Genomic DNA, 72,089 nt, shown 5'->3' with positions numbered 1-72,089 from the left:
GAACTCCACCAAGGAGAAACGGGAAATGAACTAAAACAGGCCATCTGCCTACTGGACAGATGCTATTTGAAGGAGTGGTTTTAAAATTTAATTTTGGTTTTAAAGATTTGTTACTTGGAAGCAGTTGTGTACTTGGCGCTATTTTATTTTGATGGAAAAATAATTGTAGAGTATTAGTATTTTTCAAGAGAGTTTATTTTACTGGATCTTTCATGCTCACATTTTTGTTCGTAAATCTACACACCGTTTTCTACACTTAACAAGTATCATTTGAAGATCAACATTCCATTGTAAGCATCTTATATAATTGAATAGCTCTATGATTTTCAGAACTTCTACCCTTATTGTGCATCAGAGTAAAGTGGAGAAATTTGAAAAAAATACTGCATCTCAGTTCTCACACTCAGAGCTTCAGGCCAAATTAGTCTTCGGTGAGAGCTAGTCATCTGTATTTTTTTTTTTTAATATTCCCAGTTCAGTCTGTGGGGTAGCCAAGGTAGAAAATACCAGACTGGAAATGAAGTTTTTGAAGTTAATTAATTTAATGGCTGAGATAATGGACATTTTAGTCTATTCATTTTATAACTTTAGGAGAAAAGCTCTACTTCTTTTAAGTTTTTCTCCATTGTATTAATTTTCATGCTAATTCAAATAAAGTGATGTTAAATTATTTTTGGAACAAAAATGAGCATAAATATTTGGATTTTTAGAACAGAAGCTGAATGAAGCATGCAAGAATTCTGATTCATAATGGAGTTAAAAGAGTGAACATAAACTAAAATGTACATAGACAAGGGCAACACAAGTTGAAGAATTCTTTTAAAACACAAACATTTACTTGAGACTAAAAGTGCTAGACATTGGGTTTTGGCTGCTAGAAGTTAAAAGATAACATAATCCCGTGTTAGGATTCTTTGGTTGCAAGCAACATAATTCATTTCTGCTAACTCAAACAGAAATGGAATTTTTTGGAGGGACTTGCGGGTGGGATACAGGACTGAAGGGAAGGACAAAAGAAGAAATGGAAGAAAAATCAGAATTAGAAGGGCTGAAACCAGACATTCTAGTGATCTCAGTAAGAGCAATCATACAACAGTTTTGTTAGGGATCTAAGGTTGAAATAAAAGTACTCCAATTATTCTTTTATCAACCTTTCATTTACTCAGTTCAAGGTACCAAGTCCCAAAGCAGAAACTCCAATTTATTCTGCTTAAGTAGTGTGCCCACAAGTGTGGCAGGAAAGGCCAGGCACCTTGATACATAGCCTCTCCAGAACTGGACCTAATGAGGAGAAATGTTCCCCCAGAACACTGTTACCAAAAGAAGATGGAAGTGATGCTTGACAGCCAAAAAAACAAAACAAAACAAAACAAACAAAAAAAACAAAAAAAAACCCCACAAAAAACAAGCTTATTTAGTCTTTCATTAAATAATTTTAATTAGAGGGCAAACTCAGATATACAAGATATTATGTTTAGGAGCCATGTAAATGCTACTTACTATGGGCCAATTTCATTCATTTATTACTACAAAAGCCTAGAGAAGTAAATGCCGTTGTCCTAAATTTCTATAGATATGTGAAAATTAGGGCATGGGGTCATTTTGTTACTTGGCAAACGTCACAGAACTAATAAATGTCAATGCTGGGGTACAAACTAAAAACTGTTAGAATCTATCGTCACACACTTTACTGCTTACTAACACCTAAGAAGTTTAAGAATGTGAATGTGGTAGGTATCAAAGATGTTAGGTATCAAAGGAGGGAAAATTGTGCCCTTTGGGGAAATTGGGAACACCTTGAGGCAGGCTTGGTACATGTGGAAATGCCATAATCCAAGGAAAGCCTGTGGCAAAATGCATTTCAGGGAAAGAGAAAATGAATGAACAGAACTTAGAGATAATTCAAATGAATCTATGATGGAAAGGTTGGTATGTAGGTATGTAGCCTAAGCTGGGTCTTGGGTTTGGATTTTATTTGCCCAGTAATAGGATGCCAGAAACATTTTTTTTAAAATCAAGGCTAAGCAAAGCAGTCACAAGGGAATCTATGTTTAAGAAAATTAGTCTGTGGCTGTGTACAGTATAAGTGGAGTGAGTAAGTTCTTTGAGCCAATCATGAGATTGAGCAGGTGAAAGGTGAAGCCAGTGAAGGCCTGTGCTAGGAAGCTGTCAGGAAGAGTGGAGGAGTACTGATAGGTTTCAGATACTGAGCGGATGTAGGCCTGGTGGTAAGAGTGAGGGAAATGTAAAAGATTCTAAGGTTTCGAGCAAAGAAGGCAGGTTGATGTCAGTGCCATGGCATGGACATGTAAGGAAGAGAAACAAGTTTGGATAAGGATGGAAATGTTCAAAGGTAATTTACAAATGGGGGATTGGCTCATGGAAGAATGGTGTGTCCTGGACATAGGGGATGAGAAGTTATCTGTGTGGAAGTGATGCTTGAAGACATGACAGGAATCAGGGAAAGTGAGTTCTTGAGTGATAGAGGTGAAAAATGATTGAAAGCATATTAGTGCAGCTTTGAAATGGGCCCTAAAGTTAATCTGATCCAACCCTGATTGTATGGGCAAGTCAAAGCTCATTGAAAGCTATTTTTTTTTATAGAAACATCCTTCTAGTTTTTAAACCAGTCACCAAAACAACATATTTTATGTTTCAAGCTTGAAAGATTTCAGACAATTTTCATACATCTTCTCTGTAATCAAATTCATGATTCCTTCATTTTATAAAACCCTCTTGTGTGTGGATGGGGTTGATGAGAGGGGAGGATTCTGACCAATCATCTATTCCACAGGTAGGTAGTTATTACAGAATAGCACAGCTGGGAAGTACCTCAGAGCTTTATATGGGTGAGTTGACTTATTTTACACATGGAAAGAGGATGTTTTCCTTTCTTTCTTTTTTTTTTTTTTTTTAAGATTTAACCCATTTATTCATGAGAAACACACACACACACACAGAGGCAGAGACACAGAGGGAGAATCAGGCTCCATGCAGGAAGCCTGATGTGAGACTCAATCTGGGGACTCCAGGATCATGCCCTGGGCTGAAGACAGACGCTCAACCATTGAGCCACCCAAGCATCCCTGTTTTTCTGAAGGGAAGTGTTGGATATTGAAGGTAGCATCAAGTGAGGTCAGTATAGCTTACCAGGAGACTTGTGAGCTTATGTGGAATGAAGAGAAGGCCCTCATACCACTTGCCTTGTTTTCCCTAGGTGTTTGTGCTGCTTGTGCGTGGTGCTGAATATAGAATGCTGGCCTGTTTGCCTTAAAGCTGATTCGTCAATATTTTAATTTTCAGAAAGTTAAAAACAATTCTCAAATGAATATAGAATTAACACTAATTGACTTATGTAATTCATTAATTGGGGGATGAGAGGGATGGCAAAACTGGTTCAAAGAGCCTTTGAGGCTCTAGGGTATATAGAGTTGGTCCATTAGGAAAGGTATACTAAAATTAAGATTTTACTTTTGAGGATGGAATCAAAACAGTTTGAAGTCCTAAAGGACAGTAATATCCTAACTTTTTGGGTTGTCTATTTTACAAAATAATAATAATAATTTATAACTCTAAAGGATTAATATGTAGCTATCAATATCTACAAGTTAACTTATGACCTGGGCCCTTACTGAGGGGAAAGTCAGACAGTGGTCCTTCTTCTTTACCAGAGCAAAGTGGCAAATTACAGTAGGCAAAAATCCACTGTCTACCTGTTTTTGTAAATAAAGTTTTTAAAAAATAAAGTTTCTTTGGAACAAAGCCATCTCCATTCATTTAAGTGCTGTCTTTGGCTGTTTTGTGCTACAACGGTAGAACAGGATAGTTGTGACAGAGAATCATAGGTAGTCCTGAAAGCCTAAAATATGTTCTGTCTGGCCCTTTAAAGGAAAAGTTTGCTGTCTCCTGGACTAACGAATGAAACAATCCTCGGTTGGGCTGTTAAACAATAAACATGAAGCTGCAATTATTCTTTTTCCTATTTCACATTTTGGATAATTTCAACAAGAGAAAGGCATGAAAATCTTAATGGTACAAATCTTGTAGAATTCCATGAGAATGGGGAACAGCAGAGTTCAAGTTACCTTGTTTCTGATCGGAAAGGTGAAGGGTTATCTCCTGGCTCTCAGTCATGATCTAATTTCAAGTATACCAGTTCTTTATTAATACTTCTTTAGAGACAGAAGAGAGGGAAAGAGAGGGAGAGGGGAGTGGGCCGGTAGATTGAGAAAATAAAGAGTAGATTTTTCTCTATCTCTGCCTTGGGCACCTAGCCTGAGCATCTAATGCTGAAACCTAAGAGCATGTGTATTACTTCCTTGCTCCAGACCCAGCAGCTTAGGATAGCCACAGCAAACAGCCTAGCTAAGGTACCACTCTAGGGGCCAGGAGATCTGTATTCAGACAGAGGCTCATTGTTTTGAGATTTGTACCTACTTTGGGTCTGGGGTGACCTGTGTTTTCGGCTCCTCAAACATTCATCACCTTCCTTCTCCGGAGTGGCAATGGAAATGAACCACCAATCCTACCCACAGAAAATCCATTTGCTTGGGAGACAAAAAGGCTGCCTAGTTCCATAAGAAAGACTGAGACTAAATGAATCCCTCCCTCCCCTAAATCTGCGTTATATTTCAAATAATACATTTTTCCCTCTAGAAGAAACAAGGAACCTTCTCTGTAACAAAATCACTACTTTCATTCTTGTAAGGCTGGACAACATTGGGTTTTCTAGAATTTAACAGATCAAAATCATTGAGAACATGATTATCTTTCTCCCCTAACTGAGTCTGATGCTTCAAGCATTAGTTCTTATCACCAGCAGTACCGTTGTTTTCACTGTTCATTATATGTTTCATTGTATGTCCTTATAAGCATATTTAAAAATAACGCTAAAGAGGTTGAAACAACCTAAACGCCCATGATAGGTGAATAAAGGAAATGTGGTATATACAAAAAATGGGATAGTATTGAGCCTTAAAAAAGGATATACTGTCATATGCTACAACATGAACCTTGACGACATTGTGCTAAGTGAAAAAAGTCAGTCACAGACATACTGCATAATCCTAGCTATTTGAGGTATCTAAAGTAGTCAAACTCAAAGAGGGAGGGAGATGGTAAAATAATGGTGGTTGTCTGGACTAGAAGCAGGGGGAAAAAGAAGTTGCTATTCAATGGGTAAAGAGTTCCAATCATGCAAGATAAAAAAACTTCTAGAGAGATGCCTGGGTGGCTCAGTGGTTGATCATCTGCCTTCGGCTCAGGCTGTAATCCTATGGTCCTAGGATTGAGTACCACATTGGATTCCCTGCAGGGAGACTGCTTTTCCCTCTGCCAGTGTCTCTACCTCTCTCTTTGTGTCTCACAAATAAATAAATAAAATCTAAAAAAAAAAAAGACTTCTAGAGATCCATTGTACAACAATGTACATTAACTGTACTCTAAACTTACAATATTGCTTAGATGATAGACTTCATATTATGTATTATTTTATCATAGTAAAAATTATGCCATTTACATAAACATGTATTCCTTTTAAAACCATCATAAAAATAGATTATTGTGCAATAAAGGAAGCATAGATAAGCCTCTGTTTCTAAGGTGTGGAAATCATGTACCATTGTTTGGATACTTGGAGGTACCTTAGAGTTTTAAATGTGAACCCTAATCAAAGACTGCTGGGCACTTTCATAGTAATAGTGGCATTTAGGTTCTCATATTATAGTTTTTTCCAGGTATGCAATTGTTGAGTGAGGTAGCCAAATTAAGAATTTGGCTCCTGGGGGAATCCCTGGGTGGCGCAGCGGTTTAGTGCCTATGTCTCTGCCTCTCTCTCTCTCTGTGTGACTATCATAAATAAATAAAAAAATTTAAAAAAAAATAAAAAAAAAGAATTTGGCTCCTATCTTGGTATTTCGACAGGGGATTTGAAAAGTTACCCAGAGTGATAGGTGGGAATATCATCATACAAATGAATATCTACACTCAAATAAATTCCAGGGGTCAGAACTGTAGTGGAAATGATAGTTCATCTAGAATATCCAGTTCTTTATAAGGTACAACTCCAACTCTCTTCAAGGTACTAATGATAGACTCTTATTATAATGACCATGTAAGCTGTCACTGAATTATCAGATAAAGCCATGAAAGGTATTGAGTTCAACAAGATATATTTTAAAATCTACAATGGTTGTATAGACCCAAAGTAAAATGGTAGGTGTGTTGGATTCCACCAAGTTTAAAGCACAGACAGAAGGCATTTATAATTCTTACCTATGAAAGAGTTGGCAACATTGAAATCAGAGATAATCAAGTTTGGAGTTGCAGACTTCTTTCTACATTATGAATCCAGTGATGTCTTGGACTAAGGCCACTCCCTCTTGTAATTGTAGGTTAGTCAACATAGCAACTATAGAGTTTAGAACATCCATTCAAGTCTACAGTAAGAATCCAATCAAACCCTTGACCAAAACTCCTATCCTTACCATCCTCAAGGACACTAGAGGGGCAGTCTCCAAAATTATATAGTATGTTATAGTATTTTAGATAGTTCCAAATACTTAATCTTCAGTGGAAAATAGCTTCAGTTAACTGGATGGAGGATTCTTTTCCTTTTAATTTCAGGAATATTAATTTCAATACCATTCAGAGTATAAATAAATATAAAGTATAAAATGTTTTAAAGCATGAAATATTTAGAAAGTTCAAAACCACAATATCAATATCATTTCATTAAGAAATATGTATTAGTTTAGTATTTTATAATTCTGTAATGTTTAAGAATATGTAGCCCTTAGAATATAGAATAAGTCCAGTTTTAAAATTTGATGGCTTGATAGGTAATTTCTTTTTAGCACTGAATAACATTCTATTGTCTGAAGGTACTACACTTTATTCATTCACCAACTGAAGGGCTTCTTGGTTGCCTCTGAGTTTTGGCAATTATAAATTAAGCTACTATTAATATCCATTAACACATTGATGTTGACATAAGTTTTCAGCTCCTTTGGATAAATACCAAGGAGCTCAGTTGCTGGATAGTATCATAAGAGTTTGTTTAGTTTTCTAAGAAACTGCCAAACTATCTTACAAAGTAACTGTTTTGCATTTTGACCAGCAATGAAAAAAGGTTCCTGTTGCTCCACATCCTTGCCAGCATTTGATGGTCTCAGTATTTTGAATTTGGGCCTGTCTAGTAGGTATTTTCCCATTTAAAAAATAAGGTTGTTAATTTTCTTATTGTTGAGTTTTAAGAGTTCTTTGTGCATTTTGGATAACAATCCTTTAACAGTCTTATGCAAATATTTTCTCCCAGTTTGTGGCTTGTCTTGTCATTGTCTTAGCAGTGACTTTACAAAGTAGAAATTTTGAATTTTAATGAATTATAGCTTGTATTGATAAGCTATCATGAATCTTGTCTTTGGTTTTGTAAAAATGCATTGCCATACCCATGTTTCTTCTGTGCTATCTCCTAAGAGGTTTATTGTTTTGCATTTTACATTTAGGCCTGTGATGCATTTTGAGTGAATTTATGTAGAGGATGTAAGGTATGTGCTTTGATTTATTCTTGCATATGGATGTCCAATTGTTCTAGCACCATTTGTTGAAAACACTGTTTGCTCCATTGTATTGCCTTTGCTTCTCCTTCTCTCTATATTTATATCTATCTATCTAATCAGTTGACTGTATTTGTGTCTGACTCTATTTGGTTCCATGATCTACCTGCCTATTCTTTCAACACCATAGTGTCTTTATCACTTTAGTTTTATATTAAGCCTTGAAATATTGTAGTGTCAGTCCCACATCATTGTACTTTTTTCATCACTATTGTGTTGGCTATTCTGGATCTTTTGCCTCTCCAGAAAGACTTTAGAATTAATCTTTCAATATCTACATAATTAACTTGCTGGGATTTTGATTTGGATTGCACTGAATCTTAGATCAAGCTGAGAACTGATATTTTAGCAATACTCAATATTTTTATCCACGAAGGTAGAAGATTTCTCCACTTTTTTAGTTCTTCAATTTATTCATCAACATTTTGTTGTTTTTCTAATATAGATATTGTGCGTATTTTGCCAGATTTACACCTAAATGTTTCATTGAGGGATGATAGTATGAATGGTATTGTGTTTTTAGTTGCAGATTCCACTTCCTCATTGCTGATGTATTGAATTTTGTATATTAACCTCATACCCTGTGATGTGCTATAATTATTTATTAACCCCAGGAGTTTTTGGTCAGATTTTTCAGATTTTCTACATAGACAATCATGACTATGAGAACAATGAGAGTTTTGTTTATTCTTTTCCAATCTGTATATCTTTTATTTCATGTTCTTGTCTTATTGCATTAGCTAGAACTTCCAGTATGCTGTTTAAAAGGAGTCAGGAAAGGGGACATCCCTCTTTGTACCTTACCTTAGTAGGAAAGCTTCAAGTTTCTTACCATTAAGTATGATGTCAGATGTAGGATTTTGTAGATATTCTTTATTAAGTTTAGAGAGTTCAGCTCTATTACTACTTTACCAAGCATTTTTATTATGAATGAATATCACATTGTCAAATGCTTTTTCCACATCTATTGATATGATGGTGTAGTTTTTTTTAGTCTGTCGATGTGATGGATTATATTCATTAATTTTCAAGTGTTGAACCAGCTTTGCATATCCAGGGTAAAGCCCACTTGGTTGCGGTGTATAATTCTTTTTTTATACATGTTTGGGCTCAATTTGGTAATATTTTGTTTAGAAATTTTGTGTCTTTGTTCATCACAGATACTGGTCTATAGATTTCTTGTAATACTTTGCTTACTTTTGTTATTAGGGTAATGCAGGCTTCATGAAATAATATAGGAAGTATTCCTTCTGCTTCTATCCTCTGAAAGATTATAAAGAATTGGTATAATTTCTTCCTTAAATGTTTGGTAGAATTCACCAATTCACCCAATTTGAAAACAGGTGCTTTCTGTTTCAGAAGGTTTTAAAGTATTGATTCAATTTCTTTAGTCGATGTAAGATTGTCTATTTCTTGCGTGAATTTTAGCATATTGTATCTTTCAATAAATTGGCCCATTTAATCTAGGTTAGCAAATTTGTGGATATAGTATTGTTCATAATATTCCTTTGTGATTTTTTTCTTTGTGATTCTTTTAATGTCCATGAACTCTATAGTGATGTCTCCTCTTTCATTTCTAATATTAGTAATTCATGCAATCACTTTTTTTCCTCTTAGCTTGGTTAGAGGTTTATCATTTTTTTTTGATCTTTCAGAGAACAAGTTTCACTGATTTTCTCTAATAATTTCTTATTTTTGTTTCATCGATTTCTGCTCTAATTATTATTTCTTTTCCTCTGCTTACTTTGGATGTAAACTATTCTTCTTTTTCTAGTTCCTTTTGTTTTTAAGATTTTATTTATTTATTCAGAGAGACACAGAGAGAGAGGCAGAGACACAGGCAGAGGGAGAAGCAGGCTCCAAGCAGGGACCCCAAAGTGGGATTCGATTTCGGGTCTCCAGGATCATGCCCTGGGCTGAAGGCAGGCGTTAAACCACCAAGTCACCCAGGCTGCCCTTTTTCTAGTTTCTTAAAGTAGAAACTTACATTATTAATTTTAAACCTTTCTTCTTTTTAAAAATTTTTGTTTAAATTCAATTTAATTAACAGATAATATATTATTAGTTTCAGAGGTATTTTCTTTTCTTACATATGCATCCCATGCTATACATTTTCCTCTAAGTACTTTCACTGCATTCCACACATTTTGATAAATTTTTGTTATTTTCATTTAATTCAAATTTTTTTTTAAATTTCACATGAGATTTCTTATTTGACCTAAGAGTTATTTAGAAGTGTGTTGTTTAATATTCATGTATTTTTGGAATTTATCATTTTTATATTATTGATTTCTAGTTTAATTTTATTGTGGTTTGAGAGCATAATTTATTTTAAAGTTGTTAAGGTATATTTTATGGCCCAGATTGTGGCCTATCTTGGTGAATGTTCCATAGGGACTTGAAAAAAAAAATGTGTGTTCTGCTGTTTTGGATGAATTTGTCTGAAGATGGCAATTATATCTAGTTGATTGAAGTTGTTGAGTTCAACTATGTCCTTACTGACTTTCTGCCTGTTGGATCTGTCCACTTCTGATAGAAGGGTGTTGAAATCTCCAACCATGATAGTGGATTCATCTATATCTCTTTGCAGTGCTATTAGTTTTTGTCTCATATAGTTGGATTTTCTGATGTTAGGTGCATACATGTTAAGAATTGTTATGTCTGGGGGATCCCTGGGTGGCTTGGCAGTTTGGCGCCTACCTTTGGCCCAGGGTGCAATCCTGGAATCCTGGGATTGGTCCCACGCCGGGCTCCTGGCATGGTGCCTGCTTCTTCCTCCTCCTGTGTCTCTGCCTTTCTCTCTCTCTCTATGCCTATCAGAAAGAAAGAAAGAAAGAAAGAAAGAAAGAAAGAAAGAAAGAAAGAAAGAAAGAAAAGGAAAGAAAGAAAAAGAATCCTTATGTCTTTTTGGAGAATTGACCCTTTTATCTTTACATAGTGCCCTCCTTTCCTGATAATTTTCCTTGTTCTGAAGCCAGCTTTCTATAACTCCTCCTGCTTTTTTTTTTTTTTGATTAGTATTAGTGTGTTATGTTTTCCTCCAACCACTTGCTTTTAATTTATATAATTTATATGTGTCTTTATATTTAAAGTGGGTTTCCTGTAGACAACACATATCTGGGTCTTGTTTTTTTTTTTTTAATCCATTCTGACAATTTCTGTCTTTTAATTGGTGCATTTATATTACTTATGTTAAAAATTATTATTAATATAGTTGGATTAGTATCTATCCTATTTGTTGTTTTCGATTTGTTACCCTTGTTCCTTGTTCTTATTTTTCCATCCTTTTTCTGCCTTTTAAAATAATATTTTATTTATTTATTTGAGAGGGAAAGAAGAGAGAGAGAGTGAGTGAGCATGGGAGGGCAGAGGGAGAAGCAGACTTCCCATTGAGAAGGGATCCTGACAACATAGGACTTGATACCAGGACCTAGAAATCTTGACCTGAGCCAAAGGCAGACACTTAATGAACAGAACCACCCACGTGCCCCTTTGCCTTTTTCCCTAAGACTTTATTTTTAAGTAATCTCTATACCCAATGTGGGGCTTGAACTCACAACCCCTTAGACCAAGTGCCACATGCTTCACTGACTGAGACAGCCAGATGGCGCTGCCTTTTGTGATTTATTTTAATTTAATTTATATTTTATTTTATTTTATTTTAAAGATTTAATTTATTTATTTATGAGAGACACAGAGAGAGAGAGAGGCAGAGACACAGACAGAGGGAGAAGCAGGCTCCCTGAAAGGGGCCTGATGTGGGACTCAATCCTGGACCCAGGAATCACCCTCTAAGCTGACGGCAGATGCTCAACCGTTGAGCTACCCAGGCATCCCTCTTTTGTGGCTTAATGGAACATTTTGTGTTTCCATTTTCTCTCTTAGAATATTGTTATATTTCTTTCCTTTCTTTTTTGGTCCTTTTTAAGTGTTGCTCTTGAATTTGGGTATAATAATATAATATAATACAAGTACACTTTCAAGTAACACTATACTATTATGTGGGTTCTGTGAGTCCTTTACAATAACAAAATAGTCCTGATTCCTTCATTCCATGTCTTGTATTATTGCTGACATTCATTTCACTTATATATAAGCATACATTTGTATTTCTCTCTATAAATTATATATATATCATTTATATATTGACATATATTGAATATTCAACATAATTGAATAGTTTTTAGCATTATTATTTTGAATCTACAGTTAGCTGTTACATCAATTTAAATAAGAAATACAAAAGTTTTCATTTTACCTTCATTTAATTCTTTGATGTTTTTCCCTATTTTATATAGATCTGAATTTCTATCCTATATTATTTTATTTCTCTAAGTAATTTCTTTTTTTTTTCTCTAAGTAATTTCTTTTCACATTTCTTGCAAGGTTGGTATACTGGCAACAAATTTCCTCACTTGTTTTGGTCTGAGAATGTCTTTATTCTTTCTTCACTTTTGAAGGATAATTTCATGGGATACAGAATTCTATGTTGTTGGATTTTTTTTCTCTCTCAATTCTTTAAGTATTTATTCCAGTCTTTCTTTGCTTGCATGGTTTCTCTGGATGTGTTTCTTTCCTTTGTTTCTTTCTCTGTAGGTAAGGTGTTTTTTTCCCTTTCAGTTCTTTTAGGAGTTTATCTTTGATTTTTCTGTTTGAAAATTATATGCAAATATGTAGTTTTGTTTTTTTGCTTTTGTTTTTGGCATTTATCTTACTGTTTATCCTCTGAACTTTCTGAATGCACGGTTCGGTGTCTGACACTAATTTGGGGAAGTTTTCAGTCATTGTTTCAAATACATCTTCTATTTTCTTCTTTCTTCCTCTTCTGGTATTGCCATTCTACATATGTTATATCTTTTGGAGATGTCTCATAATCTTTGGATATTCTCTTCTGTCTGTTGTTTTCTCTCTCTCTCTCTCTCTTTCTTTTTTTTTTTTTTGGTTTTCAAGGACCCCATTGATATATCCTCTCACTTAGAGATTGTTTTCTCAGCCATGTCTGGTTTACTAATGAGCCCATCAAAGCCATTCTTCATTTCTGTCACAATGTGTTTTATCTGTAGTATTTCTTCTTGGTTTTTTTTCTTAGTATTTCTGCCTCTTTTATATTGGGCTTATATTGCTCATCTATTCTTGCATGCAGTATACTTTATCCATTAGAACCCTTAGCATATTAATCATAGTTGTTCTAAATTCTTGGTCTGATAGTTCTAACGTCTTTGCCATATTTGGTTCTGATGTTTGTGCTATCTCTTCCAAATGTGGTTTGTTTTTGTTTGTTTTGCTTTTTGAAAAGTCTTATAACTTTTTCTTGATAGCCATATGTGATATACAGGGTAAAAGGGACTCCTGTAATTACCCTTAGTAATATGGTGAAGTATGGAGGGGGAGGGATGCATTCTATAGTTCTATGATTAGGTCTCTTTAAGTGAGCCTATGCCTTTGAACTTCACAAGTCTTTCATATTTGTTCCATGCCCCTTAGATGGGATGGGATGACAGAATAATTTGGAATTGGGTATTTTCCTTTACCTAAGTGAGGTAGGCTCTGATATTTCCCTAGCAAATTAGGCCCCCATTAGCCAGTTTCCTCTGAGGGAAGTATTTATTAGGAAGAGAAGTATATTCTTCTGTATTATAAAGGGTTCTTTTTCCCTTCCCCCTACAGAAAACAGGAGTGTATTTTTCACTGATATGTAATGTGGGAACATGGTCAGGCTCCTGGAAGTAAATTTCACAATATTGTAAGTCTTCCTTCCAATAAGAGGGTCTCTTTGGAATGTTTAACTATTATGCTTGTTTACATTGAGGCTCCAGAAATTTGTAAATCAATTACAGTTCATGGTTTTATATTCCTACACTCGATCCTGAGGTAGTTTCTGCTTGTGAATCTGTGCTCTCTCTGGTAAGCTGTGATACACTGTATTTGTCTGTCTCTCCACTTTTGGGGGCAGAGACTTGCCCTTGTTCTCCCTTCTCTTAAAGTCTAAGAAGAGTTACTGATTTTTCAGTCCCTTTACCTTTTTATTTGCTATTAGGATGGAGTGGAAACTTCCAAGCTGTTTACATAGGAACTGGAAAGGAAGAATCATCAGTGAATTTAAAAAAAATGTATTTTGAAATAACTGTAGGCATGCAGAAAGTTGCAAAAATATTATAGTCCTGTGTAGCATTCATCCAGCTTACCCAAATAGTGCATTTCACCAGTGAATATTTGTTATTATCATCATCATTATTATTATTTAGAGGAGCAAGCAGGGGGAGGGGCAGAGGGGGAGAGAAGGAGAGATTCTTAAGTAGGCTCCATGCCCAGTGCAAGGCCTGACATGGGGCTTAATCTCACTACTGTGAGATCACAATGTGAGCTGAAATCAAGAATTGGATGCTTAACTGACTTAGCCACCCGGGCACCCCTCACCTGTGAATGTTTATCAAACAATTGAGAAAAAAATAACAGAAATCTTACATAAACTTGCAGAGAATAGGGCAAAGTCATCACATCCCAGCTTTCTTCATGAGGCTGGTGTCATCTTGATACCAATATGTGATTTTTAAAAAAAAGCACATAGGGGTAACTGTGAACCAGCCTCTGATTCAATAAATCCTAAATAAAATATTTTAAAAATTATATCCAGTGATTTACAGAAATAAAACATATCATAACCAGATTGGGTTCATACCAATAATACAAGGTCAGTTTAAGGTTTTAAAGTCAATGATTTTATTATTAGCAGATATTAACCACATTAAACAACAGATAAAAGGAATAAAATATGAGGAAACATGTATGATTAAATTCAAATCCATATATAAAAGAAACTCTCATTAAACCAGGAATGAAAAAGTGTATCACCAGAAAACCAACAGAGCACAGAGGCCACAATGAAATGTTGAAAGCTTGCCCTCTGAGATCAGGAACAGTGGAAAATCTTTTATTTTATATTCTAATAGTGCTATATTAAGAAGAAATGTCTATTTTAGGGCAGTTGGGCACTCTCTCTTCATGGGAGATGCAAAAATCAATGGGCAGTATTCAGAAGTAGCCTTGCCAACAGGAGTTTCCTATGAAGAAATCCATTGTCTTTTAAAGGAAAGGGTTTGACCAAAAAACGCAATGACCTAATCCAACTATTTTAAATGGCTTAATTGCATGTTTTGTTCTATTTGGATTGGACAGTAACTATGAAATTAAAGATGATGCATTTTGTTAATGTTGAAATCTGGCTGGACTATGATTAATGAGATCGTTCATATTCTAGTCACATTGATTGCCTTAATCATTGTCAATCTATTTTTCATACATTAATTATAACACAAATTTGTGTATTTTTCAGTAGACTGCCATTTTCTACACAAGGGAATAAGCCTAACTTAGATTAGTTGTTAAGAAAATCAGCTTCATGAAACTCTATGATACTTATCATTCATCTTCATGGATTTATATCATTGACTAAAATGACTTAAAAGTTTCATTTTCTATCCCACATTAAGGTAAAAATCTAGAAATAGTTTTGCATACCTAGGGACAATAGTGAATTTTCTCACATTTTATGACTAGTCTAGTTAGCTCATGTCTATTTAATTTTTTGTAATAATATGATTTTGATATTAGGGGTTTTAGAGATCAACAGTCAACTCCTTTCCCAATGCTTTGTTAAATAGACTGAATGAAACAAACTGGTTTGAGAGGTCTACCCTTCTGCTAAATAGCTAATTGTTGGAAAATCATTCCTTTAATTTTTCTGAATATTCAAATATATTCTTCCTGGGTAGAGTCCCTTTCCTAATTCTCTGATTATTCACTTTCCTTATCACATTGGCACATCCTTCCCTTCACCATCTTTAGCAGCCTATTGTGATTCTACATGTTTAACCCTGCTTTCTTGTTTATTTACTTCACTTATTCTAGTGATCCTTGCCTCTAATAAGACAAAGGACTTAGCATTGTTCTCTCAGTTACTATCTCAGACAAGTAGTCACAACTGAAAATTTTCTCAGGTAGAAAGGCATATAGTACACACATACTGCTGCATTAGGGTCCTTTGAAAATTTCTTTTCTGGGTTTTGACAATGGACCCCAGACCATCATATTCCTCTCCTGAAAATTTTCTTACATAAAATGATTTAGAAAGTGATCTTTCCCCTCATAGCCTTACATAATAACACATCAGTACACTAACACTTTATTAACAAGAGTTTTTCTTCTATGAAGACATAGTCCCAGGCTTGACATGAAGCTAGGGTTAGATACATTCTCATGGAATGGATAATGGAATAGATTAATGAGTGCGTTCTCTGAAACATTCACACCACCATTCATGAAAGTTGCTGGTCAACAGTATATATTCCAGGGTTAGTGACAAGTCAGGTAAGCTTTTTGTTTATGAATTTTCCTCTTCTTTTCCATCTTCTGTTAAGCCTCAGCAGGGCTTCTTGGCTGGAGTGGTTAGTGGTAGGCCAGGAGGTGATACAGAAGCTGGCTTTATAATCACCCATTGACATTCCACCTCCACCCTCTGGGTCTAGGTTGACTCTTGTCACTTCAGCTTGTTGCTCAATGCAGATGGAGAGCTGGTGCTGGGTTTAGGTAGTAACTGATGATAATTGGTTTGTGATGCTTATTTTGACCTGGTTTCTAAATATTCTGCTCTCAGGAAACCTACAACGTGTCAGTTTTCAGATGATTTGTGCAAATCATTGATAGATTTGATATTAAAAATAGTTTATGTCAGATCATTGATCATAAAGACAGTAAAGCAAGAATTATGTGCACAAAGATGTAAAATGCCCTCTGTAAATCAAATGGTAAGGGAAAAGGAATGAAGGAAATTTTCTTTGTTCTATAAATTTTTAAAAGAAATGTGAAAAACTGCCATGCTAAGTCAAGAGATTAATATTCCTATATAAAATAGAGTTGCAGTAAGTCAAAAATTTCTGTTACTCAAGCCATGGAAGTATTGTATGTGATGTTTTAATTGTTAACAAAATTTGAGCCAAATCATAACAAAGACTATATAGGTCTAGCCCACATGTAGTTCATACTAGTGGCAGTTTTCCCATGAGATTTTAAAAGTTTAAGGAAATCAACTTGCAGAAGTTTTGTTCCCCCAGATTTCAAAAATCCCAATTTAGCTGTTCTAAAAGTGTATTAGAAGAAATATTTGAAGATGATGTACTTTGAAAACACTTCTGTTTCACAAAATGAGGTCCATATATATGCGTGCACACACACATATAATGTATACATTTACACGTTACATATATGTTTATAATGTGTAACATATTTTGCAGGTTTGTGAAATAAATGTACACCTTTCTTCCTTCCTCCCTTTTCTTTCTTCCTTCCTTCCTTCCTTCCTTCCTTCCTTCCTTCCTTCCTTCCTTCCTTCCTTCCCTCCTAAAAGATTTTATTTATTTGACAGAGAGAGAGCACAAGCAAGGGGAGCTTCAAGCAGAGGGAGAAGCAGACTCTCTGCAGCATGGGAAGCCTGATGTGGGATCATGACTTGAGCCGAAGGCAGATGCTTAACCAACTGAGCCACCCAGGCGCCCCTGAATATACACATTTCTAACTGCTTGTTATTATAGAATTGACTAACGGAGTAGAGGTTCAAAATATAAGGTCATAATGACAAGGGATGGCACTCTGTTGCCAAATGATTATCATTACTACTCCCGCAAACCTTCCTTAATTACCCTCTTGGTTATTCTTTTTTGGTTATTCTCTATTGCCAAACTTTTCAAACACCACTCAGCACACAGCCCTCAGTTATATTGAATCCATGGTGACAGAGTTTCAATCAACTTGTCCTTCCTATCCCACCATCGTGCAGGTTTTCTTTGACCAATTTGTTATTTGAATATATAAGAGAAGCAGAGCAAGTCATGGGGAAACCGCTGGAGAATCAATAAATCCTAAGTACTTTTTCCCCAACTTGTCTAAAAAGTTTGGGTCCAAGACAAATTTTGGTTTTGGCAAAAGACTATAATGCATAGAAATGGAAGTTAGGAAAATCAGGCACTGAGGAAGAAGTAAACTACAATCAGGATATCAATCGGGGTTTGTTTTTATCTGTCAACTCCTGTTAGTTAATAGTAGCTGCTTGGAGTCCTGTGTTGAGAAGGATTCTGAGCCAAATCAGACTTAAGAGGAAACACTATTAATAATTCCAACATGTATGGGTAAAGCAATGGGCAGTGCTCTTGTAAAAAGATTTACCATTCTTTGTTCCTATATCCATGTTTCACAACCTTTTGCCCCCTCCTTACACTGAGGATTTTGGCTATGTGTGGAGATATCTTTAGTTGTAAAAATTAGAGTAAGGATTCTACTGGCATTAAATGGATAGAGACCAGTGGTGACATGCAGAGGACAAGTGCCTGCAATAAGTAATTATCTGATCCAAAATGCTAAAGTTGAGGAAACTTCTCGGATATTACTGCTACACGTAACTACACTGTCTCATGCTTTTTTCCTTTTACCTACATTTTTAGTTGCTTAACATCTAAGTAAAACTAGAAGCCATAGTTTTATAAGAAGCTATTGTCTTCTACTTAAAAAAAAAAACAAGTAAAGATTATCTGAATTCATAGATGAACTGAAAGTAGGCAGCATTGGAACTTCCATGATGGATTTCTGCTGCCCCTTTATCATGTTACTTTGTATTACTCATATAGGAGATCCTCATATAGGAGAGGTTGCCTGTCTGCCTTGTTTCACCTGTATCAAGTTCCTGGTGGAGAACAGAACCAATTTTGATTGGTCTAAACAGATATGCAATTTGTTAAAAGGATATTTGATAGTTTAGAGATTTTCAAAAAGGCCAGAAAGTCAGAGATAGAAGCTACATGTCTAGGAAAAATGTACAAAAACTGTGGGAGTCACTGAAGCAAAGAACCCAATTCCATGTGAGACCCAGAAGCCAGCAATTCCTACCCATGATGCTGTAGGATGAACTGAGACTTCACCATCTATGATATCCTTCATAAAAGAAGGACTCTTTCAGTTGACTCCTTTCTCATACTGCTCTCTTATAAATTGAAGTCTCACACATGTGCATCTCTTTGGCGAAGGGTTGTTACACCTAGGCTCATGATGCAAAAGCAGTTGGAAAGCAATTTTTTTACTTACATGTGAAAGGTTGTTTAAATGATGCTGGGCAGTCACAAACAGGTGAAGTATTCATTTTACCACTGCTTCTCCATATTATTAAAACAAAGGACATATAGTTCACCCTTTAACAACATGGATTTGAAATGTGGGGCTCCATTAAATGCAGATTTTTTTTCAACAAATACAGTACAGTGCTGTAAATGTATTTTCTTTTATGATTTTCTTAAAATTTTCACTTCTCTGGGTTGCTTTGTTGTAAGAATACAGTACATAATACATACAACATACGAAATACGTGTTAATTGACTGTTTATGTTATTAGTAAGACTTCCAGTCAACAGTAGGTTCTTAGTAGTTAAGTTTTGGGATCATCCAACATTATATGTGGAATTTTGACTGTAGGATCGATGCCTCTAATCTCTCAGTTGTTTGAGGGTCAACTGTAATCACATAATGCTTTTGCTGAGTGGTAGGCTATTCTTAATTGGTTCAAATCAGTGGAGAATCATGTTCAGAGTCAATGTGGTAAATAAAACTATGTTCTGGTCTTAGTACAGATCTTCCTCAACATATGATGGGGTTACATCCCTATAAACCCATTGTAAGTTGAAAATATCATAAGTTGAAAATCCATTTTATAAACTTAATCTACCAAACATCATAGCTAAGCCTACCAACCTTAAATGTGTTCAGAACACTTACATTAACCTACAGTTGGGCAAAGTCATCTAACACAAAGCAAAGCGTGTTTCATGATATTGTTGAATATTTCATGTGATTTATTGAATAAAGTGAAAAACAGAATTATTGTATGAGTATAGAATGGTTCTAAGTGTATCAGTTGTTTACCCTCATGATCACATGATTGACTGGGAGCTATGGCTTGCTGCCACTGGCCAGCATCATGAGGGAGTATGGTACTGCATTTCACTAACCCAGGAAAAGATTATAATTCAAATTTGAAGGATAGTTTCTATTGAATGCATATTACTTTTGCACCGTCTTGAAGTGAAAAAATTGTGAAACCATCACAAGACAAGAACCAACTATACTTACAGCAATTAAAAAATCAATCTACTAGTTTGGTATTACCCAGAACTAGATAAACACTTTTATAATTGTTCAAGAAGGCAATTTAGCATAGCATATAATTTAGACTCTAATCAGGAACTTTTTGATCTAGGTGCTATCAGTAGCCATTCCATAGATGAGGAAATCCAGGGACAGAAAAATTAATTAGCCTTAAGTCACATAGAATGTACGTATTTGCTCCAGAGTCCACACATTTAATCGATTTTTATTACTTACAATTTTATACTTGAAGATACTGATGTTCTGGATACAAAGGAATTTGTTCAGTGTTACATAGGTAGGGATTTGAACTCAGGCAGTTGGATTCTGGACACTATTTTAATTATTACATTATATGATGCTTTAATAATGGGAGAATTGTAACTCATTCCTGTCAAGTTATAATTAATCATGTAATACAAAGTAAACAAAGATGTGTAATCATGAAATTTACTTAGGTACATATTAAATTCTATGTATGAAAATTGTAGTTGATGCAATATGTGATATTCAAATGTAAAAGTGGATGTCACCCACCAGATGACAGTGCTCAATTTTGATTGGTGGAAATAAATAGGCATCATGTCCTATTCAGAAATCAACAGAATATATGACTTCAGCTGGATCAAGACTGTGTTCTATTTTTGTCAGTTCTGGAAGATCTATGTAACCTTCCCATGATCATCACTGCTTATAGCCTATTCAGGCTGCATTCAACTCCACTCCCCAAATTATGATCTCCCACCTCCCTGCCTTTATTAACGACACCCTGATTTTTTTCAAGTAGTACAGTATTTCTCAGGGAGATTCTACTGGTATTTTAGGAAACAAAAAGTTTGACTATATGTTTTTTAATAATTGCAAATTGTCCATTACTTAGGAAGTAAAAGTTGTAAATTAATGTCAACAAATAAATTATTAGTGTTTAAAAACTAAATCCTGCTTATCTTAGATTCGATTTAGAATTTATTTATTTGTTTTTAGAGAGAGGGAAAGAGAGAGAGACAGTGTGGGAGTGGGAGTGGAGTGGGGAGGGGCAGAAGGAGAGTGAGAGAGAGAATCTTAAAGACCCAACATGGGGCTGGATCCCACATCCCTGAGATCATGATCTGAGCCAAAATGAAGTCAGACACCTAACCAACTGAACCACCCAGGTGCCCCTGAATTTAGAATTGAAATGAGTGAATCTATGATCAGCATTTATTACTTAGTAGAATCACGTGTCCAAAAAATTTATTAGAAAAATATTTGGGTAGTGTTATCATATATTTCTATGACTTTGACCCAACCCCAAATTTCACTGAAATCCCATAAAGGCTTCTATTTTTTAGTTTGAGTTTAATTATAGATAGACCCTATTGTCATTCAGTAAGTAGCATGACAACTACTTTCCAAAAAATTCAGCTCTTGGAAGTATGGCTCTGTAAAATATTTTGGAGAAATTCCAGGTTACTGGGAGGAACCAGTATTACTTCCTTTAGCAACGTTCTTAGGGCAGACATAGGTGGCTTGACAAATAGGAGTGATTCACTCTGGTTTTGAACATATCCCATATTAAATCAGGGCTGAGCACTCTTTTGTTTCAAATATATTTTAAAAAATCCACCCATCTGCTATTATCAGTGAGGGTCATGCGATGATCATATCCCTTTTAGGAAATGTGACACAGTTGTTTTTATTTAACACAAGTAATGTAGTCTATGGTTTTTTAGTCCATTGTTTATGTTCTCACAGAATATCCTTGATAATTATCTGTAATAGCTGTGGTGTAATTTTATGGCCTCTAGCTACCATTTCACATCCAGGCTTAGAACAGTATGTATCTTGCGGCATTTCAATTGTGTTTTCTAATTTCTGAGACAGGGACTGAAAAATATTTAATTAAGAAGACAAAAATCCTGAGCAAATACACACCATGCTGGGTCCTATAAAAATGTTGATCTTTTCCTGGGGCTGGGGGTATGGTTTTACTTTGAGGCAGCACTGGAGGATGTCTGGAGGCCGCTGGCAGGCACGTTGTATTCTCATAGCAAAATTGATCTAATTCATTGTGAATCCTGAAACAAAAGGAACACTGTTTCAAAATGATAACTGCCATTTCTAAGTGTTTACATGTTTAGGTTGTCACCTACTTCAATTACTTGAGAAATTTCAAAGTGTACATTCTTAGGTTCTATTAAGCCCAGATTTCAGGGGAGCTAGCCAGAAGGCAGGAGTCGAATCACTGACAGAAGAGTCTCCATTTACCTTTAAAAGTTTATTTCCCTCCATTGCATGCAGTACTGCCCTGAGGGTGAGCAGGAGCTGTGGGAAGGGTAAAGGGCATGGAAGAGTGGGAGAAAGGGAAAGAGAAATCAGGCCCCATTCTCCCTAAGTTTTAAGCAGTAGAGGAGCTGGGTATCTGAATGCAACCACCTATCTATTTGAAGGAGACGGAGGCTATAATAACCAGCTTATGTTATAAATTATAGTGCTAGATGGTTTTCTCTTTGAATAGATTGAGGCCTCATTAATTAGTGATTTTAAGTTTTCTATTTTCTCATGGTGTGGTAGCTGTTGTTGGGGATAAGAGGGAGGATGTTGATAGTATTTATTAGAGAAAATTAAAAGTTCTCAGCTTGGCCTATCACTGAATGAAGACTGGCCAGGAAGCACTTCCACACTAATTAAACAAGAAAAAATAAGATCACAGTGTCGTGTGATTCAACTCCCATTTAAGGAGTTGAGTAAACATGGCAATGTCCATCCTATTTACTTTAGGAAGGTCTAAGATTTAGGGTGAGGTGATGGCTGTGTCCTGAATATATGAGAATGTAGCTTGTGTGAGCCCCTTTTATTCTCTAGTGTTCCTTCACAAACAGCCTTTTCAGAGACAACACTGTATGTATGTATGTATGTATGTATGTATGTATGTATTTATTTATTTAGTCAGTCTGTGATCTGACTGCTCATGAATGCTGCATTTGACCTACATCTATGGCTTTGGTACTTTCTCTTACAGCTTCCTATACTTGATGTCCTTTCTCATATGTTCATTCATGCTTACCTTATCCAACTGACTCTGTTCTGAATTAGGAAAAACACCCTATCTGGGCAAACACTGAGAGTAATAATTATAATAGTCGTTGTTATCACGATGTACATTTACTGAGCACTTACTATATGACAGGAGCTCTTGTGTACCATGTCCCTTCCATTTTGTTCCATTGCATAGGATTGATTCTTCCCCTGGGATTCTTTTTGGCTTCATTGTGGGTTTCTTAACCCTTATTTGTACTTCGGGTCTCTGTTCACTGGCAGTCTCTCAGGAAGTCTTCCCAAGCCCCCCATGGCATCGTGACCTATTCCTTCCTAGCTTACAGCACAATTGTAGCTCTGCATTCTTTGTGTGGTTAATGTAAGCTTCATGTATCACTGTATCCAAGATCTTCCCTCCACCCACCGTCCCACGAATCCTCTCCATCTCATCAAGTCTTTTTTCCCATTAGTCTAGAATCAGTGATATCATGACGAGTGGCAGGTGATAGAAAAAGGTGAGACAAGAAGGGAAAAAGCTATATACCACTTTAGTTAGGGTACTGGGTTTTGGGGATACAGGATTGAACCAAACAGATGAATTTTCCATCTGTCATGTAGTTTACATTCTTATTGGTAGAAGAGAACAAGAAAATAGTAAACCAACCCATATATCATATGTCAGCTAGAATGTCCTTTAAAGTAAATGAAGCTGAATAAGGGAATAGAGAGTTATTGATTGGGCCGTTTTTGAAAGTAGAGTCCAGAAAGGATTTTCAGATAAAACGACATCTCAGCAGAGCTGGATTAAAATAAGGTAGCTCCACAGATACTTGGGAGAAGAATCTGTCAAGATGGAGTAATAGTTACAGAGATGGTAGGAAAGGGGCAGTATTTGTCCATTCAAGGAATAATGAAGAAGTCTGTGTGACCGAATCTCAGAGCAAAAGTGAGATAAAGTTGGAGATGAGGTCAGAAAGAGCAGCAGGTCATATAGGACATTTTAGACCATAGTACATATTTAATTCTGAAGATGATCTATTACAACCAGAGGAAGAATTTCATCTTATTTCAGTTATATGAGGTTATTTTAACTACTATAAGGAGAAAGGAAATTTGCAAGTTTGGAAGGAGAGAAGCCAAGTTAAGATGCTATTGCAATAGTCCAGGCAAGAGTGAAGAGGGCATGGACCAAAGTGGCAGTGATGGAAGTGATCACATTTGGGCTATATTTTACAGAACATATAGTCACCAAGAGGTGCTGATGCTTGGAATATGGAGTTGATAGACAAGCAAAGGTAACTTTTTGTGTTATTAATCCATTTTTATTTTTAAATTCAGATTTCTTCCTATTTTTTCCCTATTTTGAACTGTTTTTAAATTATAATATGGTTTTTGTTTCTCCCTCTTCTGGTTCATATTTATATTATATGTACATATAATATATTTATATATTTTTTGTTTTATACACATATTTATATGTGCAAAGTATGTCCATTTGAATATTAGTAAAAGATCCAATTTGGGTAGTGTATAGGAAAGACACAGGGAATAGCTGGAGGTAAAACATGGAAAGCCACATTACAGGAAAATACTAAGGAATTTGTACCTCATTTTGTATAGAGGAGAGTCATTGACATCTTTCAGTGTAGGGATGCTGTGTTAAGATCAGCTTCAGGAAGATCAGTTTGAAGTTCCAGGTTGGACAAAGGAATTCAGATAAGAGGTTCTGGAAATTATCTAGAAAAAAAGGAACTGAGGGCCTGAGTTCAGAGAGTGGCAGTGGATTTTTTTTTTTTTAAGATCTTATTTACTTATTCATGAGAAACACACAGAGAGAGGCAGAGACATAGGCAGAGGGAGAAGCAGGTTCCCTGTGGGGAGCCCGCTGTGTGACTTGATCCCAGGATCTCGGGATCACGTCCTGAGTGGAAGGCAAACTCTCAATCACTGAGCCACTCAGGTGCCCCATGAGAGTGTCAGTGGATTCTCAAAGCCACATTTTGTAAAGGGAAAACCTACAGAGCTGCTTACTTATGCTTGTTCTCAAGGCCTGTTTGTGAGTCAGTGATAAAACCACAATTCATTTGGCACTTAACAGTCAAGGCAATCTTTTAAAAACGGGAGCCATATCACATATCTTTGCTATTTCAAGTGTTTCAAGAATATCAAGTTTTAAGAATAACATCCTAATTCATTATCTTCATCTGCAAGGCTCTGCATTTTCTAAGCCCTGCCATGTCCCCTCTACCATCGTCTCAGACATGTCCACCATGCCAAGGTCATGCTGTCTGTTTTCTCCAGTTGCCTCACTTTCATCCTTCAAGATTCAGTGAGATTTCACTTCACTCAGTGGCCCTCACTTCTCCATTTTCCCAAAGACCCTCTACACAGGACAGTCTCTTATCAGCACCAATTAGGATTTGTAATAGTCTTGTTCATTCATTTGCTGAAGTAGTTATGGTTTATATGGTTATCCGTGTGGGCTTCAGGGCCAGAGTCCTTTTTTTTTTTTTTTTAACCGTATCTCCAGCACCTAGCATAGTGGCTAGACCAAATAAGGGCTCAAATAAGCATTTGCTGAATACAGATATAACTTCAAGGATTTGGGGCATTTTGTCAAATGAGCTGTTGACCAGATCATTCCCTTCTGCCCAGAAGATTTTAGTAAAAACCAGTTAATAGTTATTAAATGCTTCTGAAAAGATTGCATATTCACTTGGTAATTAAATTCTGAATAATAAGAAGTGCTTCCTCCTTATAACAGGAACAAGATTGGGTTTGAGGTACTCTGTCACTTTTGATATTTCTGATCAAATCTTGTTGAGAATATACTCAGAAAATGGCTAGAAGAAACATGCATGACAGTCTTGATGCTCAATCTTGGTGATGACCAATTAGGTATTTATTTTATAAAGTTCTATGTGATTTTGCATTTGAAAATTATAACAATAAAAACATGAAGATAAATTTTAGAAAAACATGATATATCCAGGATATGTCTTTGAGTTCTCATGAAGGTAGAATCTGATGGGAGAACTTGGGTGCAGGTAGTTAGAGATGGTCAGGCAAAGAGAAATGAAGGAGTGAAGAGAGTAAGATGCAGGAGGCAACAGGGACATAAAGGTGCATTGTTGAGCAGGTTTTCACTGTGACCAACTGAAGATAACCCAACTGGGACTTTCTGAGGAATCATATAAAACACACGTTGGACTGTTTTACTAGAGGGGAGGGAGATGAAGTGTTAGTCTACTGAAGTCAGGGACCAGTGGCTGACGGTTGTTCCCATGGGTGTTAACTTCTTTATATGTCCAACGTCACAAAGGCTGAATGGCCCACGATAGCTTTGGAGAAAGCCCCAATGCAGAAAAGCAGACAGGTACAGCTATGTGCTGAAGATGGAAAGGAGTGGGATTGCCCAACACAACAGATAACATCAGTCTGGTGGAAGCATAGGGACACCACAAAGATTTGCCATGATATGTGGGTGTGCATATTTTGATAACAATGCAACTGTTTTACCACCTCCTCCATATCTTTGCAGATAGAGCTTGTAAATCCAGTGCATCTGCCCTAAATCCTTTATACAATTGCAAGATTTTCATGTGGCCTGTAAAACAGGCAGAATACTGACCATTTAGATGCTGGAGATGTAGCTGAAAATAAGATGTAGTGAACTTTGCAACTTCGGGGATATGTCTTCTTGTTACCCTTTGATGCTATCTTAAGAGTGATAACAGGAAATCTGGAAGAAAAAACTCTAAGAGAAGCAAGTATAGGGAGTAGGAATTAGCCAAAATGTTTAGGCCTGTTCCTTATCAAGAGCAATAATTATAGTCAGAGTATTTCTGTTACTAGTTGAAATAAAAAATTTTAGTAGTATGAAACATCTCAATGTGTTTTAAAATTTCAAGCTGGGACTAGGACTTGACAAATGACACAAATATTATAGCCTATAATGCATGTGTTGCAATAGGATTTATATACATATATATGTATATATACATATATTAATATTTAATATTAATAGTTAATATTTTTAGTGTTAAGATCTCTTAAAAAACATTTATGAAGCATATGCTGGACCAAACATGTCACAGTTTTGAGCCCTGGAACACCACCATTCACTAGGCAGGGTATCTCTTTCAAATCCTGAGTTTTCCTATCAATACAATGAGGATAAAATGCAAAATATCACCACTTATATAAAATTTAAATTTCAAAGTCTAGCCCTTTAAAAAACTGTATCAGGATTAAAATCATTACTTTTCTACCCTCAATGAGTGAAAGGAGAGAGTGAAATGATGAGAGAAGTAGTTTCACTTCAATCGTAGAACTGTAACATTCTAGAACTTGTGCGGTTCATTAACTATAACCATCTAATTTAAGAACTAAGGCTATCCAAGCACATAAATGTTAATTAAGAAATGTGAAAGTGCAATGAGTTGAGGCTGCTGAAAAAAAGAGCAGAGTACTAATTGTTAAGAGAATTTTCCAGGGTGTGTGGGTGGCTCAGACAGTTAAGTGTCAGACTCTTCATTTTGGCTCAGGTCATCATCTCAGGGTCATGGGATCAAGCACCATGTCAGGCTCCACACTCAGTAAAGTCTACTTGAGATTCTTACTGTCTCTCTCTGACCCTCCCCCATTCACTCATGCTTTCTCTCTCTCTTTCCCTTTCTTTCTCAACAGTAAATAAATATTTTTTTTAAAGAGACAAGTTTCTTTTTTTTAAAATTTTTATTTACTTATTTATTTATTTATTTATTTATTTATTTATTTATTTATTTATTTATTTATTTATTTATTTATGATAGTCACACAGAGAGAGAGAGAGAGAGGCAGAGACATAGGCAGAGGGAGAAGCAGGCTCCATGCACTGGGAGCCCGACGTGGGATTCGATCCCGGGTCTCCAGGATCGCGCCCCGGGCCAAAGGCAGGCGCCAAACCGCTGCGCCACCCAGGGATCCCAAAGAGACAAATTTCTATATCCATTTAAAATCCATAGCTGGTTTTAGCAAAATTCCTATTCTCTGAATTTCTGATACTAATATTTTCATGGTCCCCATTGGTTGTTTAAAGTTTTCCAACAAGTTATCACATCTCAAAAATGATACTGAAAGACAGATATGCTCACTTCATTCTTGCTTCCTATCCATTAAGAAAAAAAAAAAAAGAACTAAAGAAGTAAATAAATCAACAAAAATACACTGGCTAGTATGATATCTCTATCAAGTAAAATGTTATGTGCCCTTTCCTTCCTATTTTTCCATCCATCCATCCATAATTCATAGATTCATTAATGGCATGTGTACATATATGCTATTATACACACATATATAAATAAAAGTGTGCTGGGATCCAACATGCACTGGATAACGGGAGATGATTCTTTGCATCTTTTCTCAATTCCATGTTCAGTGACACTAAGGTGATAGCTTGAAATTGGCTATGATAAGATTTTTACACCATAGAAAATAGTAAATGTTATAAATCATCACCTTTTCCCCCACTTCCCCACTTCCCCACAGTGAACTGGTTGTTAAATGTTTACTAGCACAGTTCTGTCCTCCCAGTATCTCCACTTGACGTTAGTTTAAAAACTAAATGTAGTGCACAAAAAGATGGTAAACCTGAGGATAATAGGAAGTTTACTAAAGTAATCTGTCAACTGAGCCCAAAACATCATGAAGAATTTGTTTGATTTAAAAATCATAAACCTCCAAATCTGAGGCAGACAAAAAATATTTCCTTGCAACTGAACTAAGAAAGAACCACGTTTTCTTATTTAATACTATTAAAGAGCACCGTAGAAATGGACAGTTTTTTGATGATCTATAAAGGCTAAAGTTAAACTATTTAAAAATATGTCATTTATTATTTGTCCAGATCATAATATAACTATATTTCACTATGTCAGATTTAGATTTTTTTCTTGCTTCTTGAATTGAATGCTTAGGTGATTTAGTTTAAAATTTGTTATCATGAAAAAAAATTATCATGAAAGGTATTGTTTCCCAGTATAGGTTTAGAAAATTTTCCATGAATTTTTACATGTATAACTTAACAGCATTGTCACTGTCAAATACTTAAGATATTTCTTTTCAACTTCCATGTGTTTTATTCTTAAATATGGTTTCTTTGTTTTGAAGTTCTAGTTTAATTTCAGTGTGATCAGAGTATGTAGCTTGAGTAAATTCTGCTCTTTCAGATATTTTTAAAATGTTTTATTTATTCTATTTGAGACAGAGAGAGAGTGCACACATGTGCATGAGCAGGAAGAGGAACAGAAGGAAAGGGAGAGAATCTCAAGCAAACTTTAATCTGAGCATGGAGCCCAACATGAGATTTGATCCCATGACCCTGAGATCATGACCTGAGCTGAAAGCCAAGAGTTGGATGCTTAAGTGACTGAGCCAATCAGGCTTCTCATTGCTGTTTCAAATATAATGAGTGTTTTGTTTTGTTTTTTAAAGATTTTATTTATTTGAGAGAGAAAGAGTGAGCAAGAGAAAGAAAGAATGAGGGGAGGGGCAATGGCAGAGGGAGAAGCCGACTCCCTACTGAGCAGGGAGCCCAACATGGGGCTCAATCCCAGCACTCTGGGATCATGACCTGAGCTGAAGGCAGATGGTTAACCGACTGAGCTACCCAGGCACCCCATAATAAGAGTGTTTTTTAAACTACGATTGAATTTTTTATTTTTCCATGAACATGTTTTCAATGTATGTATGTAGCTATTAAATTAGCTTAGTTTTCAAATTATTACTTTATCTGCTTTACCATAAAATTTCTCTTCCTCATCTAGCATTGATGAAGATAGATCTGTCAAGTTATTATAATTATATTAATCATAATTTTAATATTACATAAATCTAATCATTCATGTTTTAGATGTCTTGAATGCTATTTGATGCCTACAAGTTTGACTCTTAACTTCTTCACTGTGAACTACATCTTTATCAATAAAAATACCCCTTGATTTTAAAATTTAATAGTTTTATCTAGAATTCTACTTCTCATTTCACATCAATATCCACAGTTAGTCTATAGTTTCCTGTCAATATTTGAGCATCCTTCTATTAAAGAAAAGTTGTGTCATTAAGTTTTATCAGTGTCATTTGTTCATACTGAAATATTGCTTAAATTCTCTTAACTCGGGGGATCCCTGGGTGGCGCAGCGGTTTGGCGCCTGCCTTTGGCCCAGGGTGCGATCCTGGAGACCCGGGATCGAATCCCACGTCGGGCTCCCCGGTGCATGGAGCCTGCTTCTCCCTCTGCCTGTGTCTCTGCCTCTCTCTCTCTCTCTCTCTCACTGTGACTATCATAAATAAATGAAAATTTAAAAAAAAAAAGCCTTAAAAAAATTCTCTTAACTCTTTCTCCATATAATGGTTTTAGGTAATATATGCTATCTTTATTCTCTTCAGTTGTTTTCACTTTAAAAGTGATCTACTTGTGGATTAGAAGTTACCCACTGTGAACCAGGGACCCAGATATGATCATTGATCTCTGCACAGTAGCATTGAGCCAGCACTTTGCACAGAGAAGATAAATGAATAAATAAATCAATAGACATTATTAATAAAACAGAACTGATTTGCTATATCTGAATAAGAGAGATTAGAATACCTTTATTTCTCCCCTCTTCCTCAGTATTGCTACTGACATGTTTCTATTTAAATAAGACTAGATATGCAGTGTTTTTAAAAATGGTACTTTTTTTCCATCCAAGAATTACTTTTGACATTTGTCAACTTTCATAACTATGTTTGTAATAGTTACTTAGACACCAGCCTTGTGTTAAGTTCATTACTCACTGCCTTTACTTTTGAACCACACATGCCCTCAAATTCAGTGAATTCCTTGGTTTTGATTCACTTTGTTGAGTGAGGTACTTCCTTATGGACCTTTCTTCAAGACAGATAACTAAGTGGTTTACTTTCTGAGTCATTTTGTATCTGAGAAGGTCCTTCTGAATGTTGACTTGAATGAGATTAGAATTTTGGGGTCACAAACATTCCCCATGAAATCTTGAAAATACCTCCCCATTGCCATATTTCATATACCACTGAGAAAAGTCTGATGGTATCTTTATATGCCTTACTTTACTCTCTTCTGTCTGGAAGCTTTTAGAATAGTATCTTTATACCCAAAGAAATACAAAATAATTCGTTTACTTGTTTAATTGCAGGTTGGTTTCTGTTAATATGTAGTATTCTTACACCCTTGGACTAAATATTAAAAACTTTCTTTAGCTCAGAAACTTTTCAGATTACTTTGCTAATTACATCTTCTTGCTTTATAGAATTCTAATTTATACTTATTCAATCTCCTTTCTATATGCCTTGTTTCTCATGTCTTTGATCATTGCCTTTCTCCTCAAACCCTTTAACCTCTGAATTTGGACTGAGTTTCTATAATCCATCTTCTAAATATTGCCTTTAGCTTTCTGTGGATTCTAGTTCACTGTTTATTTTATTGATTTTTAAAATTTGGTGGTAGTGATTTTCACCTGCAAAAATATTCCCAATAGCAGGCTTTCCTTTTCATAAATGTTACGTCCTTTCAGATTGGATTAGGAATGAGGATTAGAGAATTCTTAAAAAATTATTCCATGGATACTACAAATTCTCATGCCTTTAAAGAATCCTTTATATTGAATTGCTGTATTTTTCACATATCATTGAATTTCCAATACACACATGATAATAGTCTATGATAATACAATATGTGATTTGAAATGCATTCTGTTAAATATTATTTGGCTCATTAAAACAAGCAAACAGTCCTAAAAGAGTAAAAAAAATTATATTTTCTATAGTTTCTTTTAAAAATAGGGTTGTGGGCAGCCCGGTGGCTCAGCGGTTTAATGCCCGCCTTCAGCCCAGGGCATGATTCTAGAGATCTGGGATCGAGTCCCATGTCGGGCTCCCTGCATGGAGCCTGCTTCTCCCTCTGCCTGTGTCTCTGCCTCTCTCTCTCTCTGTGTCTCATGAATAAATAAATAAAATCTTTAAAAAAAATTAAAATAGGGTTGTAATAGTCCCTGAGAAATAGTGGAAACTTTCTAGGAATCCAGTGTGTAGTTGAGAAGTTCGTGGGAGGCCTTTGGCTTTTCCACTTAGCTACTCTGTGTGCCTAGGGGGGAGTTCCCAAAATTGTTCATGAAGTTTTTGTGCCTTATACCAACTGACCCTTGTCTATCTTTTTCTCCATCTCTGTGCATAATTTAAAAATTACTTCAGCTGTAAGTGACAATCCCAAGTAACAATAGCAATAAATAGGCTTCATTTTTCTTTCATTGCTAAAAGAAGGATAATTAATGGAGACATAATGTATCTTGAGGAAGGAAGAAATAGTAGGGGTGCCTAGGGTGGCCCAGGTGGTTAAGCGTCTGCCTTTGGCTCAGGTCATGATCTCTGGGTCCTGGGATTGAGCCTTACATCAGGCTCCCTGCTCAGCGGGGAGTCTGCTTCTCCCTTTCCTTCTGCCACTCCCCATCTCTTGTTCTCTCTCTTTCTCCTTCTCTCTCTTAAATGAATAATTTAAAAAAAATATTAAGAGGAAGGAGATCAGGCACCAGGAGTAGGTGCCATTATGTTTATGGTTTATGGTATAGAATGAAGGAAAACTGGGCCCTCAACAAAGAAATCTAAGACAAAGTAGTTTCAAGGATGAATTTGACAAGAATATTTGACTATTGACTGTGAAGCCCACCCTTAATTGAAACTGTGTCATCATTTATTATCCATGAATGTTGAGGCCATAGTAGATATCATGATGATACAGAGCATAAGCCATGGGTTCTGGAAAATTTGGGTCTGAATCTTGTCTTTGCCATTTACTGGCTACGATCTTCCAGCAAGTTGTATCACTGCTCTGTGTCTCAGATTCCTCACCTCTAAAAGAGGTAAAAAAAAAAAAAAATCCTTACAGCACTATGGAAAACACACGCAAAAATACTTGTAAAGCAAACCGGGCAAATAGGAAGTACTCATTAAATTTAGAATTTATGGGACACCTGGGTGGCTCAGTGGTTGAGCGTCTGCCTTTGGCTCAGGGCATGATACCGGGATCCAGGATTGAGTCCCACTCAGGCTCCTTGCATGGAGCCTGCTTCTCCCTCTGCCTGTGTCTGTCTCTCTCTCATTGTCTCTCATGAATAAAAATAAAATATTTTTAAAAAATAAAGTAAATGTAGATATTATTATCATCACATATAATAACAACACAATGTATTAGAGTTGATCACCAACCCAGAAAGTACCAAATATCTCTCTTATAAAAATATAGCATTGAGAATATTAGTCACATATTTTTAATTTTTAAAATTATCTGATTAATATCCTACCCTATATTCAATGCAATACAGAAAATTAATAACTTGCAAGAACCCTAACATAAAAGAATATGTGGTTCTATCTTGTCACCAAGGAGTTTCCAAACCTTTCTTCACATTTGAATCACTTAGGGATCTCATAAAAATTACAAAGCCTAGGTTCTACCCTAGAGTAAATAAACTGCAATCTTTGGGTTGGTACAGAGGCATAGTAGTGTATTTGAAGCCCTAAAGGTGATTCCAATGTTCTTGTAAGTGTAGAAACCACTACTCTGACACATAATATCCTTAACTGGCATTTATATCCTTACTCCTAAATATCATATAACTATGGGCTCAGTGACAATCGTTTAATTTTGTAAACTTTAATTTTATTTGAAAAGATACTTAAATGACTTGAATTCATTTACATAGGCCTGAGTTTTATATCTTCTAAGATAAAAATATTTTATTTCTTTAAAGCTTCAATAAGTGAGAAATATTAGTGTCAGGAGTCATATTGAAAAACCTAATTAAAAAAATTCTCACATCTTTTTGTTACTAAAACAGCAAAAATGTTTATCAACCATGAAGAGTTATTTGTTGAACACTCTATAAGAGAAATATCTCATTACCTGACACACCATACTGTATTGACAGCAACATTCTGAAACTGGTACTTCTGGGTGGCTCAGTGGTTTGAGTGTCTGTCTGCCTTTGGCTCAGGGTGTGATCCTGGGGTCCTGGAATTGAGTCCTGCATTAGGCATCCTGTGGGTAACCTGCTACTCTCTCTGCCTATGTCTCTGCCTCTTGCTCTGTGTCTCTCATGGATAAATAAATAAAATCTTAAAAAAAATTCTGAAATAATTTATTTGCTAAAAGTCTACCAAATCAGCAACAATAAAAGTCTCAAGAGTTTTTTTTTTTTTAATGCTGGTTTGTGGCTTAATGGCAAAACCCTACAATATCTACAAATGTCTAGAACTGTGGGGTTTTGTTTTTGTTTTTTGAGATTTGCCCCAAACAGCTAAAAGGACATTTAAAAATCCACAGGCACTGTTATTTCTTTTCAAAATGGGGATGCCCCTCATTGTTTTCTTAGCACTATGAATTTCTATGTGTTATTTCCACTTTCATAACACATGATATAGACATAGGCGTGGAGAAAAGATAGCCACCAGAACCACCGAGGGAACCTGCTACTGTGGGTGATGTTACAATTTTAGGACATAACATCTTTAAAAAACATTTTAATCTTTTGTAGGATACGAACCTAAGACCCATTGTATCTCTGCAGGTAAACTGTTAAATAAATTGTTGATATCACCCTGAATATCACTTCTATAATTTCATTTAACTAAATGGAACAGATTTGTGTCCAGTCAAAATCAAATGAAACCATGTTCAGACATGCCTGCTATAAACTTTGAAGGAGACAAAGAGTCACAATGCATTGTTGCTGTGGGACATATTAAAATAAATATCCTATCCCAAGTATTTTCAAAAGTGCCAAAGGCACAGTAGGAAAAGGAACTATATTTACATTTCAAAAAATAAACAAGCCGTTATTGATTTGGGTTGAGTGGTCTACAAGTACCAAGATGTCATTCTTCTGAGTTTCTCATGGATTCAATATATACAAGTTGTAAAAATCTCAATCTGTGTTTGATTGAGAAATTTAGATTCCATTATTATTGGGCATGTCATTACATGCATAAGCTTTCTGTGAAATTAGAGTAAAACAGTTTGAAAAGGAATTAGAATTTCTAAAGCTGATGTGAATGGTTTCTGAGGCCGGGAGAGAGGCTTTTTTGGCATTTATCAATAACAACAAAATTTTTCCCACCACAGTGACATTAGCTTTAACTGCCAGATGCAGAGGATATTGAAAATAGATTGTGCTTCAAAACTTAGAGTGAATATAAATAAAAAATGCTAAAGAATGTCCCCCTCAACCCCAAACACTTCCCCTGTAAGAAGCTGCAACAATTTTTATTATTGCAATGTCTCCTTTGAAAGCAATATTTTGTCATCCTGAGGAAAAAAAAATACATACTTTCTCATCCTTATGGGACAATTACCTAGAAATGGTGCATTGCAGGAAATGGAGTCAGGCGTGTTGGGAACTACAGATCTGGGCTGCATGGTCAGCAGAAATTCCCCCAGAAAATAGGTACTCAGAAATATCTGCTTTCTTACTTACAGATTTTCTCCTTTTCTTTTTTTTTATAGTGGACATTCTCCCACCAGGTTATCCTTTATGTCCTCATCTCATTGCACAGTGCAAAGCCATGGTGGGGCTCATTTTTCAGACAATGTGGGATGATGTTCAAGACTTGACACATAATCAGCAGTAAGACTGGCGCCCTGGCCAACAGAGTGGAAATATTCACTTTGAAAAGGGATATCATAAACCAGAGTATGAGAATCACATTAAAGCACATGTCTATAAAACACAACCTCTGCCCCTGAAGCTGACATTTGACCCTTAATCTTGCATATGAAAAATTATTTTCTGCTGCCCAAAAGTTGTTTCAGAAATTGATCTGAGGAGAACGGGTGCACTTTTCTATGCAGGGATAGAATTTCTGAAAGGCATGCTTCTCTCTGAGTTCAGTTTCATTTACTCTTACCTTAAAGCTTAAGCACTGGAAGTTTGGTTTAAAAGGAGTATAATAGTATCTTCCCGGTAATATTTATCTTCACTTTTAAGAGGGTGGGCTTACCTAAGTGTCTTCCATTTACACATGGTGTTGAAGTCAATCATATTGGACTCCACTCTATTTTCCATTGGTTTTCATAATTAATCTTCTTGCTCATCACTTAAAGTATATTAAATATTGATCCATTGGGAAGGATGTTCACATCTTTTAGTTTATTTATTTGAGAGACAGAAGAGAATGGGGCCAGGGAGGGGCAGAGGGAGACCATCCTGAGGCAGACTTCCTGCTGAGCAGGGAGGCCAACTTGGAGCTTGATCCAAGGACCCCAAGATTGGGACCTGAACCAAAACCAAGGACCAGCTGCTTAACCACTGAGCCACTCAGGTGCCCCTCAGAACTTTTATTTTTGACTTATCACTGCATTTTATTATAATTCAGAATGGAATTCTGTTACATTTTAGAATTAGACTATGGTACATAATAGGGATCTCTTTTTCCCCCCAATAGTTCCTGCAGTCAATTGTATGATTAGGTTCAAATCAGATTTGTAGACCATCTTGTCACGTGTCACTTGCGTCCTTATGGCGTGCCAGGAACAAAAGTGGCTGTGGAAACTGATGCCTTGAATTTGAATCGAAGGTGCTTATCCTTTAAACATATGGCCTCGAACAACTTGCTCTCAGTAATTCCCAATTTTCCAGTGCATAAAATGGAAGCAATGACCCTAACCTACCACAGAGCACTTTTGAAAGCATTAGAGGGATGCACTTGAGGCTTATATACTCAAACACAAAAGGTATCATGTCTTTGTATAAGCGTAAAAATAAAAATGGAGGGGGAATGTTGCTTTCTGATGTTACTAATGCTGTACTGGAAGCAGGAGGGAGTGTCCATGTGTAGATCTGGGGTGAGGTTGCTGATATCATGAGTAACCTCCCTGGTGCCTTTAGCCTCAACTCTGTGGGGCACAGTAGCCCAGCTCCCCACTGCCTGAGGGCTTTCTCTGGTAGGCTCTCATACAGTATGCCCCACACCAGTCACTGAGGTCCTATGATGCTAGAAAAGTAACGTGGCTTCCTTTCCCCTCCTTCACTAGCATCTTCCATCAAAGGATAATGAAAATTGGCAAATAAAGACACTGAGTCCTTTGCCCATTGGGTGCGATGTTCCCCCAAGATGTATGCTCTACACTGTCTCCCAGTTCCCTTGCAAGCAAGTGACGGTTCAGTTACCCATAGTGATAATTTAATGGATAACCCATCCTTTATCTACTGTCTTCCCTTGTTTGTGTTACACCCCCCTACCAGTGTTTCTTGGGATCACCTCCCACTGGAGCCCTGGTCTCAGAGGCTGCTTCTGGGAGGCCCAAAGAAGAGACACTTCCATTGTCCCTCATGTTCCAACAGACTTAAAACCCTCCTAATGCCACTCTGAGACTTTGCTGACTTCCTTCCAGCCCTTGGATCTGTTTCCATTCCTCAAATACACTCAGCCTCATCCTCTTTCAGGGCCTATGCTCATACTATTTCCCTCACTGGGACACATTCTATCCCTTATCCTAACCTTCACAGGAGTTAATGTCTGCTCATTTTTCTGGTATCAGTTCAAAAATTCATTTTTTCAGGGAAGATTGGCATCCCTGCCTAGACTGGTTTCTACTTTTATAGACTTCTTATCCTTTAATCTTCATAGCATTTATTACAGTTTGTAATTATATACATGTGGGGACATTTTACTCTCTGCACCCCAAAAGGAATGTAGAACTCTAAAAGGACAAGGCTCATTTCTATTTTACTCACTAATTTTTCCTTAACTCCTAACCAAGTGCTTATTGACTATTTATTGAATGGATAAGTGTTAGGATGTGTGTGTGTGTGTGTGTGTGTGTGTGTAAATGTATTTATTCATTTATTTTTAACATACCATCTGCTTGCAGAAGCTTCACTTAGCAGCCCTTCCTCTTAGAACAAAAAACTCTTGAGACTAAAATTCTCTTACATCCACCACGATGGAAATGGACATCTGTATTGTCAGAACTTTTTCTAGAGTAGAGGAGTGTACAGAGGAGACAAGGGCTGTCACAGCAGCTGTAGTGGGCAGGTGGCAGGCAGGTGAAGAGGAAGTGACTCAGAAGCTGTTGCCAATGAAGGCTTGAACCATTGGGTCAGCCTGTGGAGTGTCTTGGGACTGGAAACCAAGAATCCCCTCCATTTTGCTGACCAGCTCCAGATGTTTTCCTTTAGGGTTTCAGTTTCCTCCTAAGGCCTCCATCCCAAGGTTGCATTTCAATCAATACATTTCAATCCATGTATCAGAACTTACCTGTATCAGAATAGTGTCATTAGATTTCCCCTGTCACGGTCCATTCTATGGGTAGATTGTATTTGATGTAAATTGTTATTTAAAAAAGAGCACACAAAAGGATGGATGCCAGGATGTTCTGATATTCTAGTGCAGGATCAGAATTCTAAATAAAAGTATTCAGTCTAAAATGTGAATCAAAGTAAATAATAATAAATGTGTAAAAACTGTTTCAAAAAGATATACCAAGTTTTCTAGAAGGTGATATTTAGCTATCCTTGGAATAGAAAATGTGTAAAAGTGAGCAATTCACCCCTTCCAGGATCCTGTGTAGGACAACTTCTTGTGAACCATACAAGTGAGAGGCAGTGCCCTTCTCCCTCACTGTGTTTCTACATGCCAAATTCGTTTGTATGAGAAGAAAAAAAAATCTCTTAACTAATGGGATAATGCAATCAAACGTCACCAGCCCTTGCTCCAGAAATTTCCAGCTATCTGAAACAGAATAACAAAATTGTTTCCTATTTTTCTATTTTGCTTGAATGATGACCTCATTCTGGACTTTGTTTTCTGTGTGATGACATAATCCTCGTGCTCCAAGCAGTTGTCTCTGATCAGCAGCATCAATTAAGGGAAAACTCCACCAGCTTGGTAGTCAGAAATGCTGGGGAAGCTTACAATGGGCCCCTGGGGAAGGGCTCAGATGTACAAATGAAATTATAAGACTATCAGTAGAGAGGATACCTGTTGGGTTTGTTTGTTTCTTTCTTTCTTCTCCCCCCCCCCTTTTTTTTTCCTAGAGCAGAAGGAACCTTAGGGGATCTGAACACCTGGTGAAATGGTTTGCTCAAATTCATTTAGCAATTTTTTTTTTTCATTCCTGTAGGGGAATTAGCCTAGTGCTAAAGGTTTTAAAGAATTTAGATGAAAAGCCATCTGTTCCCTAGGCTTTGTTCAATCTGAATTTAAGGATGGCTTTGGAGATTTCCTATTCCCTAATTAATTCCTCTAGATGAGCTTGTGGGGTTGGCTCAATTTATTTTTTGAAAGATGGAAAAAAATGCTCCCATCAATTAGTCCTTTGTTACATCGTGACTGAGATGGAAATAGCTTTTTGCCAAATGGAGCGAGGAGCTGAGAGATGCCTGTGTTTGCAGTGGCCAGGTGTCCTTTGTCATTAGGCCTGGCTTTGATGTAAGTACTGTTCTCTGGGCCGTTCAGATAATTGGTGAGAAAGCACCCGGCCTTGCAGGAATCTGAGTAATATTTAGCCTGAAGCACAAAGGCAGGGAAACCAAAGCATTGAATGGGAGTCATGTTTTAAAGAGCATAATTGTTCTAACAATTTTTTTGTATTACCACGTGTAATGCATTATAGTTGAAGGCTCCCTAAATAAGGTTTTCTAGAATGGAGTCTTCTCTGTGGACAAGCACTAGGCGGTCAGCAAGAGGACTGAATAGGGGAGAAAGGAAGAGAAGAGAAGGGAAGGAGAGAGGGAAACAGAGACAAGAGAGAACAAGGGAGATGGGAGAGCTTCTCCGATAAATTGGTTATGGATCTGGCACTGTGACAATATAAACGTGTAAAAGTCTGCCTGCTTAAATTCTGTCTGCTGTCAGATTAGAGAATCAAACCAATGCCTTATGCAGAAATCTCTATCTACAATGAGACACAAAAAGTTTGGGATTTTCATATCCATTGGTTGGGGGTGACTCCAATCTAAGTCCATTCTGAATAGCACATTGAAAGAAATGATTTTCCAAAAAAATGATGATCTGGTAGTGTTTTTTTTAGAATATTAGCTAATGGGTTTTCATACTCCAATGTCCCTATTTTATTTCTAAGATGTCTGGGCAATTCTTTCTAAGATTTATGTCTGACAGACTCAGATCATAGGCTGTTTCACTATGCAGGGTAAACCTTGAATTTTAGTATGGCAGGTAGTAAGGAGGATATGATGTAGGGGAAGAACCAGCCAGAGCAAGATAGGATAGGAAATTGCAGTCCTTCTGCTTGGTGGATCGTGGGAAGGAGAAGAGAACCAATGAGGAGGGAGAAGAGCTGGTGATCCATGTGTAATACCCTTAAACTTCATGTCTCAAAAACACTGTAGGGTGTTTTTTTTTTTTCTCACATCAGTTAAGGGAAGAAAGAAGGTGCAGTTCTTCATTTCCTGTTTGTGACTTTGGGAAGACATTGGCTCTCAAGATATACCAACAATGAAAATATACTTTATGTCTAAGTCAGCAGTGTGACTTGATTGGTGTGTGTGTGTGTGTGTGTGTGTGTGTGTGTGTCTAGACAAGGATGATATGGGGACATCTAGAATTCCCTACTTGTCCCATTGTGGAGTGGAGGTTGCTACTGATGACAACTGGAGAGAAGGGATACCACAGTGGAGACGCAGAGAGCTCTGTAGCTGAACGCTTCAGGTTTGACTGCCTGGCTAGGATTGGGTAGGAGTCCTGCTGGACAGCTGGGGGAATGGGATATGGATTGCTAGCAAGAGCCATGGAGGGCCCAACTCAACAGGAAGGGACATCATCCCCTGAATACAACCAGAGAGTAAGACTACAGTATCATAAGCAATAAATATCACAATGGTCTTAGCTAGCCATGCAGTGAAAAAGTGATACAGGACCTATTGCCACCAGCGGACCATGGATACCTCAGTCAAGACAGCATCACAAGTCTTCCCCCAACACATTTACACTCCTTCCCTTATCTGCTCTTACCATGAGATGGAGGAGCTGCCCCCACTGTGGGAAGGAGCGAGGGAGGAGATCAGGCTAAATAGACTGGAGCAGGTGTAAAATTAAAGGAGAAGGTGATATTCCTCTGTGTCATATGTAAGTTGACAGTTGTACATAACATTGTACAAAGATTAGCCTAATATAGGAAAAAAAATCACATAAATTGCTATGTTGTCTTTGCCCATCTGTGGGTAATATAAGGAAATTTATGACTCCGTGCAACAGGATCATTTCAAATCTTAAAGAAGTAAGACTGAGAAAGAAAAGTTATTTGGGAAGAAGGTTGTGTGTTTTTGTTTTGTTTTTATTTTTAACTATAGAATGAATAATTTCAAAAACTTTGCTTGAAAACTTTTGTTTACCACCCAGTCCCCTGAGGATGAAATTAAGATTTTTCTGCATGCTTCTCCAGCTGTTCCAGGGCTTGTCACCTGATTGTCCCTCTTAACTGCATTGTTCCCCCCATCCCCCCGCTTTCCTCCTCTCCTGCCATTTCCAGAGGTTCCCAATATTTGCCTTTCTCTTCCACTGTACGTTGCTCCACGTTGCCTGTGCTATTCTATCAGGGATACTGTTCATTTCCTCCAGACAGAAGCCCACCTCCCCTGTCTTCCTCATCCTCACCTTCACAGGCAACCCTATGGGAACCCCCTGGCTGCACAAGCTTCTACCCAACTGTCAGAGACCAGAGGAAGGATTTCTCCCCTTTTGGCACCACAGATTCATTGGGGGTCTGATCATGCCTTCTCAGAATAGTGTTTTCTATGTATAAAATAAAGCATAGAAGCAAGGGAGAACAGATCTTTTGAAATACGCCTATTAAAACACTAGAGGAAATAAGTTTTGATCCCTGAGCTTCTTTATTGATGTTTTAAATGACAAAATATAAAGATGGGTTAAATAAACTGTCATTTTGAAGTGATGATAAGCATAAAGGACATTCTAGATACCTTCAGCAGTTGTAATGTGATATGAAAATACTTATGGTTCCTATTCTGTGATTATAGGTTCTATTATGCTACTGTGGTTTATTGCCTACAATCCTTATAGAAGGACATGGTAAATTTTCAGTTAGTTACTAAAAATAAAGATGTAATATTTTTTTTTCACAATCCAAGTTCACAACCCTAAGTGAAGACCCTTTGATATATCCACCTGCTCTTCCTGATCCTACAGCCTGTGCTAAGCAATTTCTCTGTCCCCATGGCATACAGAGACATCCCTTTTATACCACGTACCACTCGGCATTGGAACCATCTGTTTATCATCTAGGGACTGTCACTAGATTGTAAACTTTACGAACTCAGGCCTATCTGCTTATCATTTCCCCATGCTCAGCGATGCTGACACCCAACGGTGGGTTCCTCATATATTACTGTGGCATTAGGTTGAACTCTTCGGAGTCTGGTCATGTTTTTAAAAGCATAAATAATCTTATCCCTCAAATCCACAAAGGATTGTATTTTTTATTATTTTTGGACATTTAAATCACCAATTCTACTTGGAAAAGCATATTAAAATGTCTTTTAAGATAGGTTTTACTTCAGGCTTAATATAAATAATGTAAGTGATATCTACTTATTGATATACTTGTTATCAACTCATTGATAACAACCATCTGGATTACATTCACTAATTCATTTGGCCACCATTAATTTGAAATGTTTATTTTTTGGGTCTGATATTCCTAAAGGTGGATCCTTGAGCAAATGACTATAGCACAAACAAGGACAAGGAGCAAGCCGTGCTCACAGACAGGCCTACAGGAGCAGTGTACTCACTGGAGAAACTCACTGCCCCTAGATGACTTACAGACATACATGTCTCCTGGTGCCTTCACTGAGTCTGGGACACTGACCTATGATTTGGGAGGGCCTGATTTACAGGACAGCTCCTGATGCTTGGGCTATAGAGCTTTGATACTACATAATTGGGCCCCGAGGTGATCAGGGACCAGGATATGATGGTGAAATGAATGACAGAAACTTAGTGCTGACCTTCTCCAGCCAGCTAAGGTTCTGTGCTGAGGGGTGGAGGGAGGCACAAGCCCCTGCCCTAGCATAATCGGGATGCTGGATTCCAAGATTTGTAATTGCAGCTGGGTTACATGAGCTAGCAGCTTATGGTTAGCCATGTTGGAGTTCTTGGTCGGTAAAGCACAACACCTCTGCTGGCAAGACTGAGGGTGGAGGGAAGAGGGATTAGGGTCCAAGCCTTCCTTGATTGACCTAAACACTACCATAGTGGGTTTCTCACAGAGCACTGCACAAGGAAAATTCCTTTTAGGGGAGGCCAGGCTGCAGAGGTCAGTTTCAGAGAAGTTAACCCTTATATCTCAATTAATAACTTACTGTTCCCCAATTTCCTCACCTTAAAAAAGGTACCCTTTTCTATAATTTCTAAGAGGAGCCAGTGAAATGATACACTTAACACCATTGGCATAGTTCTTGGCATATAATAAGAACTCATATTTTATTATCATTATTATTTTTCATTGTTACAAAGTTTGTTTATTTATGTATTTATTTATTTGAGACAGAGCACAAGCAGAGAGGAGAGGGAGAAGCAGACTCCCTGCTAAGCAAGGAGCTCCAGGTGGGGCTCTCTCCCAGGATCCAAGCCAAAGGCTTTCCATTAATATCTTTCTCATTAAGGTTAAATATAAATAGAGTGTAATTTTAATGCTTTTCCACAGATGTATTTAACTTGCCAAACTTAACAGATTCATAAGGAAGTCTTCCCTTCTTTATGCCTTTGTCAAGACATCTAGAAGCCAAAATATGCTGTGTTCAGTACTTTCTCTTTACTTATATACTTAACAACAGTGACTGTTCCAGAGTCTTACTACCCAGGATACCACTCTTATCTTACCAGCGTTCAGTCTAGAAGGTGTCCACGCTCTGAGCATGACTTTCCCAGGTCTCTTTACCCTAGCCTACCCATGCAGATGTGGCTCTCACAACTTTCAGCCCTTCATTCTGCCAGTTGGTCTGCAAGCTAATCTCTCTTACCACTTAGTCTAGAGGAGACAATTCACCTATTTAACAATTTACCAAATACTTTCCACATACATAGCCATTGATGTTCTCTTATCTTCTAAATAAAACTAGAAATTCCTTAAGAGATCTACTTCCAAAACACTGATTCTGTCACATCAGCTTAGTGGCCAGAAATTTACAAATTTACAAATTACTTAATTTTCCTGCAATTCAAACTCATTGTCACTAAATTTTGTATTAATGCCTACCTCACTTCTCCTATCTGGAAATTAAATAAAAACATGCATAGAGATCTCCTTGCTCAGATATTTCAAAATCCATACTCACATGGTCTCCCTGAGCTCCTCAGCTCTCTCCCCACCAAAATTTTTCATATCCAGTGCAAAATATACCACGGTGATTGGAGAGAACAGATATTAACTCTTCCCTTAAAACTTTTATCTTACTCTAGGCATTACCCTCGTCTTTGTTAATTATTTTGGTTTGCAAAAAATCCTTAAATGTTTTGGGGTTTTCTGTCTACTCAGCTGACCTTCTGTTGCTTAGGGACAGATAAACATTTGAGAAACAAGGTTTAAATGGAAAGAAAGACCATGTATGTTGGATTGAGGGACAGGATGCAGGAAAAGAACGACAACACGATATAGACATCATGGAAAATAGTGTATATGTATTTGTCAGTAGGAATTAGAGATACAGGTAGAAGTAGACAGTGATAGGAGGAAAGTAATTAAGGTGACCAATGGATCCAGTTGGACTGAGATTGAGGGGTTTCTTGTGCCAGAAGACACTCAGTGCCAAGTAGGATGAGTTGGTTACCTTGGGGGTAATGGAAGTGCAGCAAGCCAAATTCAGTAACAAGAAACTGAATCACAAGGCAATGACCTGATAGTTTTGGAGGGTGGATTCAGAAACTCAAACCACTGGTTGTTAAAACATATCTTGCTACTTAAGGGAAAAATTATGATAAGTCCTTTAAGTATGGAAGCTAGAATCATTTTCCACAAAAAGAGATTCACTGTTGAGTCTCTCCTGATTTTTAGTCAAAGAATTATAACAAATACCCACCATTTGCTTCAATGTGGATGGAACTGGAGGGTATTATGCTGAGTGAAATAAGTCAATCGGAGAAGGACAAACATTATATGTTCTCATTCATTTGGGGGAATATAAATATAGAGGGGAAGGGAGAAGAAATGGGTAGGAAATATCAGAAAGGGAGACAGAACATAAAGACTCCAAACTCTGAGAAATGAACTAGGGGTGGTGGTGAATGGGTGACCGGCACTGAGGGGGGCGCTTGACGGGATGAGCACTGGGTGTTATTCTGTATGTTGGCAAATTGAACACCAGTAAAAAATAAATTTATTATTAAAAAAAAGAATTATTCTCACCCAAGCATGAGGAGCAGCCCTGTATTATGGTGCCAGATGATCAGGCTCGAGTCAGGTACAGTGAGGACCCAAGGGGTTAATTCCAGATCATTAGTGAATCAGTCCCAAGGACAACTGCAAGAAGCAGACATATTTGTTCAGGCCATGGGTGCTGCTATTCCTGATCTCTGGTGCTGCTTATGGGAAGCAACCAAATGTCTCCCCGCCCCCACTATTGATTTAGATTTCTTCCTGAAGTATGAGTTTAACAATCCTTAAACCCTTTGGAGTGGGATAATTTTCAGCTATGTTTATTTTTTTCCACAAATGTTATGGTAACTTTTAAAGGGATTTTTAAAGTATGCAGTGATATCATCGAGTGAACAATCTAGAAAGCCTAACATTAAAACCCATAGAATGATCTTGAATTATCATTAGTGCTGGAGGCAGGCCTGCAATCTGTTTGAACTGCTCCCATTTTCAGCCAGTTCTGATACATATTTTATTTTATTTTTTTTAATATTAAAAAACTAGTGGTACAGGGGAAATCCAGATTCTTTTCTCTAAGTCACTGGCCTCATGACAAGCTATATTAGACATGCCCTTGTGGTGAGGGGATTAAAATATTACTAGCTTTGTTTTGAAACTGTGACACCAAGTGTGTTTTTGGAAGCTTTCTGAGGTGGTTTGAGCCCTCGATTTGCCTGGTAACCACAGCTTCTGGACTAATCCAACTCACAGTTTGGGAATTTCCAAAGTGACTTAACAGGGCCTTGGTTTATATATATTAATGCTGTCTGTTTCATTTTATAGGTGAGCAGATCCTTTCTTCAATCAATAGGCGGGGGGGGGGGGGATTTTTTTTTTTACACTTCACCTCTGCACGGCAAATTTGGAGGGAACTTAGAACTTAGAATAGAACTTCTCTAGTGCTAACGTGCACTCCAGTCATAGAAATCTTTCAGAAAAACTGCTGAATAATTAAGCCTGTGGTGAAGCATTTCCATCCAGGTGATGCTGGTGCTACTAGTCACAAACCACACTCCACACAGCAAAATCTTAGAAATCAAGTGTGCTTGTGGCAGAAGTGTACCGTGTGCTTTCGGGGCACTCAGAACTTACAAGTCATATCTGTCCTTGGGGACCAGTGCAGCAATGCCAAATAGAGTAACCATCCTCAGCTATAATAAGCTCACCTGATTTTATGTATTATGAAAACCCCTCTGCAGATAATTTTCTTTGTGATTTTTATAGTTCTCTGTTGGAGTTTGGCTATATCTCTTCTCTGTTGCTCAGTTTAAATGGGAGGTGTTGCACTTTTGATTTCTTCAGTTACATTTGCTGTCCTTGCTCACCACTATACAGAGAATTGATGATTCATACCAAGGTATGACACATGGGCTTTCTACTATCCTACCTAGAGATGAAGGGTAGGCATTAAATGTTATGCTTCCTCAGGTTAAAGGAAACCAATAGCTCTTATTCAAGAAAACTTTTTAAAAATATTTATTTATTTATTTTAGAGAAAGAGAAAACATAAGTGGGGAGAGGGACAGATGGATAAGGAGAAGGAGAATCACAAGCAGACTCCCTCCTGAGTGTGGAGCTTGAATTGGGGCTTGATCCCATGACTCTGACATCATAACCTGAGCAGAAATCAAGAGCAGGATGCTTAACCAACTGAGGCACCCAGGCACTACTCAAGGAAACTCTTATTCAAAAGGAATGAACAACAACAACAAAAACCAAAAGGGATGAACATTCAGATAAATATGGTTAGCACTGTGAAGAGAAAGTGAGATACAAATTCAAAAGTGAAAATGTGGGAAGAGTATATTCAAAGACAGGGCCACAGAGTTGAAGACAGTGATTCTGTTTCTCTTTTACTTCACTTGGCCTCATAAAATAGAGGTCCACAGAGAATTACTACCCTTGACAACAGGTACAGAGTCTTAAGGCATAAGAACTGAGTTGGAATACTTTTGGATCAGAAGCAGAGGACTTGAGTGGTAAAGGATTATAATTTACACATACAAATGTAACTTTCTACTGTGTGGAGAGAATGTGTTTCTAAAGAGCTGAATATGGACTGAACTTTGTCCAGTTTCTTTAAAACACACAATCATGTTGGAAATCACTCCGCTTTTTTCAGGAAATTCGTTCACAGTTATTCCCAACTCTAAAGGCATCTCTTAATGTGAGCCTTTGCCCCCTCCTAATTCATGGCAGAGGTCTGCAGTAAGGCTTTAAGATCTGGAAGGTTCTCCTCAGGATATAATTGAGTGGAAGCCTGCTTCCTAGCAAAGCTTATTGCTACATTCCTGTGTGGTTGTTATAAGAGGACAGATCGACACTTATCAGAGCCTTCTGTTTGCACATAAAATAAAAGCCTTGCGGTCACCAGTGCTTTTGTGTTAACCAAAATAGAAACTCCAATGGAACAGAGAATACGGGGATGGTTTGATGGTATACGGTTACATGATAAACCTATGGGATGCCTCGTGAATATTCTTTTGCATCTTCTTCACACTAAGGTGATCAATTACAAAGTTTGCTCATCCACTCGCCAACCATTTCTCCCTTTTCTATGACTCCTAACTTCTAGCTGAACAACAGAAGAGTTGAATCATAAAAGAAAAGTCCAAAAAAACTTTTATTTGTTTGAAGGAAATTCTTTCCATGTGTCCCCACTCCATCCTTTGCTAATTTGGGTCATGTGCTTTCCTTTAGTCATCTGTCCCAGGCAGAAATGGGCCAGGCTCCCCCTCCCCTTACCACAGAGAGGTCTGGAGGTCCACAAGTGGTAACTGAAGACTGCTGGACTCACCACATCCTACAAAAAAAGTAATAGCTGCTTTAGGCTGAGAGGTTCCACTGGAATGTGAGGCTAAGAATGCAAAGTAAGCCCAAACTGAAAGGTCTTCAGGGCAGGGCATGAGTTGACTGAAGGAGAAAAAGAAAGAGAGGAGGGAAGAACACGAAAGAACCAATGCCAAGAGTGTAGGGGATGAGCCAGGAGGAAGCAGGAGAGCTGTATGTTTGAGTAACAGTATGTTTGTGTTCCAGCACACCTGAAGAAAGACTAGCTAACTTCCTATTAAGGATGGAAGTGGAGTTAGCAGTGCAGATTGCTGCTCCTGAAGATGAAATCACAGTGTGTGTAAGGTCAGCAGGGGGATTGGCTTCCAAGAATTCAGAATTCACCTAGGTTTGTACTGAACTTATATATGACATGCTCTTCTAAAGTTTTGGGGGGAAATAAAGGGTTCCCCTGTGATTCTCTACATCAGCTTCAGGAAAACTAGAAAATGTTTTGTGGAAGCCATATTTACCTCTTCTCAGTGATTTATCCTTCTAGACCTTGTGAAACTTTTATTGTCCATGCTACTCCTTTGGCAGTTATTCTGGGTGCACGGTGGTGACGTGTGCATCATTTGTACTGTTTTCTGGTATTGTTGCTTTGTCCTTATGTTCCTCTTTGAATTTTGTTCTTTATTTTGGTTTTCTCTGCACTTAGGAGAACTTGTTTCAAAATGTGGCAATGCATTCTTTTACATGCTTCTCTTTCAGGGATGGGCCACATGCCCCCGACCAGTGAATCTAGGCAGGCAGGCGATGAGTGCTTTGATCTATAGAGAACAGCAGAAGTGATGTCATACTTCCAAAAACACAGGGTAGTAAAACCACAACTCAGTTCCTATGGTGGCTCATGATAGACCCAGCCTTATTTACTGATCAGATTCACTCTTGAGTCCCTAAGAAAACTATGTGAGAAGTTTGACTACTCTGAAACCACAGTGCTGTAGAAGCCACATGAAGGTACTCCAGTTGACAGTACATGCTAAGTTTGTTCTTCAGCGGTCCCAGTGCAGGCATAGGTAAATCTTTAGTGTCACCCTAGCTGAGGCTCCAAACATCATAGAGCAGAGGCCAGCCACACCTGCCACACCTGTGAGCCTAATGCACTGGCTGTGGTTATACAACACCATGTGTTTGTATAGTTTGTAACACAACAACAAATGACTGGAGTGCAAGAGAAGGACTAGAAGCTACATTTCCCATTGGTTTGAAGGTAGTTGCAGCCAATAGGAAATGTTAGTGGCCAACTGGAAGGCGAGAGTAGGGGAGGTATTTCTTCTTTTCATTCTTTCTCTTCTGTATCAGGCAGTGTCTTGTAGGACTATATCTCCTTTATGGTCCCAGATCCTGACATGCACCCCTTGAAATGGTTTTAAAAAGTGCCTTGAGGTGTCAGCTCTTGATCTTTGGCAGCAATCTCCCTTTGACACTCTGATCCTAGTGATAGCAGTGGCTTTCTGCTTTCGTTAATTTCTGGGTTGCCTTATGGTCCCCTGATATATGTTGAAGCTCTTTCTTTTGAACTAATTCCCAATATTAAATTGCTTCTGTTAAACTCCCTGTTTTCTTGGTTGATAACAGGCTGCTGTTTTTCTTTCTTTCTTTCTTTCTTTCTTTCTTTCTTTCTTTCTTTCTTTCTTTCTTTCTTTCTTTCATTTTATTTATTTATTCATGACAGACAGAGAGAGAGAGAGGCAGAGACATAAGCAGAGGGAGAAGCAGGCTCCCTGTGGGGATCCTGGTGTGGGACTTGATCCCAGGAATCTAGGATCATGACCTGAGCTAAAGGCAGATGCTAAGCCACTGAGCCACCCAGGTGTCTCACTTATTTCTTTACATGCTCAACTAGACACAAGAAATATGCAACAGATAATAGTTGACTGATTAAACATAGCCAGGCTGCAGAAAAGTAATCTTGTTCTATGAAATAGGATTGAAGACTCCTTTGAGACATCAGGTTGACCCTTTGTAGTACTTCCAAAAGTCTACCATCTCACAATATTAACTAGGATTTGCACTTGGGTATGATTTTATTGGAACTTTTATACAATTTGTTGATTCCTTTATACATAACAGGAGTAGATTGCCCAAAGTTTTAATGATTCTCTTTTGCATTTGGAAGAAAAGTCATTTGAGCTGTTGGTCTCTAAAAGATGTTTCCACCTTAACTATTCATTTTTTGGAGATAAGAGATGGACTATATACCGGAAACTGACACAAAAAGGAAGATCCATCATCCCTCTGCTTGAGCTATAGAACTTATTTGCTTCATTAGTATCTTTATATTTTAAAAAGCTTAGACCTTTTAAAAAGAAACTTTATCTATATACCTATATCTGTGTCACATAAAATTGGTTTCAGAAATATATTACATCCATACAAAGCTGTGGTTTCTTTTAACTTCAGCATATTAGCTAATACATGAGCATAGCTGGAATGACCCATTCTAGTAGCACAGATTCAAGAGCAAATATCCTTTTTTTTTTTTATCCTCTATTATTGAGTTTGATGTAATGGGATGTAACTGTGGTTCTGTAGGATCTGTTGTGTAATCATGCCTGAATCACTTAATCCTTTTGTTCCAGGGAGCATTTTATGTATAAAATGAAAGGGTTGGACTCACCCCTCAGATCACTCCATTCTAAGTCATTCTACCTACTTCCTGATTCCATGCTCCTTCCAGGATGTTTCTTCCTCTCTCTTTTTTTTTTTTTTAAAAACTATCATGAAATCATTGCTTCCTAATGCAAATGAAGAACTGAGACCTGATGGTACAGGGTACTGAACTGTACAGCTTTATAATAGCTGCATCTTGCCATCATTTGCATTTAACCTTGATGCTACAGGGAAGGATGAAGTAGAGAAATCACAGAAAGGGGACCCAGAGGGGACACAGATTTTGAAGAACATGAGTCCTTTTTGCATTGAAATTCATTGACAATTTCGGAAGATGAGAAGAAAGACAGTATGACTGTATACTGCAAGGCCAGCTCACTTTTGTGTAGGTTAACATATTAAATGAATTGATTTTTCCCATCTGCTTGCTAAAACTAAGAAGTCAGGGTAGTTCCTCCCATTGACTACCAGAATACCCAAGAAAATAAAAGGATCACATGATCTTTGGCAATTATCCTGCCTTTCTCTAAACAAACAGCCTTCACAGTGGCCTGAAGGCCTGGGATTTGTAGAGCATTTAAAGGCTCAAGTTAATACTGGTGGGTTTGTCCGTTTATTTGTGATTGCTTGATTTGATAGTGAATGTCCTGTGATAATAATTTCCAGATTTCAGATTTCTGGGACCATAAATGATGGATTGGGGGATTTTATAGGTTTGTGGATGTGTCTTCATTGAACAAAGAGGACTAGCTAGGGAGTTAAACTGAATTAATATAAGCCTTAATTTCTCCATCCAGCCCTGGGATAAGTTGTTTAAACTCTGATCATCATTTTGTTTTACATTCTAGAGTTTTTGGTAAGCACTATATAAGGACACATTGGTAAGCATTTAGCCCAATGTCAGCTCATGGAGGCATTTGATACTTATTATTGCTCTCTTTCTTTCTTTTTTATTTATTTTTATTTTTTTAAAATATTTTATTTATTTATTCATGAGAGACGTAGAGAGGGAGAGAGAGGAAGAGACACAGGCAGAGGGAGAAGCAGGCTCCATGCAGGGAGCCTGACGTGGGACTCGATCCCAGGTCTCCAGGATCAGGCCCTGAGCTGAAGACAGCACTAAACCACTGAGCCACCGGGCTGCCCTATTGTTGCTTTCTGACTCTTCTCATTCTTCCCAAGATACTAAAAAAATTTTAGTGTGTATTTTATCTGGGTTAAAATATACAGTAAAGAATATTCCCTCCAAAAATTAGAGAATTATAGAGAAGAAAGGGCAGTTGAATATGATGACAAAAATGTTGAGAGAAGTTTATTTTGGCAGTAGAATTTTGGAAACTCACTCTATTTTATTGATTTATTTTTAAGTTTTGTTTTTAATTTATTTAAGTAAACCAACTGTCATTAATTTTTTTTCCAGTAAAACGGCCAGGTACATGGTCAGACTTGAACTTGAGATTCCCAGAAGAGAAACATACTGGCATCTTTGAAAACTGATATTTTTTCTATCTAAAAAAAAAATTATATTTTCCTAATTTTTTTCTTAAATAAGAATTTTATTAGAAAGTCTTTCACAATAGTATGTGCCAAAGATATTATGTAAGAGGAGTGACATGTACTAATATTTTCCTCTTTTTTTTTCCTTTGGTACCTAAGCACATTTCTCTTGAACTGTCATTTGTGTAGATTATAAGTGACCCTTTTCTCCTCTGCTACCTAAAATACTATAATATTATTCAGTAATAAGTCAATCACCAGTAAGATCTAAGATATAATCTAAGTAGAGGTTTTTATCACAAGAAATTTTCAAATCTTGGTACAGTCCTCTTGGTGGTAAATGTTATCAGTGGCAAGAGCTGTGGTGCCAGCTAAACTTGGGGCTCTGAGGTGAAGCTTTGAAAGACTAGAAAACAAGTCTCCATGTCTGGGAATAGCTTTTAGGAACAATCCTGGGTACTAGATTAATAGATTGTGAAGCAAGAGATCATGTTGAAACACTATAGTATTTTATAAATAAGAGCTTAGAGGCCTATTACATATCAATATCCCAGTTTTTTACTGATGGCAAACTTGTGTTCAAATCCATCATTTGCCGTTTGCTTGCTGTGCTATCTTAAGGAAGTTACTGAATCTTTTTGAACTATGGTTTTCAATCAAATTAGGGCATTGTCCAAAGTCAGACGGTACAGTTATTATCCCTGTTTTACAATGCAAAAAAAATGAGTTTGCATTGTGAAATTTCTCCTACTTTAGTACTCTACACTTCTTTTACCAACACTAACACAGATGCACTCAATGTAATGAACACTGGTGTGGTCATCATAGTATTTAGGTACAGTTCTGCCTTCCTCTCACCCTATGTGTGGTGGCTACTTCCCTACTCCATTGTCTTGGGGTCACATAACTTGCTATGATCAATGGAATGCAAGCTGAAGTGTCACTACAAGTGACAGTATCAAGCCAGAAGGGCTGATAACAAGGACATATACAAATCAAAGATATATTATTTTCATTAGTTTAGGATAAAGATTGGCATAACTTCAAGCCTCATCTTAATAATATGCATAAAAATTATTATTGAAAATAGAAAGTGTTGTATGTTTTTGGACTTATGAACACTATTTTGGGGGCACTTGGGTGGTTTAGACTGGTAAGCATCTGCCTTTGGCTCAGCTTGTGATCACAAGGTCCTGGAATCGAGCCCCACATAGGGCTCCTGCTCAGTGTGGAGCCTTCTTCTCCCTCTCCCTCTGCTGCTCCCTCTGTTTGTGATTGCTCTCTCTCTCTGTCAAGTAAATACATAAAAACATTTTTTTTAAAGGACACTATTTTGAGGCAAAGCTGCCACACAGTGACCACTTAAACACTTGCTCTAGTGTTCAGTGATTTTTGGTGAAATAGCATCAATGATCACACCTTCCCCAACAACTGAGAGTTGTTGCTACCGTGATGTGTGGCTCATGAACTGACCAGATATGTACTCTTCAGATCAAAGTTGTAACTAACTAGTGACAATTCTGGGTACTTATATTTATGCAGTAAAAACAGAGAAACAAAAGGTAAGTGTGTCAACTGATGGATATGTTGATTAGCTTTGATTATAGTGATCATTTCTTAATATATATACATATCAGAATATCAAGTTGCACACCTTAAATATATGCAATTTTAATTTTTCAATTATACTTCAACAAAGCTGACAAAACCTCAGTAAATGGATGATTGCTTTTGTGTGTAATTCTAAAGGTTCAGAAAATATAGAAAACGGAAAACATAGCAAATAGCAAAACAAATACACATGTACATTACCCAGATTTAGCAAAATTAATATTTAGTCACTTTCCTATATTTTAAATAGAAGAATTAAGTCATTAAATATAATGTTTCTGCTTTTCCCTCGTGGACCCTTTCCAATTATAACACATTTGGTGTGACTCTTTTCAGCTCCTGCTTTTGTTAGTGTGGGCAGTTAGTTAGGTTCTAACAGGATACCTAGAAGCCAAGAAAGAGGAACTCATGGGGGCACCTGGGTGGCTCAATGGTTGAGCGTCTGTCTTTGGCTCAGGTCGTGATCCTGGAGTCCTGGGATCAAGTCCTGCATCAGGCTCCCTGCATGGAGCCTGCTTCTCCCTCTGCCTATGTTTTTGCCTCTCTCTGTGTCTCTCATAAATAAATAAATAAAAATAAAATCTTGGAAAAAAAAAAAGAGGAGCTCATGGCCAGCTACTGGCAAGTCAGAGGCCTGTCCTGGCAGCACTCCCCAAGAAACTGGATTGGACCAGGCAGGCCCAAGATGGCAGGTGCCATGACAGCAAACACTTTGCCAAATAAGGAAGAGAAGGCAGGAAATCCTGCTTCCAAGAAATACCTGCCCCAAGTAATGAATACTCTGTCTGCTAACTAACCCTTGTCAATAAAAGAAACAGAAACCCCAGGACACACAGCTCTTTTTTGGGCTCATCCACTGTCACATCTCCAGAACGTACTTCCACTTTATAAACTTTCCCACTTGTGTCATTAATCCTTTGTGTTGTGTCTGTCCTGGAATTCTTTCTTATGATGAGACCAAGAACCTTGGGCAACATCTTTGGAACTGGACTGGTAGGTCGAGGCTTCAGGGCCTGGGGTCACCTCAGTTTACCCGGCAATACTTTTATATTTTTTCTAGATAGATCATAATTATTTATAAATAACACATAGTATTTATTTTTGTTTTTAATTTTAAAGGATACTATTTTGAGATCTCAAGTTAATGTATGTATCCATCAATACATATGTTTCATTTATTTTGTGTTGTATAATATTGTATATAATTTTAACACAGTAACATTCTCCATTCCTCTGTTTTTTAAAATATTTTATTTATTTATTCATGAGACACACACACACACACACACACACACACACACACAGAGGCAGAGACAAATGCAGAGGGAGAAGCAGGCTCCACGTAGGGAGCCCAATGTGGGACTCAATCCCAGGACTCTGGAACCACAACCTGAGCTAAAGGCAGATGCTCAACTGAGCCACCCAGACATCCCCCCATTCTTCTTTTGATTGATAGTTGTTTTCAACCGTCTATGGTATATGGAATATCATAATGATCGCCCTCCTTGTACTGTCCTAAGTATGTCTGATACTAACGTGTTTCTGTCCCTTTTGAAATTGTATGAAATCCAGTTTACTTTCCTTTATAGTTATACTGAAAAGTATCTGACTTCTTTTATTTTATTTTCTTCCATTGTGATTGTGATATAATCGACACATAGCATTGTATAAATGTAAGGTTTGCAATGTGCTGATTAATGTATATATTATGAATTGATTGCTACAGTAAGGTTAATTAACACATCTATCATCTCACATGGTTACTTTTTTGTGTATGTGGTGAGAACTTTCAAGATCTGTTAGAGAAAAACTTCAACTACCTTGATTTTGACCTCTATCTGTAATACAGGTGGGTTGTTGTTCTTTCCAGCTTATCTGTTAACTCAGGCAAAATACCCTGTGGGCAAAGCATCCTGTACTGGGGAACCAAAATTATCCCCTCAAGCAATAAGGACTGCCCTAAGCCCTCAATGCCCACAGTGATTGACTCCAAGACAGTGATCAACCTGACCTTACCATCCATCTGCATGTACCTACCTCCCTCTGTCCCACATTTTCCTTAGATAAACCTAGAAGTATTTTCAGCACTTTGGAGACAGTCTTTGAGATGTTAGTCTTCTGTCTTCCTGGTGTTGGCCTCACTGAAATAAATCCTTTTCTTGTTTCACCTCTACTCATCTCTTTGCCTGTGGATTTTGTCCGCAGTGAGTGGCCAAACGTGGTCTGGGTGGTACCTCTGGGGCCAGGTGCTTCTGCACCCCTCTGCCTCGGTTATATTACAAATTCTTGAGTATACTCTTGTTCACCATAATCACATGCTGTACATTATAACCCTGTAACTTACTCATTTTATAACTGGAAGTTTGTACCCTTGACCAACATCTCCCCATTTCCTCTACCTCTAGCCCCTGACAACCACCAATCTACTCTCTTTTTCTTTGAGTTCAGCTTTTTTAGATTCCACAAATATTAGTCTCCCCCCTTTTGGAAACAGAAACATGATACATATAAAAAGGAAAATGATGTATCTGAATGAACTAACTGGGAAGAGGATAGAAAGGCATTAATATTTGAAGGTAAAAGATTTAATGGAACATTTCACAACATGCTTCTGAATCCAGAATGTTATGTCTGGGTGATAAATGGATGGTGGTAAAGGATATTGTCATGTAAGCATTTTAATTATTTCACACCAACTCAATATAACTAACTTCAACCGTCTATATTTTCCTAACAATTCTACCTTTAAAAATCAGTGTTTCTGTAAGAATATGGGAGGAAACACTCCCAAAGTGTCGATGTTTCTAGAACAATATTTATCAAATATTCCTCTCCTTGTTAGGTGACCATTAGTTGACATATCTTGAAATGACTACCAATTTAATGGCTTGTTCCCATAGGAAGATTTGACTTAAAATTTCCTTTATCCCTTTTCTTGCCTTAAACATTTGATTTCATGTTACTCTTTTGCAAGTTTATTACCTAAAGAAAACTTAAAACATCTATTATCTGATCATATCATTTCATTAATTTAAAGTATAAAAAGTTACTTAAAAACTACACAAGAAGGTAGAGAATTCTTACTTAAAAACATTATGTAATAGGATGATATTTTAAGTGTGTGGAGAGAAGACTTTTATTTATGTCTGCAAACTAGGGCAGGAAATGATATAAATTGATAGTTATGTAATCTCAGAGCCCACACCAACTAAGTCTTTTGGTTAAAGTTGCCTTTGTGGTTGAAGTGGCAAAGAAACCCTTCACGTTTTTATTTGATGGGGGAAAAATGAATTTTTTCCTCTATAGTCTTTGGAAATTATTTTGCCATGATTTTTATAAGAATAGACCTTCATTATCATTATTAGGGGTTTTCTATTTTAAGGCCTATATTATTTTTTTTTCTCACCCAAGGGAGAAAAGAGGACAGAAAAGGTTATTCTCTAAATATTTGAAATGAGAATCCACTTGAATGAGTTTTTTTTTTTTAAGATTTTATTTTGTTTATTCATGAGAGACAGAAAGAGAGAGAGAGAGAGAGAGAGAGAGAGAGAGAGAGAGAGAGGCAGAGACACAGGCAGAGGGAGAAGCAGCCTCCCTGTGGGGAGCCTGATTTGGGACTCGATCCCAGGACCCCAGGATAATGAACTGAGCCAAAGGCAAATGCTCAACAACTGAGCCACCCGGGTGCCCCAAGGTTTTCTTTTTTAATTTTTTCACAAGCTTTATACAGGAATTACTGAATGCCAGGCACTGTTTTGAGCACTTTGCAAGTATGTCGTTTAATACTTATCGTCTCTCTCTGGCACCCTTATCTCAACCATAAGCAAACCAAAGCACAGAGACATAAAATAATTCCTTCAGGGTCACATAGCTACGGAGTGGCAGAGCTGAGATTTGAACATGGGCAGGCCATATTCTCCATCTGTAGATTCTGCTGTTTTCATCACATACCCGAACAGCTGTGGGGACCTTAATTCTCAAAAAAGTTGAGCATCCCAGCTGGCACATTGGTGAAGGTGTGCCACATTTGAAGAGGAAGTTGGACAACTTCTCTTGCATGTAATTTCCACATTTAAGAAAATGTAGAACAAGAGTTAATGTTTAAATCCCCTTAAGAATGATTCTGCTGGAGTCCCAGTCAGCATTTTCTAGAAATTATGGTCATTATTAAGGCCTATATTACTTCTTTCTATTAGGTTTGAATGTGATCCCTGTTGGAGGCAGGAAGCAGATAAGAAGCTTCCTTAGTATTCTATCATTGATGCTTTTTCATTGATGTTTCACTGATGTTTATTCATTGATGTTATCTTGGTATGTTCAGGTTTTGGCCTGAGTCCTACCTTCTTTCCCTAATACTTTGCATCTACTTTATAGACTTGTGGACCAGAAATATCACTCCTAATATTTCACATAAATGTTTTTATTCTGATTACAGATTCATATTTATATACAAATATATATTACGTATAATACATGTATAATATATAATGTATATTAATACTACAGTTATATGATATATTTATTGTGTATGTGTATATGTGTGTATATATATACATATACGTGTGTGTGTGTGTATATATATGTATATATATATACAAAATGTCTTTTTAAAAGGACTGAACTGGATTTTATTTCCTTTCCCAAAACTTTGCATTTTCTGAACTAAACTCCCTTAGGCTCCCTAAGACTTACTCTTTTGAGCTATTTTTTTTCTATCTCCTGTAAATATCTTTATTCTCTTGAAAAAGAAAATCACTCATAAACTGTATACTTATATATGTGTGACTATATAAATGCATATTGCACACACACATACCCCTATATATTATACTTAGAGAGGGAGAGAGAGAGCGAGAGAGAGAGAGAGCAAGAACACATGCAAATAATTTGTTGCTGGGCCTCTTTTCTTCGTGTGACATAGTTCCTGACAGAATAATGTGGTTCTCAAGCTCCAACTTCATTTGCTGCAATGTCTGTACATTGTAAAATAATTGAACAGTAATTGGTGGCTGTAGTTCTGTCTGCCTTTGTAATAATACATGTGGGCCACAACACATCTGGCTAAAAGACAAACTGTTGGATGGTGACTGAATGTGTTTTGCTCTATCAGGAGTCAGTCTGCCTCCATCTCTACCAGTTGATGAAAATAACAGAAAAACTTAAATAACTTCCATAATTCTGAACTTTAAAAATGGGTTAAATATTTCTACCCAATATTATTATTACATCTTAAAAGCCATCTATGAAAAGCCCACAGCAAATATCATTCTCAATGGGGAAGCACTGGGAGCCTTTCCCCTAAGATCAGGAACAAGACAGGGATGTCCACTCTCACCACTGCTATTCAACATAGTATTGGAAGTCCTAGCCTCAGCAATCAGACAACAAAAGGACATTAAAGACATTCAAATTGGCAAAGAAGAAGTCAAACTCTCCCTCTTCGCCGATGACATGATACTCTACATAGAAAACCCAAAAGCCTCCACCTCAAGATTGCTAGAACTCATACAGCAATTTGGTAGCGTGGCAGGATACAAAATCAATGCCCAGAAATCAATGGCATTTCTATACACTAACAATGAGACCGAAGAAAGAGAAATTAAGGAGTCAATCCCATTTACAATTGCACCCAAAAGCATAAGATACCTAGGAATAAACCTAACCAAAGAGGTAAAGGATCTATACCCTAAAAACTATAGAACACTTCTGAAAGAAATTGAGGAAGACACAAAGAGATGGAAAAATATTCCATGCTCATGGATTGGCAGAATTAATATTGTGAAAATGTCAATGTTACCCAGGGCAATTTACACATTTAATGCAATCCCTATCAAAATACCATGGACTTTCTTCAGAGACTTAGAACAAATTATTTTAAGATTTGTGTGGAATCAGAAAAGACCCCGAATAGCCAGGGGAATTTTAAAAAAGAAAACCATATATGGGGGCATCACAATGCCAGATTTCAGGTTGTACTACAAAGCTGTGGTCATCGAGACAGTGTGGTACTGGCACAAAAACAGACACATAGATCAGTGGAACAGAATAGAGAACCCAGAAGTGGACCCTGAACTTTATGGTCAACTAATATTCGACAAAGGAGGAAAGACGATCCACTGGAAGAAAGACAGTCTCTTCAATAAATGGTGCTGGGAAAATTGGACATCCACATGCAGAAGAATGAAACTAGACCACTCTCTTACACCATACACAAAGATAAACTCAAAATGGATGAAAGATCTAAATGTGAGACAAGATTCCATCAAAATCCTAGAGGAGAACACAGGCAACACCCTTTTTGAACTTGGCCACAGCAACTTCTTGCAAGATACATCCATGAAAGCAAAAGAAACAAAAGCAAAAATGAACTATTGGGACTTCATCAAGATAAGAAGCTTTTGCACAGCAAAGGATACAGTCAACAAAACTCAGAGACAACCTACAGAATGGGAGAAGATATTTGCAAATAACATATCAGATAAAGGGCTAGTTTCCAAGATCTATAAAGAACTTATTAAACTCAACAGCAAAGAAACAAACAATCCAATCATGAAATGGGCAAAGAACATGAAGAGAAATCTCACAGAGGAAGACATAGACATGGCCAACATGCACATGAGAAAATGCTCCGCATCACTTGCCATCAGGGAAATACAAATCAAAACCACAATGAGATACCACCTCACACCAGTGAGAATGGGGAAAATTAACAAGGCAGGAAACAACAAATGTTGGAGAGGATGCGGAGAAAAGGGAACACTCTTGCACTGTTGGTGGGAATGTGAACTGGTGCAGCCACTCTGGAAAACTGTGTGGAGGTTCCTCAAAGAGTTAAAAATAGACCTGCCCTATGACCCAGCAATTGCACTGTTGGGGACTTACCCCAAAGATACAGATGCAATGAAATGCCGGGACACCTGCACCCCGATGTTTCTAGCAGCCATGTCCACAATAGCCAAACTGTGGAAGGAGCCTCGGTGTCCATCGAAAGATGAATGGATAAAGAAGATGTGGTCTATGTATACAATGGAATATTCCTCAGCCATTAGAAACGACAAATACCCACCATTTGCTTCAACGTGGATGGAACTGGAGGGTATTATGCTGAGTGAAGTAAGTCAATCGGAGAAAGACAAACAGTGTATGTTCTCATTCATTTGGGGAATATGAATAATAGTGAAAGGGAAGGGAGAAGGAATGTGTGGGAAATATCAGAAAGGGACACAGAACATAAAGACTCCTAACTCTGGGAAACGAACTAGGGGTGGTGGAAGGGGAGGAGGGCGGGGGGTGGGGGTGAATGGGTGACGGGCATTGAGGGGGACACTTGACCGGAAGAGCACTGGGTGTTATTCTGTATGTTGGTAAATTGAACACCAATAAAAATCAATTTATTAAAAAAAAAGAAAAGAAAATAGTCATAAACAACATATAAACAAATGAGCATGGATGTGTTCCAGTACAGTTTATTCTCAAAAAGAAACAAGAACTCCTGTTTAGCCTATGGGCCTTCGTTTGCCAACCTCTGTCTTAACAAATTTTCTCTTACTGACATCAAAATAAAAAGAAAAAAAATTTATTGTTTTTGGCTATCCATTTCTTTGAATCTATTTGAATTTCTGATACAATTTTCCTTCTACCTGAAGAATTTCCTTTGATATTTCTTATCATGCAGTTTTGTTGCATACCCCTCAACAAACATAAAATTCTCAGCATTTTTTATGTTGAAAATGACTTTATTTTCATTTTTTAAATTATACTTTCTGGAGGTAAAAATATTTTTGCATAGTAAAAAGAGTTTTTCCCCCCAATATTTCAAAGATTCTTTTGTTTACTGGCTTGCTTTGTTTCTGACAAAAGGGCTGGGGAGATTCTAGTCTTTATTTCCATATAAGTAATGTGAATTCCCTCTTCACTCATTCCTCTTACCTTACTTCTGCTTTTAAGATTTTCTCTTCATCACAGATTTCCAGAAATTTGATTATGATATTCCTTGATGCAGTTTATCTTCTCTGCTTGGATTTGTGAGTTTCTAATTTTTATCAAAATAAGGAAATTTGTCAGTTGCTCTTAAAAAAAAAAAAGTCCTGCCTGTCCTCTCTCTTCTTCTTCCAGGACTCTATGGTAGGCTGAATAATGGCACTCCTAAAGATGTCTGTCCTCTAATCCCTGGAACCTAGTATCTGTTACCTTACGTTGTAAAATGTAACAGTTTACCACACATTTGCTGATATAATTAAGTTAAGCTCCTGATTATTTAGATAGGCCCAGTATAAGAAAAGGATTCCTCTGAGAGGGAGGAAAAGGGTAGAATGAGAGAATGATGTGCTAACAGAAGCCAAATTTGGAGTCCAGTGCTTCCAAAAGAGGAGATTGGGCACAAGCCAAGGAATACAGGTGACCTCTAGAAGCTGGAAAAGGCAAGGAAATGGACTCTTTGCTAGAGTCTCCAGAAGGAATGCAGCTCTAGCCTACACCTTAATTTTAGTCCATCGGATCCATTTCTGACTTCTGAGCTCTAGAGCAGTAAGATAACAAATTTATGGGATTTTTAAAGGCCATTAAGTTTATTTATTTATTTTTACAGCAGCAATAGGAAAAAAAATATAAGCTCCAGTTTTATGTATGTTAGACTACTTAATATTATTTCATAGGTCACTAATGCACTGTTCATTCTTTTTTAAATTTTTTACTCTGTTTTATGTTAGATGGCTTCTATGGCAATGTTTGAAGTTCACTTTTCTTTTTCAATGTCTAATCCATTAAACTCGTCTTGTGATTTTGAAAAATTTCGTGTATGGAAATTTTTATCTTCATAGTCCCATTTGGTTTCTTTTTATATCTTCTATTTCTTTCAGCCTGATAATCATGTTTTCCTTTAAATCTTTGAGCTTATTTATAATAGCTCTTTTAAAAACCTTGTCTCTTAGCACTATCGTCTTCATTCCTACTATTTCTATTAATAGATTAATAGGTGATGTGTTATAGTTTCTTTTTTTTTAGTTTATTTATTTATTCATGACAGAAACACAAAGAAAGAGGCAGAGACATAGGCAGAGGGAGAAGCAGACTCCTCACAGGGAGCCCGATGCGGGATTCGATCCTGGGACCTGGGATCATGTCCTGAGCCAAAAGCAGACACTTAACTGCTGAGCCACGCAGCCATCCCTAGTTTCTTGCTTCTTTATAGATTTCATCATTTTTGTTAGATAATAGGCACTGTGATATAATGTTTTTGAGAGTCTGGATTTTGTTGTGTATCTTAAAAAATGTTCAAGATTTTTTGAATCTTTGCTTTGGCAGGCAGTTAAGTAACTTTCAAATCATTTCAGTTCTTTCCATGTTTGTTTTTAATATTTGTTAGGGCATGTATATACTGTAGTTTATGATAGTGTTGCATTAGCCTTACTCTAAAGTTAACTCTTCTGGGCTCTCTACTGACCATGTATCCACTGAGGTAGCTGTACTCCTGCTTGAATATCCTTCAGCCTTGCCAACACTCTTGGAATTGTTTAAATTAAATCTTCCTGAGAATTCTTTGCCCAGCATCAGGAAATTTTGCCCTATTCATGTGGGCCTTAGTATTTAGAAACAGGCTCAAAAAGATCCTGTATTTGATTTTTAGAGCTCTTTGCTCTTTCATCTGTAGTATTCTGTCCTACAAAATCTAGCTGCCTCCATCTCCCCAGATCGGATCTCTAACTTCTTATTCCATTGGGAACTTCTAGATCTACTTGGGGTCTTTCTTGCTATGCCACAGTCTGTGACATGCCAAAAAGTTGGTAGATTGTGGGACTTATCTAATTTGTTTTACCTTCTTTCTTTCATTACAGTCTTAAACTGTTAGTCATTCAGTGTCCAAAACTACTTTTTCATGTATGTTGCCAATCTTCTGGTTGTTTCTCCTGGGGGGGACAAGTTCGGTTATATATACTCTAACATGGCAAGTTGGAAGACTCTACCGGTGATTTTCATATCAGGCTCTTCCCAGAAGGATTAACCAAGGTTGACTTGGAAATTTTGTTATAATTAGTATTTCTTACTGTTTCTATTTTCTAAGGCAATGTAAATTTTATAAGAATGTCTACATCTGTATAATAAGATGCAAAAATTCTTTTCTTGGTCAATAATTTCAATTTTTAAATTTTTTTAAAAAATTTATTCATAGAGACAGAGAGAGAGGCAGAGACACAGGCAGAGGGAGAAGCAGGCATCATACAGAGATCCTGACATGGGACTCGATCCAGGGTCTCCAGGATCATGCCCTGGGCTGCAGGCGGTGCTAAACCACTGAGCCACCAAGGCGGCCCCAATAATTTCAATTTTTGCCTTAAGAATTTTCACCAAAATCCATTTATAATTTTGCAATTCAAATACTTGAAAATTATATATATATATATATATATATATATATATATATATATATCTTTTTATTCTGTATTCCAACAAGAGGCTTATCCTTGGTGCAAGGAGAATGTCTTTAAATGAGGAGGATTCTACTTTTTTAGAAATGTGATTTTTCCAAAGACAGGTTAATTCTTCCCTAACCCTCTTCTTCCCCTCTTGGTAAAAAATAGTTTAAACTCTACATTCCTATCCTACTATTCCATGTAAATAAGTTTCCTTTGAGGCCCATATTGACTCTGTATGAGCATCACATACTTATTTTTCTAGTCACTGAACGCTTTGTTGGTTAATCTGGGTCCTAATTTTCTTCATGACCTGTAAAATTGCATTTTCCAACTTCTTGGCAGCAGCAGCTTGCTGCCTTGATGATGTTTCATGTGGCCTACCCCTTGCGTTGGCTAAGCTCAGATCATATGTCCATCATCGGAAGTATACAAAATGTGGTCTAACCACGAAAGAGACTTCCAAGACAAAATCATAAATAGAGATGCTTTAGTTTAGAATGCTAGAATATCTGTACCATCTGTGAATACAGGATTTGCCAAAGGAAAATAAGTGGGAAATCTATGGTTTTCCTTTTGAACTTCCATATCAAAATGGGTCCAATATTGAAGTTATTTAACCCACAAAATATATTTTAAGAAATAGTGTTAATTATTGTTATGCTTGCTTTCCACACATTATTTTCTTCTGTGATTATAATGTAAACACTGTTGTGGTTTCATTTCCTATAAAAGAGATTCTTCAAACTTCTTCTGAGCAAGGAATAGTAGTATTAATAGTTATCAGTATATTGATCATTTACTATGCATATCCTTTATATACCTTTTAATGATGAAAATAATAAGGGCTTAACAGTATAATTAATAGCTCATTCTATTATCACTGAATGTGAATTATCAAAAATTACTAGCCTTTTAAAAAATGAGAGGCTGTAACTAGCAGGGGACTTCCTATTCTGCCGTCACGATGATGTCATTCCTCAGTATTCCATTTCATTACATGACTAGCTGCAAGATAGTCTAGAAAAGAGTATATTAAACATTCTCTTCTAGACAAATGATCAAGCAACATAATTCTGACCAAAGAGATGTGTAGAGAAATTTTTATAGTCATACCAGTTTTTGGCCTCTGAGAGCCACTCTGAGCCCTTCTTCAGTTTTCATAAATGAAATGCTTCTTTTAAAATATTCTAAAGTAAAACTAAACCTATCAGGCACACAAGTGAAGAAGGTCTCCTGTGATTTTTCTGGACTCCTCTTGTGATAGGTGAGATTTTACTTACATAAGACTATTATTTTTCTCCCAGCAACACATTTCCAGATTAACCAAACGTTATAATTCTCCTTTTCTAAAATTTCAGTCTTAGTTGAATAGAAAAGTATTCTTTGAGAAAAAACATTTTTAAATGAAACTTTTTTTCCCCTAAAGTCTGGATGGTAGGTTATTCAGAGAGTAGGAAGTCACTATCTCACTGAGAGTTGGAGAGAAGGGGAGTAAAACGCTACCAGAGGCCAGTGGGAAGCAGAACTGTGGAGGCAGAGCTGCGAGGCAGGGGTAGTGCATGAGGTGCTACCAGAAACTGGATGGCAGGAGGGGGAAGGGAAGAAATGGCAGCTAAGTGGCTGCCATTGGTACAACCCAACTAAAAGCCAGGGGGCCCAGATGGTAGAACCTGCAGCTCAACTGATACCAGGAGGAGCATGGAGAATGGAACTTGAGGAAGAAAGAAATCTGGTGTAATGATCACATAGAGAAAGATCTTTTTAGGTGAAGGACACTTCTGAGTTCTCCTCAAATATTAATATATACACAAAAGTCTATTTCACCCAAAATAGTATGAAGGAGTTTTTGATAATTTTTAAAGTGGACTATGTAAGACCAAAGCTCTGATTCCATTGAATGTTTTTCCATGTTGGACATATGTATGGTGGATCTGGGTGTGGTATAGTAGGCAGAGAATGTGGCTTGTCAAGAAAGTTATTCTAACTTTGAAAAAAAACTTGTGGTAGATTAAAAATGGTCGAAGAATTATTTGCTATTTCTCCTATTGCAGGTACTATTGATTTCCCTTCTTCCTTGTACCTGGGCCAGACTTAGTGACCTACAAAAACAATAAAACACAGCAAAAGTTACGTTTTTGGGCTTCTCAGGCTCAGAAATAAGGAGCCTTGCAAGGTTCTCCTGGTTCTCTTGGAATATCTGCTCTTGGGACATTCCCTCTCCAAAGGCAGTACCATACTTTGAGAAAACCAAGCCACACGTGCTGTCCATGGATAGGTACTCTAGTCAGAGTACACTCCAGAGTGCAGTTGTCAAACTTAGCTCACACAAACTCCCAGACACGAGAATCAGCCATCTTTGACATCTAACCAGGAGATACTTCAGGTGACTGGAAGTGTACTTGCCAACGGCTCTCAGCTGCCGGGCCTCAAATAACAACTTCCCAGCTGAGCGTCACTAACACACGGAATCATGAAAGACAATAATGAATTGTAGCTTGAAGCCACTGTGTTTGGGGGTGATTTACTGCCCAGCAACATAAAGTGGAAGAAAACTTCAAGGACATGCTTTCATAATTTCTGGAAAGCTTGGGTGAAATGGCCAGTGGTCATTTCTCCCATCACTGACTTAGAGACATAACCTTAAGATTTCATTTTAAATTAATGCTTTCACCCAAAATATTTAGAAACAAATTTTAATGATAAGTTTGCCACAAGTTTATCTAAACCAGGGCTGTTATTATTTTCAGAAAATTTTTTGTTTGGCAGTTTTTCTTACAAACTTGCCCATGACATATTTATGCAAATTTTTATGTTTTCCTGGTCTTCACCCTCTGAAGATAGACTCCACCTGCACCTGAGCATAATGTGCCATATATAGTAAGAAATGGACAGTTGAGAGTCTGGCAATTTGACCATGTTTGCACTCCATTCTCAGCATAAACTAATGTTCCATGCTTCTTTTTTAAAATATTTTATTATTTATTTATGAGAAATTCAGAGAGACAGAGACATAGACAGAGGGAGAAGCAGTCTTCCTGCGAGGAGCCTGATATGGGACTTGATCCCAAGACCTCAGGATCAGGTCCTGAGCCAAAGGCAGAGGTTCAACCACTGAGCCACCCAGGTGCCCCATGTTCCAAGCTTCTTAAGCTGCACTATGCACATAAATCACCTGGGGAACTGGTGAAAATGCAGATTCTGATTTGTAGGTCTGGAGTAGTTCCTAAAAGTGTATACTTGTAGTATTTCCAATTGATATAGATGCTACTGGTCCACGTAGGAGCATAGGCTTAGAGCTCCCTAAAACTGAAGAGAAGTAGAAATTTAATGCGTAGAGAGATGAGTTTTATTCTTGAATGAAAAGCAATTCACCATCATGTAAATGATAATCATGAGTCAGATTTTATGTTATCAGTAATCATTATAGCATGACAAGTTTGTATGCTCACTGGGTTTGGCAAATTCCTTAAATATCAAGGCTTATCATCATAATATACTACAAAATAAATCTACCCTCTGTTTGCAGCTTTCTTTTTGCTCTTAGATATCATGTAAAATTCAGAATATATCTGTGACATTTTGACTCTCTTCCTGTCTAGCACAACTTACACTCTGGCATAATTTCTGTTTTCTGCAGAAAGGTTTTAAAAAAAGGGGAGCATGAACTTCAAGTAATGTTTACAAATTGCCCAGGTGATTCTTACAAAGTAGAGAACTATTTGTTACATAAAATCTCTATATATGCACAAGGCACTTACAGTATAGCTAAGATGGTTTATGATTACAAATTACTCTAGGGGGGCTGCTAACCTTGATGGTCTATTTAAAATATAAAATGAAAAATGCAAATTAAATATACTTTTGTGGAATTTCATCCTAAATTGTGTTGCTTCCTCTCCCTGAATATCCATCTCTCCCCTACCTTACTATAACTAAATTTCCATTTTGTTTTTCATCTATCAAAATAGCAAATACAAAAAAATGGCAAATATGTTTTTAAGTTCCAGTTATGGAATTGCAAGAAATTGGGCATTCTCAAACATCGCTAATGGGAGTTCAAAATGGCTTGATAGTTCTGGAGGAAATACAACAATCTGTATAAAAATTTTAAAATATTTAAAAATATTTGGGTAGCCTGGATGTAGTTGGTTAAGTGTTTGACCCTTGGTTACTTCTCAGATCATGATCTCAGGGTTGTGAGATCAAGAACTACATCAGGCTCTATGCTGAGTACAGAGTCCACTTGGGTTTCTCTCTCCCTCTCCCTGTGCCCTCCCACCCCCACCCCACCCCTGGAAACACACACTTTATCTCAAATAAATAAACACATCTTAAAAATATATATTAAATATTTTATGTTTCATTTTTAAGATTTTAAGAAAACTATCACAGACATAGGCAAATAATTATCCCAAATAATGGTTATGACCTAATTTAGAAAAGTCAAACATTTGCACTAATCTAAATATTTAACAAGAGAAAACAGTCTAGAAAAATTAAGGTGCATTTATGCACAAAGAAATACCAAGAAGTTAGTTGACAGGATACATAGAAGACTATCCAATGACCATAATATATTGACCTTGTAAGAAAAAAAAGCATGTTGATAAGCATATGTATTAGGATCCTCCAAAGAAACAGCACCAGTAGGGTAGATAGAAATAGATGATACAGACTCAGATGATATAGAAATAGATGGTGTAGGGGTGCCTGGTTGGCTGAGTTGGAAGAACATGCAACTCTTAACCTCAGGGTCATGAGTTCAAGACCCATGTTGGGTACGGAGCCTATTTAAAAAAAAAAAGAAATAGATGATACAGATACAGATATAGATATAGAAAAGGAGATTTGTTATAGGAACTGGTTCATGTGGTTATGGAGGTCAAGAAGTCCCACTATTTGCTGAGTACAGCTGGAGAACCAGGAGAGCCAGTAGTGGAATTTAGTCTAAGTCTGAAAGCCTGAGAATCAGGGAACCCAGTGGTGTAAGTCCCAGTCGGAGCTTGAAAGCCTGATGTCCAAAGGCAGGAGAAGATGGATGTCTCAGCTCAAGCAGAAGAGAGAGTTTGCCCTTCCTTCACCTTTTTATTATTTTCAGGCCCTCAGGTGGATTGGATGATACCTTCACTGGTGACAGTGATCTTTATTCAGTCTCTGGATTCAAAAGCTAATCTCCTCTGGAACACCTTCACAAAAGCACTCAGAAATAATGTTTTACCAACTATCTGGACATGCTTGAGTCCAGTGAGGTTGACACATAATATTATCCATCACAGTATATGAATTTTTTGCTTCCTGTTTATTAAAATTTGTATGTTACATCATAGAAAAATACTATCAGTATATTCAGTATACCCACACACTTACAGAGCTGGATTTTAAAGGATGTAACTAATAGGTGATTTCATTTCCTTCTTTGTCCTTTATGTATCATCTTAATCATATTGAGTTAGTAGATGCTTTTGAAAATCATATTTAAAATATTTTTTAAGGATTTTATTTATTTTAGAAAGAGACCGAAAGCATGTGGCTGCAAGGTGGGGTGGTGAGCAGGAGGGCAGTGGGGAGGGAGAGGGACAAGCAGACTCCGCCTGACTGTGGAACCTGATAGATCTCCATCCCACATCCCTAAGATCATGACGTGAGCCAAAATCAAGAGTTGGATACTCAATCGACTGAGACACCCAGGTGTCCCTAAAACACTTAAAGCAGATTTTACACACTATCTTAACATTAAAACATTTCTTTCACTTGCTTTTCTATTTTTTTTTCTTCTTTAGCAAATTTGCTCTGAAAAGAAAAACAGTGTTCATAATTGCATCTTAATTATCTCTAATAACTTCTTTTCAGGTATTGGCCATGTAATTATCCTAGGTCTTTCACTTTAATGTAGTTCTTTGGTTGTGTGTTTTTTTCTAATTAAAAAAATATATTCTTGGGTTCATTTACCACTAATTAAACACAAATTTGCATATTTCCTGTGTAATGTATCATTCTTGGTTCTAAATCTGTCATTACTACTTTTTTTATTTTCTGTATTTGCCAAATTAGTTATTTCCTCAATATTCATTTATTCGACAAATATTTTTTCCACATTCACTGTTCTAGGTTCTGGGGACACAGAAGTGAGAGAACTGAAAACCCCTGTTCTCATGGAGCTTACATTCTGATAGGTGGCAAAAGGCAAGAAAAGAAATAACAAATACATAGTATATTGGAATGAAAAGATTTGGGGGTGGCTCAGTAAAGGTGAAGGTGGGACAAGATTATGATATAAAATAGGGTCTGTCAAGGAAGGCTTTTCTGAGAAGGTGATTTGAACCAAGACTTGAAAGGTAGCAAAGGGCTAGGGGAAAGAAGTCTTCAGATGCTCATGTTTTTTTTTTTTTTTTTACTTAAAATAATTCAATATCAAATATTCCAAATTTGCCAAATAATCAGAATTTCATTTTTCTTATTTGAGTTTTCCATGACCAGAAAAGGATTATTTTGGAAAAAAAAAATCTTGAAACACACACACACACACACTCTGAAATTTGATTTTTTTGAAGAAGATGTATTTCATCATAAAAGAATCCAGAGGCCTCAATAGAAAGCACGTGTCTAAGACAGATATCATTTCCCGAAGGCAACAACAACTGTGATCTTAACAGCACTTTAAGCTCCTTGAGAGTAATAATAAGGCAGAAAGACTCCTACGTTAAATATTGTTGAATTAACTCATTGAAAAAAGTTGAAAAAATAAAAGGCTCTTTATAAAGCCTCTTCTGAAATTTACGACCAAGAGATGGTAACTCATCTTTATGGCATCCCTCTTTAATAGATTATTAAGAAGACATTGTCTTCAATTGCTAAAAGTCCAGATGGGCTTCTGTTAAAATCCCCTACTGTGCATTCATTGCCGTAGATGGCTTCCTGTCAGAAAATGGTGTAAATTAGCAGCTTGATGTTCTAAGACTGGGTTAAGTGGTTTGTTTCAGACAGGGAAAAATTTATGGCATGAAATACAAATGCTTAAGTAATCATAAAAGTATTCCATTTTCTGAAGCTGATTTCACATTAACACTTGGCCTATCACGTAGCTCATCATGTCTTCTCTTGTAATCAGGAGGAAATGGGTTCTTTATCTCAGAAAAGCATGGGGAAGTTTGCAATTTTTTTTCACAAAAAGAATCTTGTAATAGGATGGAGAAGGGGGTTAAGAAAACAATAGATGTGTAAATGTCATTGGAGGGTATACATCTGTAAACCATTCCCTTCTGAAATGTTGGAAAGATTGCAGTATAAATACTGCTTCATCACATGTTTTCCTTTTGTCTAGTTCTTCTGTTGTCTGGAGTCTCGTGAGATGAAATGCATACCCCGAAACAGCATCCCCTCTGAACCACAGTGGGAGGATATTACACTATTCTGTGGCCCTGCTCACTCTATGTTAGCCCCCGGTATTTTCTTCTGCAGGTGCCAGGTCTGGTTCAGGGATGAAGCTCAAAGTTAAAATCAAATCAATTGCATACACAGGTGGTTAGACTAGAATGTGTTTGAATCTGAAAACCAGAGTGAATGTTTTATGTTAGAATGTTTCCAGAAAGTAGTAGGAAAAATCTTCAGAGCAAAATGATGCCAGCATAAACAGTTGTGGGCTGCTTCAGACGCAATTGACCCTTTCGCTACTCACTCCTTTTACACATTTAACTTTACTGTTTTTCAGGTTTAGCACAAAGCAGAGAAAATGGAGTATTTTGAGTATAAAAGAGGGTCTTCATTACACTGTCTAGGAACAAAAATCAAAACTGGCAAAGGTTAGTTTTATGTTCAAAATAAAAAATGTATGTAAATAAATACACATAAGTATATATGCATCATGCA

This window comes from Nyctereutes procyonoides, unplaced genomic scaffold, assembly GCF_905146905.1.
Source record: "Nyctereutes procyonoides isolate TBG_1078 unplaced genomic scaffold, NYPRO_anot_genome, whole genome shotgun sequence".
Taxonomy (NCBI): Eukaryota; Metazoa; Chordata; class Mammalia; order Carnivora; family Canidae; genus Nyctereutes; species Nyctereutes procyonoides.
The sequence above is the reverse complement of the archived record's forward strand: the minus strand, read 5'-3'. Positions refer to the sequence as shown.